Genomic DNA, 72089 nt, shown 5'->3' on the forward strand with positions numbered 1-72089 from the left:
AGATTTTATTTCGATACAGAGTTTCTCCATTCAAGGAAGAAGGTTGTTTCTGATACAGAACCACTCTTCAAGGGGCACAGTTTGTTCTAATACAGAGATTCCAAGGGGTGAGTTTATGCGGATATAGATTTTCACATTTCAAGTAAGAGTTTTTGTCATGCTACAGAGCGTCTCCCTTCTAGAAGTGAGTGTGTTCTCATACAGAGTTTCCCCATTCAAGGGTGTTAATCTGATAAAATAACCCCTTTAGGAGGAGAATTCATTCTGAAACAATGTATCCCCTTTCAAAGTGGAGAGCTGCTACTGATACAGAGTCTGCCTTTTCAATTGGAAGACTTTATTCTAATTCATGTTCCTCCCTCAAGTGGGAGGTTCTCTTCTTATAGAGTGTCCACTTGAAGGGGAGATATTTTGTTCTGATAGTGAATCCCACCCTTCAAGTGAGATTTCTTCTCCTTGTACATTGTCTTTCCTTCATAGGGAAGGTTTTACTCTGATTTTGAGTCTCACCCATAAAGAGGGATACAATATTTTAATACAGAATTTCCCCCCTGCAAGGTGGAGGTTGTATTTTGACACAGAGCCTCCTCCTTCAAGAGGAGGTTTTAACATTATTTGAATGTAGAGACTCCATGCCCTCTACTGACTGGACCTTCTAAAACCCTCCATGGAGGGGAAAAAACTCTATTAGAAATGGCAGCTGTTGGGAAATTAATTCTTGTTGTGGGGGAGTGTTAGGCAGAATCCTGTGCAGTGCCCTTAGGGACCACTACACACAATTAAGACTACAGGTGGTGATACAAGTTTTACCTCTGGTACAAGCCTGTACTACTATGTTATAGTGGCAGCAGTGGCGGAGCAGCCAGGCCTATCTCAAGAGTATATGAGCAGTAGCAGAGATTACACAAAGGGACCACAATTACTGTGACTCAAGCAAACACTGACTCAGGTTTCAGGTAGATAAATATAAGTACATTTATTTTTAAACCATTCGTTATGCACACAACACTTCTATTAAACTTCAATAAAAACCACACGTTAAATATATTACAACTAACCAATTAACTTTGTACAGTAAGTCTCAGGGTAAGTACCCTGTGTTTGAATGCACCGGTGTTAGGCACAAAACCCGCTACCACGAATACGATTGCAATCGCTTTTTGACAGTTCGGTCTACTAAACAAACGCATATCCGTGACATGAAATGCTACCGGGGTAGAAACACACTTAGCACCTGAGCTACCCAGAGGGAGTTGGAGGCAAAAATCACAGGCAATATTTTGGTTAGACAGGCAGAATCAAGAAATGCTCAGAGACAGGATTTCAAAAGTCAAAGGGCCGGAGCCAGGGTCGAAAGACACCGGGGCCACTTGCTGAAGATCACACGGTCTAACAGTTCATGATTCAACAGAGCCAAAAGTACTTCGATATTGTCAATGTCCGGAAGCAAAAGTTATAAGAAGGAGGGAAGACAAGGTCAAGCCTTGGAAATGAAGAAAAAGGGATTCACCCAGTTTCCTCAACAGAACACAGCACCTTGTTCCAACGGTGCAGCTGGTGCCCTGGCAGTTGTTCCTGTTGGTTTCCCGCAGACCCACGATTCCTGGAGCTTTGTCGAGAAGGAGGACGTCTGAAGGGGGTCTGCACCACACAGGGATGAGGCCGGCAGCAGCAACACGGAATAAAAGGTGCACTCCTTAAAAACAGGAGAGGCTCTTCAGGTGGCTATCCAGACCACTACAGCAGTGTGCAGCGATTTTGACCACAGAAGAGGATCCTCTGGCTGTAGAAGATGAGCTGGTTATCCCCACCAAGCTCAAGGGAAGAAGACTCCGGACTGGATCTTCCCTGAGTCGTTGAAGGGCAGATGGCTCAGGACTGCAGCAGGGCTTCACCAGGACGGGCAGTTGCAGCAGCCATCGTTCTCTCTGCTTCTCTTTGGTTCCTTGTAGTTCCACTGGTGACTCTCTGACTTATAGCCCAAGAGACCTGCCTTTTCTGGGAAAAAAGCCATTTACGCAGCCTGGCTGTCAATCACCCAGCATGGGGGTTGTCCAGCCCGGACAACTACCCTGGCCAATCATTACAAAGTGCGACTTGGGTTTCCTAGGATACCCTGTGCAGGGGGTGACTACACCCCTTCCTCACATTCAGCCCACCTAGACACCCAGGCGCCTTGAGGAGGGCTTCCTGGCAGAAGCCCGCCAAAAGACAGTGAACAAAGAAGGCAAACCTAGTTTGCCGCGCAAAGTAAAACACAAGAAGGACTTTAACAAAAAGAAATGGCGAATAAACCCAACCGGAGCCAAAAGAAAGACGATTTGGTCAAGCGGGTTTATGTTCGAGGCTAATATAATAGCCAAGGACAGTAGCACGTTTATCTAATATAACCGCGGTAGAAAAGTTAGGGTAGATACCACTGCTACCAGCCAAATCTAAATGTTAAAAGAGCGAAACAATGCTCTAGGAGGTACAGATAAAAAGGGATATGAGTTAACCCTTTCCAGTACTCCATGGAAGATGGAGTGTACTGATCTGTGGTAGATTGACTAGATGTAATGTAGTTAATGGTAACTTTACCCTTTTCTGGGGGACAATAGTCGCCTCAGAAATGGAGTTGAGGGAAGTCTCAAAGACAACCCGGTGCCACAGCACTGAAGGTGCTGTGTCACACACACAAAGAAGGGGGCTACTGAAGTGGTGTACTTTAGAGTCCACAATCACAAAAACAGATGGAAACACATAGAAAAACATAGGTAAGAGTGGGGGAAAATCTCTCACTCTTACCAGGTGGAAAAAATAAACTCCAGAAGTCCAGCAAAGCTGCTGGGGGATTCACTAGGTGAGGGAAATTAGCCATAAATGAGAATTCTCCATAACAGGGAGAAATAATTCTCAGGTGGAGATTCCATTTCAGAATATATTCTTCCGGGAAGACTTTATTTCAGAGTAGAATCTTAAGGGGGAAACGTTGTTATGTGTCAGGCTTATTTTATTATACCGGCTCTTACAGTTTAATTTTCAAAGGAGAGGTTTTTTTGTTTTTGTTCAGTGGTGCTTTCTCACCACCCATCACATTCGCTACACCCTCTAGGACTATGTCGCTCTCTTCTTTTTAAAAACTTAAATTTGATTGATTTTTGCACAGCATGAAAAAACAATTTTGTGGCTCAGGATTTTCTATCATATCGAATAATCTTCCGTTGACATATCATTAGTAATTATACTGATATTTGTGTTTACCTGATGTGGGCTGTTACTCTGAGGTCTGCTACACAGCACGGTTCATGATCCCACACATAACTGAAGGCAAACCATTGCTGCGATAATTTGTAATACGCAGGAAAAATAGAGGATGAGGGGTATTGTTTAAAAGAGCTCCTTATTTTATTTTATTTGTTTATTTGTAATGCACCAACAATCTGTGGGCATCAGGGCGCAACACAAACACAAGAGAACAACAGAATAACAGAACAATGGACAAGTAGGGTGCCCAAGAAAACGTATGGGGCCATGGAACAAGACAGAGGCACCATGGAATTATTTAAAAAGGTAGCTGTTCAAGGATTTTCTAAAGGGCATCAGATTAGCCATGGTTGTAATGGTAAGAGGAAGGGCGCTCCAAAATCAAGAAGCAATGGCCGCGAAGGACCTACCTAGGCCTGTGGATCTTGAAAACCTGAGTCCTGCAGCTGTGCTAGAGAAGAGGATCTTAGATTCCTGGAAGGTTGGTAAGGTGGAACCAGGGATTTAAGATATACCAGGGCTTTTCCATAGAGAGCATGATGAACTAACAAGCCCATTTTGAACTGAATGTGCCCCTGCACCAGGAGCCAGTGGAGGTCTCTCCTAAATTTTGAGATATGCGGCCTTCTGGGAATGTTCAGGGACACGCAGACCGCATCATTTTGAATGATTTGGCAAGCCTGAATGTTGGATTTCGAGTCTCCACATAGCAAGGTAAATAGCAAGATGTTACAATGGTCCAATCTCGACAAAAGTGTAGCTCGAGCTATGGTCACTGAGTTCTTTTCATTGAGATAGGGGTGAATTGTCTGCAGAAGCCTAAAATGGTAATTGCAGGTCTTACGAAGATATTGCACCGGAGCATCAGAGTTCAGTGAGGCTTCTAAATAAACCCGTGGAATTTTTACCTTTGAGTGGATAGAGATATTGTTACCTTGTATGAGGAAGTTTATACGTGGAGTCCAGTTTGGCCTGGGCCTGAGGCAAACCAAAAATTCGGAGCTTGGTTTTGTTACAGTTTAAACACAACCAATTTGTGGACATCCATCTCTCGATGGCATTATAGATGTTATTCAGAGTCAAGGAGTTCTGGGAGTGGTCTTCACACAGCTTGATGACCAACTTTGTGTCATCGGAGTAGTTGGTAATACGCCCAGGTCTTTCAACAATGAACAAAAGGAATGCATGTAAAGATTGAAAAGAAGTGGACAGACGGAGGATCCCTGGAGGACCCCATACTCAATATGGGAAGCAGAGGAAGAAGCTGCACCCCATTGGATGTTGCAGTCATGATTGGTCAAAAAGGACTGAACCTATTTTACAGCATCTGGGGAACAAGCACCAGCATTTTGCAGGCACGGGAGCAGACGCTTGTGGTCCACGCGGTCGAAATCTGCAGACAGGTCTAATAAGATTAGCATCCCGGCTTTCCCTTTCTCCAAGATCTTCAGTAGATGTGTTTGGAGATCCACGAGGGTGGTCTCTGTGCTACAGGAGGGACAAAACCCAGATTGTCGACTGTGGAGGCTGTAGTTTAGTTCTGAAAAGGCTTGTAATCGGGCAGTGGCAATCTTATCCAGGATCTTCAAAAGAAATTGGCAGTTGGCAATAGGCCTAAGATTACTAGGATCAGAAAGGTCCAGATTCTGTTTTTTAGGAATAGGAGAGACCGTGACTTTTTGAGTTCCGTGGGGACTTGACTGTCTCTAAATGAAGCATTAACAAATTGGGTCAAAAAAGGAGCGAATAGGTCTTTATGCCCCAAGATGATCTTCGGGGGCAGAAGATTGAAATGGCAGGATGTCGAATGCATGGACGAAAGCAAAGTAATCATATCTGCAAGTGAGATAGGAGAAAAGCAAATCTAGGACACAACTCTTCTTTTTTGTCATGACAATTGGAGCTCCTGCTACAAAGTTGTCTTAACGTTGGGCTAGTAAGATTCTGTCCCTGGAAGAGGAGATTATCTCCTTAAGGGCGGCAGCCGTTCGAGAACAGTCTAGATCAGTGGCTATAAAAGAGGATACCACAACCTTAGGTTTTTCCAGGGATTTCAATATGCCAAAGAGTTTTCCAGTAGAATTTGAAGCCTGTTGTATCTGAGAGTTGAAGAACTTTTTCTTCGTCTCTGTGATTAGGGCTTAATTAGACTTGTCCCATTGTTTTCACTCCAACTGAGAAAAGTTGGAGGGATATTTTAACCAAAGTTGTTCCAGGGCCCGTTTTTTCTTTTTCAAAGCCTCAAGCTCTGGAGTGAACCAGTTTTGATGCATAGGATTGTCTCTGACTAGTTTGGTTTTTACTGGAGGGATGTTGTCAAGCATTTTGGAGAAAGTGTTCGTAAAATCAGCCATCATATGATCCACATGGTCGGTCGTGGATGGGGTAGATAAGATGGACTCTAAGCAGGCTTGGAGGTCGGATCAGCACACCTTTTTAAAGTTCCACCCGGTGACACGTTTCGAGAGATAAGTGGGCCTAGGCAAAGGTAATGGCAGATCTACAGAGAAACTGACAATAGAATGATCTGACCAAATGCAAGGGGTAGTAACAACATTGTCCAATTTCAGATTAAAAATCACGATCCACTTCATGGTCAGTATCGTCCAGAGCTGCTTCTAAATCAACTGCCTCTTTGTCCCGGTGGTCGCCTCTCCAGTGATTAAGATCCCCCAAAAATGAGGGGGGGGGGCAATAAATGAGAACTATAATAACACAAAGCTGGGGCAGGGAGTCATTTTAAGGTGTAAAGTTTCACAGTCAGAGCGCGCAATGGCAGCTGGAAACAAGCAGAGATTAGATTTGGCTATAATGGCCACCCCACCCCATCGCCGCTCTAAATGATTAGCACTGAAGAACGTGTAACCCAGTGGGGATGCCAAACAAATAGATGTACCACTTGTGTCATGTAACCATGTCTCTGTTATCCAAAGTATATCAACCTGGTTAGTCAAAATAAGGTTGTGCAAGTCCTGTGCTTGTTTCACAAGGGAGCAAGTGTTGAGGAGAGCAATTTTGAGCCGGTTTGTCTTGGTTTACGAATGCGGGGGATATGAAAGGCTAATGGGCTGAACAATGGAAGGGAGGAGCAGAATAGCCGGCACAGGGAGATTAGAGAGCAGAGAGGTGCCAGCATAGGCGACTGTAGTTATCGGTGTATACAATTACTCCTGGCAGGGTTTAAGTCCTGACACTTCATTTGTCAGGATAGAAGGTCCTCCTAGGATTCCTTGCCCCTCAGAATGTACTGGCGGGCTACCAAATGTGGTGCATTTAAACCTATCTATGAGGGCCAGTCTTCGGATGTGGAGTGCCGCCAGCGAGAGAGGTTCATCCCTAGGGAATCCCATGTTGCACAATTACTGTGTGTTCTGGGGGAAATGGAAATTCTGAGACTTGCCAAGAGGAAGGTGCACGTCACCACCAAGTCTGGCGAAGACCGGCTAGTTGCTGAAGCGCCGGCGCTGAAACGTCTGACGTTTCAGTAAATGGAAGCCTGGGCCACCTGGGTAATGTACTTTTAAAGCGTGTCTCAATGCAAATACATTAACCAAATGTACAAATATCCTGTGTATTGGGATTGTAAAACTAATAAGTTGTTAAACTAGTGAGAGTGCTTTTCTCTCTGCCAAAAAGAAGTCAAATCTGATAGCCAAGACATGGCAAGCACCGCAAGAAGTATTCACTCGCTGGTAACAGCTGAAGTGTAAAGTATGAAAGCACACGGATTCAGCCTTTCACTTAAGTCACGTAGTCAATAAAACAAAACAATGCTTGCATTCACAAAAAGCGTAGTTAAACAGCACTAAACAGTAAACTGTCAGAATCCGCCTTGATAATTTGTCCTCGTAGTACAGGCGACAAATTCTGCTTAACAATATGCTCCTGTTTATGGATAAAAAAACAAATACAAAAGAGTTTATTCTTTGGAAGAATGGACCCAGACTGGACAGTAGGAACGATAAAACCGGACTGGACTGCAGGACCAAATGGAACTGGACTGGACTGTGATGTTTCTAAACCTAAAAGGAATGTCCAAGATTAATGGACAAAACAATGGCAAGACTGGAATGTAAACAAGACCAATCCTAGACACTAACCTGAGATTGTTTAGGAAGAAAACACGGACCATATGACGTCTAATAATATGGGCCCTCTTCCAGAAAGTGAGAGATGAACCTACAGAGTAGTAGAATAAAATCTGATCAGTCTAGGAAACAAACAAGTATACTGATCAAGGCAGAAAGGGAGAATTGAGAAGATCTTACCATGCATTCAATTCAGCCCTTCCTTAGTACGGAGTAGATCAAGTTCAATAACACAATCAGCCAAAATGTATTCAGGGAAAATGGGCTATTCCCAATGAAACGCGAACGGCTATGGCCAGGAAGTCCCACCTTGTCCAACCCAACAAAACGAGGACGCTCCACGCTACGCAACCAAGTACCAAGGCAGTCTCTAGTCCGTACCGGTAGAGGAGTTAGAGGAGAACCTTAAGGCTGATGGTGGTGATCACAGCAGCTAAATCCACATTGTAGTGCAGAGTTCTGGAAGGATAGGCATGTAACAGTCCTTTGTTAGAGTTGCAGGTTTTGTTTCCAATGCGAGCAGCAAACGCAACCCAGAAGGAGTAGGCAAAGAGTAAACATGTGGGAATCCGAGTCGGCAACTGTTCAGGCACTAAGATATCCAAGGAGGCGGCGTGGCAATTCCGTAAAGCGATCCGAGGTCAACACAGTTCAGGCACAAATGTGTATAAGGAGGCGGAACGGGAATTCTATAAGACAATCCGAGGTCAAAACAGTTTAGGCAATTCAGCGAGTCGTAGGTAACAAAGCAGACAAGGACACAAGAATATAGAGCAATCCAGGAAACGTAGCAAGAATATTCAGGAAACCATATATCAGGAGAGACAAAGGTAGCATAAACTTCACAAAATCAGAAGCACAGAGAATCAACAAGGAGGGGCTTCAGAAGTCATTCACATGACAGACAGTACGTGACTACGTAGCTACGTTAACAGGAGCATCCTAATTTCCAAGGCAACTGCCTACGTTTCTTAAAGGAGACATAATGTTTACTTGCAGATGTAGTTGGGAATCGTGCAAGGTGAAATTTACAACGTGATGTAAGGCGTCTGAGTTTATTACGCATGGACAAACATTTTGGCTGCATGCTAATATTCTGGGAACGGGAGATCTTATTTCCTGATGTTTGAAAGACAGAATCGGAAATCACTGTATTCCTGACATAAACAATCTATAAAATCTATCCAATTACTGTACAACTTTAAGACTTTGAAGGGTCCACTCAGCGCTTGGTTGTTTGTGGCTAATAAAGTGAAAACCATTTTTATCGCTATCCTCCTTGTTTGTGTACCACCTGCCTTCACAGCCTTGATTTCCTTCAGGGCTGATCTGCCTTTAATTCTTCAGACGTTAATACAGTCATATGGTATATGGTGTTCTTAACATGGTTAGGCAATAAAGGTGCTGATTCAATCTTGTCTGAGTGGTGTGTTGCGCAGTGAACAGCATCATTGGCCTAAGCCCTCCTGACCTAAAATGCTTTTTGCCTACGCAAAGCCTGATTGGGCTTGTTCACGTGAGCCCAGTGTTATTCACAACATGATTTGAAATAAAATGATGGCATTTGGAATTGTAAAAGTGTTGCTTTAAACTATGGAGGACATAAAGAAATATAGGTCTACTCTATCCCAGGTTTTACAATCTCAAAAGGAAACAGCCATTTCCAAGTCTGCTAGGATGCATACAAAGCTTGACCTATTCCTCATGTTATCTTGTAGGAGAGGTTGGACTTTACATTTATTACCGAAACTGGGCTCACAGATGACTGCAAACTATACCTTAAATTGCCCAGAAAAGTAGAAGGTGAGCCAGCCATTGATTATATACAACAATTTGAGTTAACAAGAAAACTACAGTTGGGATGGGAAGTGGGAGGAGAAGCGTTACTGCTTCATGTATTCGTCAACATGTAAATTAAGTTACTTATTTAAGCCCCTGCTCTGCTATCACCCCCACCCCCATGCTCTCCGTGCAAGCCGGCTCAGATTTTTTATTAAAAGAATCTCTATCTGTTTTGTCCACCCATGCCCTACACATAATAGCATCTAATGTCAGGTGACTTTAACATTTCGGAGGGCTGCCCAGATATCAGGAAATCATCCAGTTGGAATGAAAATGTTTCTACTCACAATGTCATCTCTTTAACAGACACACCTTCTCAAAACTAAATGACATGCCTTGGACAACATTTTTGGCAGAAATATTTCCAATAACTTGATAGACACTCTCCCATTCGTCAGATCACTTATTGAGGCATTTTCACATCTTCATCGCTGATAAGAGCAAATAAACTTAAACTGGATCCAAGTTCAAGAGGATACAACTAATCTCTCTCCTAGAGGAAGGGAAACCAAAGAGGCGCTGCTGGATAAACATTTACATTTTCTATGGAAATGACCCCATTACTCAGAGTCTTTACCCATACATGTAAGACTATCCCGCAATTGCAGTGAAAGAATATGCTGTGATAATCAGCCACTTATTGTGTATTTTTTAAATTAGTCTCTAGAGGAAGGCTAAATCCCCCTTCCGTTGGAATATCAATTCTTAACCATCCATTGAAAAAGCCAACCTTGTATCCTTTGCAGACCAGTGACTATCAACCTATTGCAGGCAGGCTAATGTAGGCTCTGGAAAATATTAGAAAAAAGGTTTTTGCCAGTCGGCTTCAGTGATTTGTTAAAAATTGGAACACACTTGATATATATGTTTTGTCCCTCTGCCGCCTTAGCTGCATATTAGCATGATATTGGAGCCCAGGCAAATGTAATGGCCTTGTCACTGCTCACCCTGCTAGAAGTTTTGGCTGCATTCGACATCATGGACCACAGAGCACTTATATTGGGAATTCGTACATATTACCAAAAAAAAACCGAATGGGAGGCTTGACTAAATTTCAATCAAGTCTCCCATTCGTTTACATTACAGAGAACAAGGACAGCAAGGGCTGTGGGGGTTTCCCCTGCAACCTTGTTCACTGTAAAAAAGAAAAAAGAAAAGCAGACCCTGCAGTGTCGGTTTACATACACTCAAGTGAAGAGAACCGGCATCGCAAAGGGATGCTGGAGACAGCAGCACACAAGGAAGTGTGCCGACCACAGGTAAGTAAGGTAGTGGGGGCAAGTGACAATCTGAATTATTCGGTGGAGAGAAAACCGAAAGTTATTTTCGGTAAAATAAATTTCGTTTTTTTCGTCATCAAGCATTTCAGCTTCAAATTAATCTCGGTAATCCCTAATATTGTGGTTAAACTCAATGATACTGGCGGCAGACTTAACCTTGAAATGGTTTCAAAATTTCTATCAACCATGCACAATGAGTAAAATTTGGGATCTCTTTATCAACCTTGGTTCCAGTGAACTATGGAGTGCTCTAGCAGTTTCCTGTGACAAATCCCTCGAGATCGTCCCTTCTCATGGGGTCAGGGAGGTAAGGCCGCTACCTGATATTGTCCCCCTGGGAATGAAGTCCCTACATGGAACGAATACAAACTCACTAGCTATGCAAGGCTTGAGAATCAATCAGTCATAAAAACTGACAAAGGACTCTCCTCAGTGTTAGTCTAACCCCAGAGGAACATAGAACTGGGGAGAAAAGTCACACAGAGAGGACGTGCTGCAGACTTGAGCAGTTGGAATGGGAAGGCGGGGACCAAGAAGGCAGAGAAGAGCCAAGACTTCCCTGAAGGGTGGGAAACCCAAAATATTCTGGCAGGAATGCAGCCATCTGAGTGGTCCAGGCAGAAATCCGACGTGCGTGGAGAAACAGTTGTGGCGAAGCTGGCAAAAGCCGAGAGCAGATGGTGAGAGCCAGTGGAAGCCAGATAAATTTGCCAGTGTTCCTGAAGACCAGACCCCTTGCAGACCAAGTAGAAAGGTCCGTATAGGGGGTATGGGAAGGCACTGGGAGACCCCAGAGTCTGTGGTTGGGAGTAAGTGCTGAACCATCTTCGTCATCCCAGCGGGACTAAATAGAGAGATCAAAGAAGGACACATTGGGGGAGCGAGCACCCTAGAGAGACCTTGAGAGAAGTCTGGCAGGATAGTGAACCAGGCTCAATTAAGAGAACTATAAAGCCGAGAAAGGTGTCTGGGACCTGAGTAATGAGAAACTGAGAGAATTGCACATACGAGATAACATCTGGCAGGTTAGTGAACCGGGCTTAAGTAAGCGATATTATGAAGCTGAGAAAGAGGTCTGGGACCTGAACATTGAGAAATTGAGAGAATTGTACATACAAGAAAGCACCTGGCAGGTTAGTGAACCAGGCTTAAATAGGAGATATTAAAAAGCAGAGAAGGGGTTCTGGGACCCATATAATGAGAAGAGAAGACCTGGGGAAGAAAAAGGGATCCTTTAGCACAAGATAAGAGAAGACCTGGGGAAGAGCAATAAATCCTTTGGCACAAGTTATGAGAAGACCAGAAGAAGAGAAAGAGATCATTTGACAGAAATCCAGACAATAGTGATGCTATCGAAGGAGAGTCTAAGAAAGGCGTGGGGAAGGGAGACACCTTTCCAATCTTGTTTTTGGAACTAGAAGTACAATACCTGTGAAAGTCTGGGGAAGAGAGACCTCCTCCCCATCTGTGTGGAACAATACAGAGGAATTTAGTAATGAACAGGGGAAGAAAGATATTCCTCCATCCTTCACAAACTGCCTAAAAATCATCCCAGAGAAGGGAACCACCCTCTTTAGTGTCAGGGTGCAGACTACTTTATAGTTTTCTTTTGAAGTGTACGGGACAGAAATAGGTTTTGGACACAGGACAGTGGACTTTATTGTTTTCGACGCACATTCTTTCACTATCCTTAGTTTTGTTTAAGGCAGGGAAACCCCTCTTATTTGTAGGGACAGATAGAGTTCTTTCTTTATTTCTGTTAAATATAAGTTTGTGGCAACAAGCATGCCACCTTTGTGTCTGGCGTCTACTTCTGCACCCTTACACACTCCTCTCTGTTTTGCTTTTCAATGTTTATCTGACACCCCTAATGGACATTATAAAGTTTTACTTATTAAGTTATAACTTCAATGCAAATGATACAAAATAAATATACAGCGCAGGAGTTGTTAAAAAGGTTTGCCATGCTGTTTGAGTGCTTTGCTAACATGGGGAAAAGGATGGGAATGTGTAGACTGAAGTGGAATACTTCAAACACTGAGGTTATGTTGTTAGGTATTCGTGACCTGTTACAAAAAGCTGAAGCCAGCAGGTGTGGCTTGACAGCAATCACGATGGCTGTCTAACCGCCAGCTTCCACTCTGTTTTTGTTGCTTTAGGCATAGGTTCTCAGCATCTGGAGCCACTTGCTTTGCGGTTCATCTTGTGTGATGGAGTAGCTCTTCCCGATGTTGAGGAGACTTCTGTGGAGCTTTTCTGAACTTGCTGTAGGTGTCCTCCATGTCACTTCAGTTGCAGCGTTACAGAGCAGTGCATTTCATGGCCCCTAAGGTAATCAGAGGGACAGCAGTTGGTGACAATGGCACTGCTCTGAGGAATGTGTTATCTACATGCAGTGACACTCTGTGCCATTACGAGAATTTACTATGGCCTGTGTTTTTGTTCTTGCTCATAAATCTGGTATAGGGTTCTCTGGACATGTTGCATGCTCTGTGTACTGGTGTTTACTGATGTGTACTGATGAAATAACTGATGAAATAACCCACTGCACATGTTTTCAAGATATTAACATATTATCAACTTTAATGAACCTAATTAACATTTGCTGGCTAAATTTAGAATTCTTTATTTCTTTCTTTGGTGGGTCTCCACCAAATCCCCCACCCCCACCACCTGTTTTAATCTCTTACCCCACACCACAAACATAGTCTTTTTGACCTGTTTTGGTTTTGTTTGAAAAGGTTTTCGTTGATATTTATTCAATAATATCACTAGATACCATCAAAGTGTAAGACTGTGGGTAACACTACTGGACCCATGTCAGTGGAATGACGATTATGGAAATAACTCATGACTCTTTGCCAGAAAATTGTGTAAACATAATTAATACACACCTCTAGTTGACTTAATAATCCTATTTATCCTCTTTTTGACCTTCACCAACAATAATAGTGGGCCATCATCTAAATGACCCATATCCTTACTGGAACCCTTCGAGAATCTATATGGTAAATTGATCAATAAAATAATTATAACTTGGACTGAGAACAACAATATTATGTCACATGCCAAATATGGATTAAGGGAAGGGTTAGGAACGGGGCAACAACAACTTGTGATGAATATTTACGCGGTGAGAAACAAAGGCTGATTTTCTTGCCATTTATGGATGTTTTTCATTGCATCTGATTGTGTTTTGAAATATCCAAACTATGAAAAATACTGAGGGGATCCAGGCACACTAAATAGGTTTCTAATAATTATGAGTGAGTAGCATACCAGGATCATGGCCTCTGTTTAATAAGGCAGAGAGACATTCACACCCAGCTTCTGTGGCGACTGGTGAATTTATTTAAATAGAGGGGTGTAAATATTTCCTACAAATATGCCAGAGTAACCAAGCATAGCGAGGGTGCCCGAACGAACCAGGAGGGATCTTTGGGGGTTTGCCCCCCAAAAAAATGTTTTGAATAATGGGTTGAAATTGTGCATTATAGAGAACACTTTTTTTGAACAATTGGGTAAAATACCCTACAGCTCACAATCTTGCAGTGTAACTCATGAAATGATTCAATAGATGCAAGTTAAGAACAGGGCACAAGACTATTTCCCAACAGATTTTCATGACGCATTTTACCACAATGTATGCTAGTATAAAAACATTCTCACGCTGGTTGTGCCCATGCATTTTCATGTTGGCTACACAAATATATGCCAGTGTACCCATATAAGAACATACCCATGTTTTCTTTGTGCATAGTGTCAGTAATGATGTCGGAAGAAAACAGGTCCAGTTGGTTCTCCCAATATATGCCAGTATCCTTGAATACGAACATACTCCTGTTGACTTTGCAATTAAAAATTCAATGCCACAATGCTAATATGTGTCAAAACTAGGTGCACCAAAGTAGACACTCAATAACAGAGATGTGAGGCAGACAAATTTACGAAGGTTTTTCAAAATGTGTAATTTTATTAAATTAAAAGGTTGGATAAACGTTTCACTATCACTGTCATGACGAGGATTTCCCTGACTAAAATAAACTCTACCAATGGATATCTGTCCCTCACACTTGTACATAGAGTAACTCAGTAAGGTAATACATGGCAATTCTAAGGCAACACAATTATTACAGTTACATTCACAATATGACAACAGTCTCTTATTAGTTATTTTAGTTCCCACATAGTTCTTTGGTATTTGCGAGAAACCTGAGGGCGTCCTCACGTCTTTCCCCCCGGTATTCTCTTCTCAGGTGGCCAGGGAAAGGTCATTGCTTTTGGATCCCAATCGTGGGGGTGGATACGCCTAGAAGTATCACCTGGGTGGAGGAGAGTTGTTGAGTGGGGAGAGGACGGTCTTCATAGGTGAGACATGGTAGTCCCCATTTCCATTTCATCATGAACCCTTCATCCCTCAAGCTTATATGGGCTTTTGTCAGCCTTTTTCTATGACTCCCTCAAAATATGCCCTAAATTGTACCAGTATGGTACTGGGACGAAGATGAGGATGACTAGAACAACGGATCCTCATGTTGAAAGAATGAAGATCTATCAATCCCAGCTAAGTACTGGGAAAATGAGGAGGACAACAGGAGCAAGGCAGGACGACTGCTTTGCTGTTGAGTGGTCTATTCCTTTTTGTAATAGAAATGAAGGCACAAGCTTTAAAAGATGGAAGCTGAAACCAAATGGAGTCAGCTGTTGGAGCACAGTCAGCTGTGGAGGCAGAGTCAGCTGTGTGTAAGCTGACCTCTCTGGTGTGGCGGCATTGGCAGGAGGAGCTCTCAGGAACCGTGAAGCAGTTCATAGAGTATGAAGCGGGAAGTAAAGGGACACAAAGCTGGAGGCCGGTGACAAGCCATGAGAAGGAGGCCAATGGGCCTAGGAGAAGAGGCTGTGAGTATCCTGCTTTGCCGAGGAATCTCTGTTGGGTGTGCTTGATCCACAAGAAGACCACAAGAAGAAGATGTGAGTGACCGCAACGAGAAACAGGAACCGTGGTGGCGGAAGACCTTGCGATAAGACCTACCGTTGAGTGCAAACAGGAAAGAGGGAACACAGGGTTGGCCCGCGGTGACATAATTAAAGCAAACCAAGCATTTTTGAATACTGAACGTAATGAAAGCAAGTTAAAGCAAAGCAAAGAATATTTTGAATATTGAACAAAATGAAAGCAAGTTAAAGCAAATGAAAGGCACTTTTGATTATTGAATGAAATGAGAGCACAGCACTTTTGAATACTGAACTAAATGAAAACAAGTTGGGAACACTCTGGCATATTGAGAGGAGTGAAAGAAGGATTGTGAATCACACCAAGAAGAACATTTTGAACTGTAGTGAAATAATGAACTGCATAAACTGAAACAAGTGCTAGCAAAGCCAAGAGAGCACAGAGAGTTGTGTGCAGGATATGATAAATCCAACATTGCCCACAGCCAAGAAAGTGCAAAGAACTGTGTATCACAAGGATACAAGCATTGGAAAGAGACAAGGAAACATAAGAAGGTGTAACAAGCGCAACGTGGTTAAACAAACCACTCTACAGTTTCAGGAGAGTGTGACACATATGACTGATGCAAACCTCACTGCTGAGGAGAAGCAGTGGACTGGTGTTAAAGAAAAAGCTGTCAAGGAAGGGTACTGGTTGCGTGACCTGTAATGGGAGGACCATGTGGTCCGACAACTGCACCTAGACCGGTGGCCCCGAATGGAGAAGCCTCTGAAAGCATCTGTAAAGAAGCTTGTGGTATTTCAAGACCTTGTTGTGATATAAAAGTCAAGTGTTTGTTTGAAAGCTGGACAATTTGAACTCTAGGGGAAGGGGACCACCTGTGTCCGATGAACTATTGTGAACTTGGGGAAGGGAACCCCTCTATTTGATGAACTACTTTGAACTTGGGGAAGAAGTGCTAATTTCAAGCAAAAGAGCCAGAAGAAACTCTGAACTTTACTTTGAACACTATTCCTTTTTGATGCTGACATGCCTAAACATTGTATGCAGTTAGTTGTGAGGGAAAGTATGGGTTTTGGACACAGACAGATGGTTTACTTTGAACTTCATGACATAGACTATCCTTAGTTTACTTTAGGTAGGGAAATCCCACCTTACCATAGGTGAAGTTAGGCATTACTCCACCCTGCATTTAAGTCAAAATAAAGCTTTGTTGAGAACACTTGAACCTGTTGTCTGTGTCTGACTCATGATGCTGTCACAGACTCCAACTTCACAACAGAAAGTTCCAACACTCAAGTGGTTCAACATAAAAAGGTTCTTTCTCTTCCTCTTGCAATAGTAAGATTCAAGATTATCTTCACATAAACAAGGAATATTTCCTTAGGTCATCAAGAGCAACATAAATTGTCTTTGTCAGGATGCTTTGCCAAAACTTATTATTTCTGAAGACATATAACAATTTCTGCAGCAGTTGTATACAGTTCTTTCTTCAGCAATGAAAGTCTCATCAGAGCAACTTGTTAACATCACTTCAAATCAATTCATCAACTTCTACCTGGTTTACTTCAATATCATGCCTACTACTTCAATCACACCTGGTTTACTCCCATTCCAGGCCTACTGCTTCAAAGTTTCGCTGATCGGGTACACTCCCTTGCCCGAACAGTACTTCACAAACAAGTGCCTCTGTTGTTAAGATCAGCTTACAGCAGCTTTGCAGTGTTCATTGCTTTGTAACATCAGACTTTAATAAGCCAGTGGCATCATTTCACCAAAATTCCAGGGGTAGCGGAAGTGACATCACATGACCCTTGACCTATGGTGACATCACAGGGCGTGATGTCATTTGACTCCACCCCCAAGTGGCATCACAGGAAGTGATGGCACGCAACCTTTCACCGCTTGACAAAAAAGTGGCATCATGTAGCTTTGGTCCTCAGAAAAATATGGTTACGATATCACTGTAATGTGATATACATTTCATACAGGAATGGATCACCATATGTAGCATTAATATCAATGTGTATAGACCCTTATTACCAAATTACTGTGAATGTAAGCAGACATCCAGGGCCAAATGATGCCTTGCAATGGAAAGAAAATACATCTGTTGCACTGTAAAGGGTGCCAGGAAAGGCCAGTTTTTCCCCTGGATCAGCATGTGAGGCAAAACAAATTGTCCCCCTTTTGCATTCATAACAGTGAAATGCAAAAACATGCATAACCTTCCCAGTCTATTGGTGTTAGGATGTTAAACTGAATGCCTAATATTTTGTAGATCAGGTTGAGATACAAAAGAAATCCGCAGAGAATGCCAGCAGGACAGCATCCCACCCCTCTTTATTTCGGGGTTACTCTGACCTGGAAGACTAATCCGTGACCTGAACCCTACATGAGCCAGGAAAAGGCAGGATAACAAAGGCTTTCCTTCTTTGCCTCCCAAGTTCAGAGTGAAGCCCTCAGGCTGGAGCAGGCTTATAGCGTGTGACCGGTGTGATGTCCATGTGATTCTTATCATGTGGGAAAATAAATAAAGGTGCGAGGAAAGCCCGCGAAGGGCAGTTCCCGCTCTGACCACAGAGCATACGTGTCAGAGTCCATCATTGCGCGTTTGCCTGCAATGCGTTCCGCTGACACTGCAGGCCTGGCCCCGAATCCCCGGGCCAGGTATCACAACTGGTATGGACTGCAGCAGCAGTAATAGGGCGCCTGCCCCCGACAATATCCCTCGAGAGGTGGCAGCGTGCCCTCCCCGGCCCTGTCAGGGTGCCTGCTTCCTCTCTTCTCTACTTGCCTGGCACTACAGTAACTGCTCAGATACTTAGTGCGGCAGGGCTGTGCTTGCCCTAGAGCAAAGACCATGGTTGCCTGTACCCGAGACACACAGCTTTTATCCGGCAAGCCTGCCCCTGCACCAGGCACATAGCCAGGCTCTCTCATGAAGGCAATCTTCACACATTTTCTTACCTTATAGCGTTTCCTGACAAACAACAGCACATTGGTTCCCGTGCTGTGATGTGCTTTGTTTTCTACTTCTTGTAGAAGACAGCCTCATTACGAGGTGGGTGGTAAGGGATACCGTACACCGGTAAGGAGACCGATGCCGGTAATCCCTTACCGTCCAATTCCGAGGTCCCTTACGGGTCCCATTAGGGGACCATGGCGCTAATTATGGACCTGCCATTAGCAGGCCCGTAATTAGCGACTTCCCCATTCCCATTGAGCCCTATGGGGGTTCAATGGGAATGGGGAATGGCATTTGGAATGGGGACTTACCGGGTCCACCAAGGGCGGAATGTCCTGGTAAGTCCCCACTCACCAGGTCAGACCCGGACAAGATTTTGGAGGCAGCCATGGCGCTAATTGCGCCATGGCTACCTCCAAAGTCGTAATGAGGCTCATCGTGCGTGTTGAAAGCAATGTAACTTGTTAGCAGTTCAGACATTTGCGGTATCTCATCAGAATGTTCGTGAACACTTGTAAACCTAAAATGACACGCCAAATGTGCAAAGTGCATGCTGCATTTTTCTGTACAGCTGTCGTCAGAGGAGTAAATGTCCCAGAATGCAGAAAGACGCACTGGACGTCGTGTCACTGTTTGCGCAATACATTCCTCCCCTCAGCTGTGTTCCATAATCTTCAAGACAGAGGACACAACATAATTGTCTGTTACATTACGTGCTCTTCTTTGTTCAGTATAGATGCTCCCTCAGAACATGCAGGACATACGTGCACTTGGGTATATTTCTTCCCTCAGAAGAGGCACCACAAAGGACTACATACCAGAGGAGGCACCCTGTCTGAGTACGCGCTCAGAGCAGGGCAGTATGTTGCAGGGTGAACGCTTCCTAACTCAACACAGAAGACTCCAACCGGAAGTCACACATCTTCCTCTACATGACTAGAAGTCCTGTCTATCACCAAGGATCAACAGCGCACTAGTTGCACATGGGGTTCACAGGGCTGGGTCACTAGTGCCCGAATTCATGCTTTTCTCTTTTTTTATTGTATTAACTCTGAGCCTTTAGCAAAGAGTCCATTATTAATAAAAACTCAGACACAAACAGCAACATTCTTTGTTCGAAGCAAGCAAAGCAGGGCTACAATTCTGAAAAAGTCGCAGAGTCGTTCAATAGGAGAAAAAACATGTAAATCTCAATCGCACTTAAGATGGCCCAGTGGGTTAATGCGCCTCTTCAGCACTAGAAACTCCGATATTGTTGGCACCAAGAGTTATGTAAATTTAAAAGCACATCTGAGATTCTAGCTAACATGGTGAAGGGGAAATGCCAAAGCATTGCCGTAACAGACATCAAAACAAATAAAATGAGTCTCGTTCCGTTTCCTTCTGTAATTTTCTCATGTGTCCTTTGTAAATATAATGATTCCGATATAAATTAGTACAGAAGCAACATACATAGCGTAGGAGACTGTGGAATGAAATCGGGCGCCATTGTTGTGCAATCAGTGGGTCAGGGGTCCTGGTTGATGCAGATGTTTATTTATTGTCATTGGCATGGTATGCTGTAAAGTGTGACGTACTGCCCGAGTCACATCAGAGTTCTGTGGAAAATGGATACTAGTTTACATCTAATTTAAACCCGGCAATACACTTTTCAGGTGTGCTAACTGCGCGTAATATTATCCAGTACATACAGTCGAGCTCTCTGCCAATACTCACCCCCCCCCCCCCCCCCGTGTAATCCTGACGGTAAAACCGCCGCATTCGGATTCAGTCACAATCCCAGTAGCATCAACAAGCAGAAGCGATGCGGGCAGTGAACGGGTGCAAGCGCACACACGGGGAGGGTTGGGGCGACCATGCAAGGGCCCCAAACTACAATGTGGCTCTGGTGTACTGTTCCATGAAACGGCGTGATGGACCTCACCTGCAACTTGCAAATCCAATCATGATTTGTCAGCTATGTATCACTGTAGCCACTCTTTTCATGTTTTACTCAAAGGCCTCCACCACAAACTCTGAAGTACCCCCTCTGACCCCCCACCACCTCCACCCCAATGAGAGCGTGTTTGTTTTCTGATTGTGAGCACACCCCTATGGGCGAACTGTTTGGACATGTTACTCAAATGAAGTGCGGTGATGCTTCATGCCAATTCATGTTACTGCATTTTGAAACACAAACATCTATGGGATATCACATCACTTCTAAGCTGAGTTGTGTGTTATGGTGACAGGTACTTTACTTTAGACACCATTTAAATATGAGCACCTGCAGCTGCAGTGACATCAAACTTAATTCGAAGCTGCTGAGGTGAGGTCCGCGTGGGTTGCCCAGATGGCCTCTTTCCCAATCACGACGAGCCTCTGGCCGACCCTGCCCTACCTCAGGCTGCTCTCCATCACGCTGATTAAAAGCTCGCCGACCCCTCCTAAACGTCCAATTTCATTGGCTGTCAACCAGCCAATAAATTCTGAAAACGCCAATGTGACTGATAGTCACAGTGCAGAGGAGAGTGTCAAACTGTGCTGTTTGCGCAGAGAATCAAACTGGCGGGGCCACATGAGCGGCGCACCACCAGCTTCCTAAATGAAACATGAAACATTTTATGGTACTTATGGGGAGCCTGGAATGCTCCATGCAGGAACACAAAGAAAACTTGTGTGGCACGGAATGTGCCCTGTCGTTCCATACCACAATCACATTCAGGCCCAGGCCAGAATGCACTTTTGAATTATTTAATTATAATTGCTATTGTTTGTTTGTTTGTTTATTTATTTATAATGCGCACCAGACCCAGGGGCATCAGGGCGCAGGAAATAAGGATACGTTCAGCTTAGTTGCATGGGTACATGAAATGCATAGGCCACAATAGGCACATGAGATGCGTAGGCATAAATACAATGTAAATTACATGAATAGCTAGATGCAGAAGTGATCACAGTACAACACAGACATGGTGTCCAAGAGGACTAACACATAATAGATCAATATGCAGAAGGAAATACGGTGATGGAGAATATAGATAGTCGAATGAGTGTTTCTCAGGATGCTTATTTATCGTTTACTTTTAGCCAGTCGGTCAAGTTTTGTCTCAATTTGGAAAAGGATTGGTGTTCTCTGATACCGGGAGGTAGGGAGTTCCACAATTGCGCAGCTTTAACTGGGAAGCTGTGTCCCCCAATAGTGGAGAGTTTGAAGCGTGGTACTTGGAGGCAATTAGAGTTGGATGTTCCGGTGGGTCTGAGAGAGGTTTTTCTGCAGATTCTATCGGTAAGGTATGGCAGTGCTCAATTATTGAGGCACTTGTATGTGGGGAGGCAATTTTAAGTTGGATTTTATCAAAGGTAGATAGCCATTTGTATTTTCTTCTAGTAGAGGAAATATGTTCATTTCTGTTGATCTTGAGTGCTGCTCTCAGGGCATTGTTCTAGAGAACCTGTATTTTATGGATGATCTATTTGTTCGCACCAATGTAGAGCGCATTACAGTAATCCAATTTGGAAAGTATGAGGGCTCTAGCGAGAATAAAGCAGCTGTCAGTGGAGAGGAATTGTTTACTAGCTCTGATTAGTTTGCACGTGTATGCGGTAGCCAAAGCTAGGAAGTTGACTTGTTTAGTGAAGTTCAGGGTAGCGTCTAGATAGAAGCCTAGGGTCTTCACTTACTTTGCTACTTTTATGTTATTACCATCAATGGTGAAGTTGGCATAATCTGGGCTAAGTTTGGATAAGTGGGACGAGGTGCCTAGGATAATGAGCTCAGTTTTGTCATCGTTCAGACATAGTCCATGGGTGGCCATCCATGCCTGAACGATGCCATAAATTCTATTCACCAAAGCCAAATTGACGACATAATCTCCGGTAAGATGTAGGAGGATTTGGGTATCGTCTGCATAGTTTGTGTAGGTGATACCCAAATGGTCCATTTCGTTGAAGAGGGGTTTGATGAATACATTGTAAAGTGTTGGTGACACACAGGAACCTTGATGTACACCGCAGGTTATGGGGATGGGGTCTGCTGAGGCCGATGGTGAAAAGACGCTCATGGTCCTGTTGCTCAAAAATGACTCAGTCCATGTTATAGCTTCCTTAGAAAAATGAGCTGCAGAGTCTAGGTGGCTGCATAGGACTTTGTGGTCAACCAAGTCAAATGCATCAGAGAGGTTTAGTAGGAGGAGTAAGGCTGATTGGCCCTTGTCTCTAAGCTCGTCTATTTGGGCCTTGAGATCAATTAGAGCCGTCTCCGTACCATGTTGGGGACGGAATCTGGATTGGCGAGAACCTAGTAGGAGGTTAGACTCCAGGAAGTTCTGTATTTGAATGTAGGCCAATTTATCTAGAATTTTTAAGAGAAATGGCACAGTCGTGATGGGTCTGAAGTTCGTGGGTATGGCAGGGTCAAGGGTTTGCTTTTTGAGTAATGGTAGTACCCAGGATTCTTTCAAATTGTTCGGGACAGTGCTGGTTGTGAATGAAGAGTTGATAAGTTTAGTTATTTTTTTATTTTTTATTATTAATGTGTTATAGTCTATAATTAGACTTCACACATGACAAATAAAATATACTAAATAAAACAATTTCAAAAGCAATTTACACAAAATAACAAAGCAATTTACAGAAAACATAAGAGCATACTATTTACAATAAGTAAAAGGCACAAAGAAAACCAGATCATAGTTAAACATTTTTTACAGATACAAGAATTTTACAACACCTATCTACATGGTAGGCAACAATACACCCAAATTAGATCACACTTAAAACATATACAAGTTTCACTTACTCATATTCAAGAAAAGCAAAGCAGGGGCATGATCTTATTTTCCAATAACAAATGGTAGATAGCTGTTATTCATTACTTTCCAGTGAGAATAAAGGTATAGAACCTACTACCCAATGATTAGTTTTACCCATTCAAGGCAATCAATTCAAATGGATATTTCCAATAGGCTCTCGATAGATTACTATGTACATTGTACATAGCCAAAACAAGTTTGATGTTTGTTGAGTTAATAGTGTTACGCCAAAAAGCTGTAGTAGCTATGTACTCACAGTTATGAACATATTTACTATAATGAGTCAAATAAGTTGTTAGTAATTTAGGACAGTTCATTAGAACATGTTTGCCTGTTTCAATTATTGAGTGGTTCTTGCGCAGCCGGCAATAGCATTCCGAATGGGGGATCTGTTTTATTGGGCCTACATTGGCTAACACTGGGAGGTGGTTCAACCTAAGCAGTAAGATAAAGCGTCTTACTCTGACAGCCGGGCATAAGTTGAAGTAAAATTGCAGTTTTTTATATGTATATAACATATAGGTGATAAAGTGGTATTTCTTACGTTTTTCCAAGTAAGCGTAATTCTCAAGCCAATCCAGCATGTCAGCTTTTTTTTTTGTAAGGCCCTCTTTGATCTAAAAGTAAATTCTCCATCTCGAGTATACCAACCAATTTCTTTCAGATAAGACTCGGTTTTAGCTTTTATGGGTATTTGCCCAGTTTGTCTATAATCTCTTTACTCAAGGTTTTCAGTAATTGGTTACCAGTTTTACTCAACATTATAAGATATAGTTCAGCCCTTTCCTTGAGAACCTGAGATTTTAGGGAAGTAAAGCCCAATTCAAGCCTAATGATGGCCATTGGTATGCAGTTCGGGAGACCAAGAATTTTCTTCCAATATTTGCCTTCCGCAACCTGTAACCAATCAAGATTCATAGTTTGCAAGGCTTCAACACCATAGGTCATCATTGGTGAAAAAACCTGTTGATACAATAGTCACGCAGCCCAGACAGTAATTGAGATGGGGAAACGATATGCCATAGTAGAAATCTGGGCTGCCCTAGTCATCCTCATCTGCTTGCATTGGGAGTAATCGCTTTTGGTTTCAAATTCGATTCCCAGGTATTTGTAATTAGGGGTGTATAAAATGTCCAACTCCTAAACTTTAAGGCTGGTGCGTGCTACTTTTTTTGCCGTAAACAGCATCACTTTTGCCGTAAACAGCATCACTTGAGTTTTCTCTAAATTTATTATTAGACCATTAATTCTAGCGAATAGCCTTAAAGCTTCCGCTGATCTACGCAGACCGCTCAGAGTGTGATCTAATATCACTAGGTCATCTGCGTAGGCAAGGACTGCACAATGTTTGTCACCAATTTTAGGTGGGCATTTATAAGCCTTTTCAATTGCAACCGGTAAATCATTAGTAAATACATTTTATAAAGTCGGAGCCGTAACACACCCCTGTTTGACTCCTCTATTTTGTTCAATATGCGCTGTCATATTCCCTTGATGGTCCAATTTCAGGGAGACAGTATTGTTTTGGTGGAGGAGCCTAAGCTAATATAGCAGGCCTTGAGGGTAGCCATGGGATTCTAATTTGGTCCATAAAATGTCTCTACGGACCAAATCAAAGGCTGCCCTGAAGTCAACAAACAGCACATACAAGGGGGTGTTATCCTTATTTCTGGCCAACGTACAGAGGGTATCTAAGATCACCAAATTATGCGTAGTAGAATAACCTCTCCTGAAGTCACTTTGGAAACAATTAAGGATATTCTCTTTATCCACCCATTCATGCAGTTTGTCAAGGATTAGGCCCGAAAAAGTTTCCCGGTACAGTCCAACATTGATAATAGTCTTTAATTACCAATGTCGCTCTTATCACCCTTCTTGTGAACGGTATAAGTGTGGCTGTTTGCCAGGAACAGGATATTCTGCCTTCCTGCATGATTTTATCAAAAAGAATCTTTAATAGCTTAGCCCAGAATAAGGGATTACTTTTCAATGTGATGTTAGCCAAACCATTAGGACCAGGAGCCCTTGAAGATTTTAAATTCTTATTTTTCCAAATAATGTGGAGATTGTTACTATAAATGGGGGCCTTGATGGAAACTTGTTTATGGACTCTAGTATCTGGATGCTATTAGGCACGTTTTGCTCTTTCAAAAAACTTTCCTATATATGTGCACCAATAGGATTAAGGATTGAATTCATCCTATTTCCTCTAACTTCTCCCAGAAGTGCCAGATGTTTCGAGAATTCTTGGTGCATAGTAACAATAGTGTATCTTGCCATTGCTTTAATTTCTTGAGATACTTTCTTTGTCTTAGCCACGACTGGCATCTAGCCTTAAGTGTGTTCCGAGCAGAAAGGAAGGATTTAGTTGACATTGATGTTTTCCTTACCTTCCTAATATTTGCTCTAAGGAGCCTTTTAGCATCTCTGACTTCATAGTCAAATGGATTTTTCCTGCATAGACCAACAACCGCACCACCCTTACCGACTCTAGCGTGCTCTTGAGCAAGTGTGGAGATCCAGTGTTCGATATGGTCAGTAGACATAGTCTGAAAACAACTGGTGTCCCTATACTGATCCTGTGATAGGGTGGCTCCCACTTTGGCTATATTTTTTTCTGACCAGGAGATCCTAGTTGCTGCATGATTAGCCCTTAGGTCCGCCATAGATTTAACCATATGATTTAACTTGTCAATATTCAGAGTCAGCCCAAGTGATGCATGATCGCTCCAGTTGTTCTTATCTATTTTCATATCCTTCACCCTACAAGCAACATCAGGTGACACAAACATGTAGTCCAATATACTCTTTGCATCGTCTCTTTCCCAAGTAGGTTGACCGGGGAAATCATTGATTGTTCTCTGATTTATCAACTCCATGTCCCACAGTTCAAAAAAACTCAACCAATGCTGTCCTTTAGGGTCAATTTTCTTAAGGGACATTACACTCTTAGGTCTTAAATTAGGATTATTCAAGGTACCCACGTCTCCAGACATATAGCAATTAAAGTCTCCAACAACCAGTATAAGTTTGTTTTCCTGTTTGTATGTCCAATTAACCGAAATATCGTGAAGAGACTCTTGAATAGTGGTAGTCTGAGTGTCCCCTGGTGGGTTATTCACATTTATCAGTAACATTTTCTCGTCCTTCTGCTCAATGCGTATAACCAATTCAACCACAATCGTAAAATCATCTGTGTTAGTTTCAATGCAACATGATTTAACATTATGCCAAATCCCCACCAAGAGTCCCCCATAAGGTCTACCCGTTTCCCCTTTTTTAGCAAGGGATTGGAACACTGTGTATCCATTCAACACAATAGGGTCAGTCAGTCATACCTCCTGTAGACAAAAACATGTATAGTTACTAATAAAAGGTAATGATCCCTCCCGGAAAATCAAATTGCTGAAACCCCTAGTATTCCATGAAAGGAATGAGATACCTCAGTCTTTTTTAATACCACCAGTAAAGATTCCGCCAACCATTTTAAGATGTTTTGAATATCTACCATTTGAACCTCATTACTTGCAGGGAGCTGAGTTATACCAGACTTGATCTTAGGCTCCAGTTGCACTTTCCTTCGGCAGTTCAGGTCTCCCTTTCCAGGGTCCACATCAATTTCCATGTCAACCTCCAATAGGTTGTCCTTGTATGTACGTAACAAATTAGCAGTGACCAGGAATTTACAATGAATTGCCGAAACATTCGTATTTAAGGTATTTAATGGTTCAATAAATTCGAAGTCATCTGATGTTAAGACTCTTAATTGGAGAATAGAATGGAGCCTGATCAAAAATTCTGTTCGTGTTAACCAGTCATGATCGTTCTTTTGGTAAAGATTCTTAATTACACAAATGCGGTTGTTGCTCATGACTGGCTTCTGCCCCTCATTCATCTGCCCTGTCTTTAATGTGGTCTCAAGGTAGGGGATCAATCTTGAATTGTTCGGGGTGGATGAGATGTTTTCCACTGATTCGTCACTTAGCATAATTGAAGATTCAGGTGGAATTTCTTCTGTCTCAGGTAGATCTTTATCTTTCTCCGGAATAAGCCAACACGTAAGGCATCCTTCTCTTTTAAAATTTCTCTTAATTGCCCATGCTGCTTTTTTCCTTGTTTTTTTTTCGTGTTTTTAAGCACAGGAACACCCTCCGCCGGTAAAACGGATGCTACAGCTAGTTTTTTCTTTTTTACCGCCCTTTTGGTCAAACGTCGCTGTTTACGTGAGAAGAAAATCTCAGTATTGTTGGTCATGTTTGGGTCTACTTCCAACAGTGGAGAGGGGTCTTTGATCATCCTAATGGTTTCACAAAAGTTATTCTCAGCGTCCTCGCTTCCTACTTTCTCTTCTATGCTTGGTGCTGCCAAGTTGATTGTATTTTGCAAAATATGGCCACAAAGTTTGAGTAGAATTTTCAGTGCAAACTGCACTGAAGCCATAGTGGATTGCATCTCAGCCAAGGTATTCGTATCTGAAAAGGAGCCCATATTGGATTCTGCTTCTATGGTTTCTGAGTGTCTTGCCAAGTCAGGAGGCATAGATAGGCTCTCCGGAATAATCACCGGTGGTGGAGGTGTTTTCAATGTCGCGTTGCATTTCTTGTCTACAGTGGAACTGTTTAAGCCAGGAATCAGTGATTTTTGGACCGAGAGGCAAAGCTCCAATAGCGAGTTATTGTCAATCATTAACACTGAAGAATTGTCTTGTATCACACTTACATTGTTATTGGACCCTCTGTCTTTTTCCAGAATATCCGGAATATGCTCAGGAGAAGCATTGCATGGAAAAAAAATTGTAATAGCGCCTTAGCTCATAGGTATTTGCTGTTTATGTTTATTGTTGGCATCACCCTTTCTCATCTTCTCAATAGCTACATTGGACTGCCTATTGCGCAAGTTATATTTATTTTATGCAGGTTTTCTTCGGGGTGACATTCAGCTTCTATGAAGATTGCTGGTATTCCGTTAATTATCTTCCAAGCAACGTGCTTGTTTTCAGAGAGAAACTATCCAACCACACCTGCACTGTGGGTTACAGTGGATCACACCCTGAGATTCACTACTGACCACCTCGGACAGTTTTCTCTATTGATGGTTATTACTCCATCGGCTTACCTGTCAACCTCTCAGCAAGTCTTCATCCACTCTTAAGCTTGGAGAGACTTATGCACGAGAGATAGGCAGTCTCTTTTAATATCAGGAGTTAGTATAAATTCCTGTGGCCCTGTACAATGTATTAATACCGCCCTGCCACCCCAGACTGCGTTGGCAGTGAAAGGAGGGAGAAAAGGCGAGAGAAGGCTGGGAATGCGGGATCAAAGAGTCGCAGCTCCGCAGTCTCCCGCTTAGGTCTACTCCGTCCCAGCAAATCTCCAGGCACCAAAAACTCCAGGCAGAGCTATCAGACCCTTTACTCTGCTGGCCAGAGTATATACCTGCTATTGGAGCCCGCTTTCCCTTACACTCCGTTAGATCACAAAACAATCCCCACTATAACATAGCAGTGAGGGGGTTGAGTGGGACAAAAATGATGAAGCACCCAGACCAAAGCAAATTTGTTACTTCAGCCCAGGCGCGAGTAAATGGGTTATCTTCAATTTAGAGGGCCATCAACTGCCCTCAGCCACTCAGCGAGGGGGGACAGAGAGGGAGGGGGCAGTGGAGCCGCCGTCCACAACCCACCTCACCCACGCAAGGAAACTCCTCTCTGCCAAGCGCCACCCAACGGGGAGGGAGGACCGCTAGCCACAGCCCACCTCGTTCCTGCGAGCCGAACTCCCGGGGGCACAACACAACACAACCATGCAGACAGCGTCCCCCTCCTCCCGGCTCACTGCCTCCCATAGCCCACGGGTCAGAGTCACGGGTCAAAGGGTCTGGTAAGGTGCTCCAACAAGCCGGGCCCTAGGCACCAAGACCCGCAGCAGCTCCAGGCATGAGTCGGCAATAGAGGCTGGAGTAAAGGACCGCACCAGTCGCTCCACAAAACACGCCAGACGCACGCACACCAGACGCACCAGATTGCAGTATCAGACTGAATCAAGCTGCACTGAGCACTGAGCACAGCCGCTTCCGATTTGCGATTTGTGTTACTTTTACATAGAACTAAGTTTAGTTATAAAGGGCGCGATTTCTCTCGCAGCGTCCTTAATAAGTTGTGCCGGGCATTGGTCACCCTTGCTATTAGACGGTTTAAGTCCCAGTATGACCTTCTCCACCTCAATGACAGAGACTTTAGAGAAGCTGAAACGAGTTTCTTGTTTGTGGTGCGGTGATGGAGCTATACTATGAGTAGTTTGAGGTGGTAGAGAGGCTTTCTTATGGGCAATTTTGGTTTGCAGGTTGGGGTCTTTGTTAGTTAAGGCGTGCTGGATACTAGCACACCACCTTTTACCTTTAGTGCAATTCTATTGTGGTACGATGGGTGTTTCCAATTCTTTTAGAATACTGAACAATTCTTTGATGCTAGATTTTGATTGTGATATTCTGTTATCATACGTCTCCTGTTTGGCTAGGAGGATGTCTTTCTGATATTGGGTTGAGATATTAGTAAGTTTTAGTTTGTTTTCTGCAGACAGAGAGAGTCTCCAAGCAGTTTCAAACTTTCTTTTAAGTAGTCTTTTTAAGTGAGGGGTGAACCAAATGTTAAGGTGTTTTAACGATTTACTCTTCCTTAATTTGAGAGGTGCAATATTGTCAAGGGCTGAGTTCATGATTTCGTTATACTGTTAAACTAGGGAGTTGGGGTCCACGTTGTCTGGTACGGAGTTAAGCTTGGGTAGAATGAGGGGCAGCAGTTTGTCAGCTGTCATATGTTTTTTATTCCTCGTGAGGGTAGGTGGTGCAAGCGGGTGGTCTGGGCTATGGCTAGGTTAGTTACCAATGTGAATACTAAGAGATGATGGTCTGTCCAGATCTGGGGAACAATGGACGTGATGTTGACATTACAGTTATATTCTGCTATCCAGTCAAGCGTTCGACCTTTGTCATGCGTGGGTAGGTTTACTTTCTGAGTGAAGCCAAGTTCTTTCAAAGTCGTAGCAATAGCAGTGGAGTGGGTATCCTTGATATCATTGTAACCTAAGTTAAAATCACCTAGCACTAAAGTTTGTGAGGTATTTTTTTAAGTTGTTAGACAAGGCTGTGGATATGTCTTCCGGGAAGGTTCCAATAGGACCTGGCGGTCTATAGATAAGACAGATATTCAGCGTTTGGGAATTGACAGTGGGTACTTTGACCGTGAGGTATTTGCAAGATTTCATAGTGGGTGTTGTGACAATTCTCATAGTTAGGTTAGTCTTAGTTATAATTGCTATTCCTCCACCTCGAGAGATATGTCTGTCTGCTCTCAGGATGGTATAGTTATCAGGGACTGCCAGGGATAGGGCAGGGCCTGTAGCGTCATGTAACCAAGATTCTGAGATGGCCAGGAAGTCAAGGTTATCTGTTAGGATAATGTCTGATATTTCAGTTGCATGAGCAACTAGAGACCTGGCATTTATGAGAGCTTCTTTAAGGTTCAGTAGGTGGCTTTCTGGAGTGGGGGTTGCACTAGTATTGTCTTTAGTCATCTCCCTAAGAAGGTTAGGTGTAGCTCTTTTATGCTTGGTGAGACTTGTAGTAGGCTCTGTAGGTACTTTCTGTAGTAAGCATTTTTTAGGTGATTTATTTGCTCAATTTATTTTGCCGGTAGTTCATACAGTTTGGATAGGCGAGCACGCAATCTTAGATTTCTATCAGCAGTGCTGCATGGCGCCTGTGCGTTAGAGTATTCTTATTGCAGGTTAGTTTTGCCTACAATTTTGTAATCTAGTGTGTCTATCATTGTAGGGCAGGAATAAATAATAGGTGGGGTCGTTGTAAAGGAGAGCATAATGGTGCAAGTTTTGGTGCACAGGCTTTTAGTCTGTAGTGCTAAGAAGAAGGAAAAGGCTATGTATAGCGTTGGCCATGCTATCTTAGATAAGGCACCTGTTGGGAGTCTTCATGGACAGTGAAGGTACATAGTGACAATAAGTTGTAGGCAGTCCTAGTTAAGCCTGGATGTCTAATAATGGGCTAATTCCGGGGTAGTATATCACAGAATGCGTGCCGAGTGGACTGCTTAATACCTGCGGTGCCAGCTCACAGTGGTGTACGCTACCTCACACTGTCGTCAGCATGGGGGGCACTGTCACTATGCTATTATGCATGGGTGCAAACAACAACAGTGCTGCCAGATCACTGTCACACGTTGCACAGAGCCACCTGCTCTTCTCTTGTGCACAGGAGCGAAGGCAATCACATTGCCAGCAAGCCATGGTCCTATTGGCTCTGTCTCTAAATGAGAACCTGCAAGGCGGGTTCATAGCTTTCATGGCGGCACCCCACCCTCACTACTCTAGTGCTGGGTGAAAGGACTCATGCTTTAAGAGTTCTTTAACTTTTTGTGGTGGATAAACATCCAATAACAGTTACATAACTCTTGAAAGCACAAATCCCAGTGGTGCCTGCAGCTCAGGAAGTAGCTATGGAGCAGAAGACAGCCGTGAAGCTTCCGTTCTGTTGTTTGTTTTTTTTTCATTTTTATTTTATAATGTTTTAATTGCCAGGGGGTTTGCAAGAGAGCTAGAGGGGTCGCAGCTGAGATAGACGGGGTCACAGTTGCGACCCCTAGCGACCTCCAAGTGACGCCCATGCTTTAAGAAATGCTTCAGGGAAAGCAAGATTCACATCAGTGCTCGTTAGTACTGTTGTGCACTTTCCAAAACCTCTGCAAGTTATGCTCCTCTCCTTCTGAATAACCTTTTCCAGAAGGGAAGCCTCCTTGCCACTCTTGGTTTCCCGCTGAATTAACAACCGAACACTGATAAGGATATGGTTTTATTCTGCTTCTTCCTTGGCTTTGGCAATGTGGGTTTATACCAGCTTTTGCTATATGCTTCTTCAAATATGGGCAATAAGCTTTACAACCTATGCTTTCATTAGTCCCTTTCTGCCTTTGGCAATATCTGTTGGTTTTAAATTACCCTGTTTTTGCTTTATTTTGGCTTGGTAAATGATTGCCTGCAGTATGTTTTAAAAGTATTGCCCCACCTTGTTGCTGGGTTCTCAATGAACCCTCATGCTTTAAGACAGTCATTTGGCTTAGACAAATACAGTTTTCTTTGATTTCTGATAGTTTGGTATTAAAATTGCTTTTGACTTTACTGTCACTCCCAAACAAGTGTTTTCTAGTGTGCAAATGCCTGTATTCGGCATGTGAGCAGTCTCAGACCACTGTGGGGTCACTATCAGCTAGTGAACTCACCAGGTAAGGTGTGCATGTTCGATTCCGACGCTGCTCACAGGTACTCTGCCTCAGTGGCTCCTCGCTACCCAACAATCTACTGCTTTTGGTTGACCACCACCCAAGCCACTTGTAGAAGGAGCTTCATTCGTCCCGGAGGTTCTCTGGTGCTTGCTGGTCACCAGAGACAGTCTTGTGAGAAAGAAAGCTTTCCATGCTTTCGCTTCCTGCTGCGCAGCCTCTGCAAAACAGGTCTTCGCAGGGTTAGCTTCCCTCTTTCAAACTTTCTGCTGCAAAACCTCTGCAATTAAGGCTTCTGGAGTAAAAGACCCTCTACTGCTCTGGCTACTGTTCTCTGTTCAACAGTGGTCCTGGTGTCTTCACCTTCCTCCAGGTTCTACTTCTGCTGCTCACACTGCTCTCCCTGCTCACTAATGGTTTGAACCTGAGGGGACCTATTAAGCCCCCAGTATCCCTCATGTGTGGGTCATTACCACTAACAAGCTGACCAATTCTGCAATTTTCTTCCTCTTTAGTCCTCTTCTTTGTCCCAGTATTTCGGGAATTATGGCACTTGAAGTCCCTAATGAAAACGTTTTTCTAACTTGGTTTTTGGTCTTAAACACATTTCTGTTCCTCATAATATTCTTTAAAGGAATATCATAAGGACTAATCACAAGACTGAATTGTATAGACGATTAAGGTTTTTTAGAGATTGAATTGTTATTGTTCAAAGACGTCCTTTCACTGTACTTTTGGGAGCTAGGGGAACTTCTAGCTTGATAAGTGTCCGAGATTTTAGAAGGGTTTTTATTTTTCTCAATGCCCGAGGGTTTCTGATTGTTGTTACCCACATTAAGATGTTCACCTTGTGGAACGAGAAGATTGTTATGACAACAAGCCATTACATACTTTGGTATTGAGGAGGTGTCTTCCGTCGATGGAGACAAATACTGGGTCCCACCCCACAGAGTCTCCTCATTCCCTTAGGCCCTTTCTTCTCCTGGTGATCCTCCCACAGAACACCACCCCAAGGTCAAGATCCAAAAGCATCTGCCTTTCCCTGGCTACTTGGGAGGAGACTTTAGGCAGGGGTTTAGTGAGGAATCCGTAGGATTCATCACAATACCCAGTAAACAAAATGGCATGCCACAGTAAGAGTCTATAGCATTACCAGCTGCACCAAAATATGCCTGTCTAGCCATATAATAACACTTATACAGTTTGCTTTATCATAGATGCACAGTACAAAATTCCATGCCACAGAAATACATTATAGCTGGACTGGCTTCACCAAAATATGACAGTCTAGCCATGTAAGCCATGTAATACAATTTATCTTGCTTACTTTATCATAGATGCCCAGGAAAAAATGGCATGCCAGAGTAAGGAATTATAGATAGACTGCATGGCGGGTCAGAAGAAGGACATTTTTGGAATATTATTTATTAAAAGAATAGTGAAAACTCCTAACTTTCCCTAAAATACAGGTTTTCCCTACTTAAAAGGAACTAACTAGGGTGCTCGTCAGTCATCAGTGAGTCCAAAAGGAAGATCTGTACTCTGTCCAAAACTATTCTACCCTGTCCCTGACACTATCAAAACCAACTAAGGCACAGGAGAATTACCTTCTTCTTCTGCACTTGATATTTACTGGGACAAGTAGGAGGTTTCCGTTAACGATTCTCACTTCTCTCCAACTCTTTGGTCTTACTGGGACGACAATGAATGTTCCAGTAATAATTCTCACTTGTCTCCACCTCTTTGGTCTTACTGGGGAGAGTATAAGTGTTCCAGTAATGATTCTAATTGTTCTCTACTACTCGTTCTTTACTGGGACGAGTCTCAGTGTTTGAACATTGATTCTTAACTTTCTCTGTTATTCTGTCTTTATTGAGTCAAGTATGAGTGCTCTTGCATAGATTCCTACTCTTCTTCGGTAACATTAACATTAGGTCCCCACTAGGATGAGTATGAATATTCCCTTCATTATTCTCGGTATCCCTCCCAGGTCTCCTGCCATCCCCATTACCATTAGCTCTCACGGTTAGCTTCATCAGGCCTGCGTTCAGGATGGGATCCTTTCCTTGGTTTGCCAGGTTGGCTTCTCTATTCTCTGTTTCCTCCTCCTCTTCATTATACCTGATCACGCCACAGATTTGGTTGCTCATCTGAAGCTTCAGTCCCATAATCTCTCTCGCTTTGGGTTTTCTCTGTGCAGGGCTTACATGCCAGCTACCCTCTAGACTGAAAACGATGCGTCCCTGTGTCCTTCAGCTCTCCTCACACAGCTGACTTGAAACTCCTAGGTTTCTCTCCCTCTCGGGACTCATCCTCCTTGATTTATGATGCATTGCTGGGGTTTCCCTGGCAGAGCACCCAAGTCCTTCTTCTCTGTTAGATGAGTACTCAGTATTTCTCGCATTATCTTCTTCTCAGTATTAGATATGAAAATAGCAGATATCCACTTGCCCTTCATGGTCTCTTTAAGATTGTAATTGGATTAAATAGAGAGTACCTAATTTGGAACAGAAGTCCTTGTCCCCAAGGGGGGAGTTTTGGCGGTGAGGTCCTGCTTGCCTCTACACTTAGGAAGAGCATTGCATAGCAGGCTCACCTCCCTAGCCTCACAGGCAAAGGCTCCCTCCTGGATAGAAGTAACTGAATCACGAAATTTGTCACAACTGGCTGCACCAAATATCTTAAATATTCCAATGTAGCCACTTAATAGCAATTATCATGCTTGCTTTATCATAGATTCCCAGTAGGAAATGTCATGACGCGGTCAGACGTTATTGCTAGGATGGCTGCACCAAAATGAGCCATTCTAACCAAGTAACAATTATCATGCTTGCTTTATCACAGATGCCTAGTAGAAAATGTCATGCCACAGTAAGAAATTATATCTAGAGTGGCTACACCAAAATATGGCAGTCTAGCCACTTAATAACAGTTATCATGCTTGCTTTATCATAGATGTCCAGTAAACAAAATGATATGACACTGAGAATTTATAGCTAGACTGGCTGCACCAAAATAAGCCAGTCTAGCCAAGTAATAACACTTATCATGCTTGCTTTATCATGGATGGCAAGTACAAAATGCCATGCCAAAGTAAGAAAGTATAGCTAGACTGGCTGCACCAAAATATGCCAGTCTTACCACTCAATATATGCCCAGTAAATAGTTACATGCCATAGTACACCCTCCCTCCCCTGTCACAATCAGCACCCCTGCCAGCACACACATCCAGGCAGCATTCACTTGCTCCTTTGAGCACATAATTCACTTGCTCATTCACACACAGCATTCGCAGACTCATTCACATGCGCACCCATATGCCATGCTCGCGCTCATGCATTTGAGCTCCCAAAACCCATAAATCATACACTCATTCATTCACACACACATACATACGCACATAGCATACACATTAAAGTGCATCTTACCGTTAGCCCCGATCTGTGCTCTGGCCCTCACCAGTGGCACCTCCAAGAAAGCCCTCCAGCTGCCACGCAATAGCATTCGGAGGTGCAGTTCCTCAGCCTGCGTCCCCAATGAGCCATGCAAGGCTGGAGAAGCAAACCATGCTCAGCCTTGGATGGTCTATTGAACATGTACTCTAGGGAACAGAAACTGTCAAAGAGAAACCACATTTACATTTGACAGTTAATGCCAGCCCAGGAGCGCTGCCTTAACTGCAGCAAATAGCTGAGGGAGCGCACAGTGTTTACTTTGGGCTGATGCAGTTTGTCCATAATGAGCGGCGGTACTGGTGGGACAGCAACACGTCCCCCATTATTGCTAGCCACCCCAGCCCAGCTTCCTGACCAAAACAGGGGTTAGACACAGGTGTGTGCTTGCTTCCATTCTTTTCAATCTTTATAATAATGCATTAGAAAGTCATTTGGTACAGATTGGGGCTGATATAGCTAGGATAGGCGATAGCCCCCCCTGCCTCCATTATGTTTGCCAATGAAATAATTCTGCTGGCTAGAAACCCAAATGCCCTCTAGAGGCTTCTGGATGCTAATTCATCATTTATAGGAGAGACACTTGCATATCAACCCTGACGAGTTCTATTCGATAAGTATTCGATAAGTATGGGCCTGTCCTCACATTAGAAAGTCATGCATTAGAAAGTCATTTGGTACAGATTGGGGCTGATATAGCTAGGATAGGCGATAGCCCCCCCCTGCCTCCATTATGTTTGCCAATGAAATAATTCTGCTGGCTAGAAACCCAAATGCCCTCTAGAGGCTTCTGGATGCTAATTCATCATTTATAGGAGAGACACTTGCATATCAACCCTGACGAGTTCTATTCGATAAGTATGGGCCTGTCCTCAGCACACCTTCTTTATAAATGGCCATACACTTTAAAATACTAATTAATGTATTAATTTTGGAATTTGTTGCTACTAATATGTCCTGGAAACCACATATAGATAAGCCAATTCATTCTAATGAAGCAATCAAAAGTGATCATTTTTAGATGCGCTGAGCATTATCGGGGTGCCCAATGCAGGCACAGTTAAAAACCTATACAGCAAAAACCTTGGCTTTAGGGTTATGTGGTACAGGCGCCTCAGGCTACATAAATGTTAACATACTACAGAGTGTGGAAAACTCACATAGATGAAGGTTTTTGGTGCTCCCATTGGTGTCCCCTTGCCTTTGACTTACACAGACAAGTGTGGCATACATATTTAGGTGACATCATTAGGTGCTCCCCTGTGCCTTAACCCTTTAAGGGATAGCAGTCTGGATGAATATTTAGGAAACACTGACCCAGCAACTAATTGCAGATGTTAAGTCTGCCTTCACATTGTTCAAATGTTCACCTATCTAAGCGTCCTTATAGAAAATGGGTGTGATGACCTGGCATGCCACTCTTACATAATCCTAAAAAGCACTACGAATGAAGTAAAATGAGGCCTGCTCCAACTGTATGACCGCAAAAGAGAGGAGATGGACATGCGAAAAACATAAGCAAGGGCTTATTCCATCTTCCCCCCGGAAGGAGCCACAACATAGTATTCATTATGAACCAGTAGCATGAGTAAAAGTAACTTTTTGTCAGTGTCTTACCTTATTGCCTTTGGCAATGGTAATATGCATGGACATTAGGATTATAATGCTATTCCTCTTTCTTTGCAAATGATTTGTGGTCCCTCACAGGAAGTGCATTGCCCCAGTGTTAAAAGAAAGCAGACCAGCCCATCTATTTCTTTTGCTCTTTCCAGATAAGATTGTCAGGATGGCACTTCAAACCTATATCCCTTTTCATTGACGCACAGAGGTTATAAATTGAAGATATGCGAGTGAGGTCACATCTGGGCTTTGAATGTAATGTACTGTACATATGCTTTTATTCTATATCTTTATTGTGTGATAGTTCATGCTGTAGTTTTATGAGTTTTTTTTATATAATTACATTAACATGAATAATTTCATTAAATAGCAGTTATTATCATTAAATGCCAGTTATTTACATCATATACCAGATATACAACTAAATTATCGGGTACTCACATGAAATGCCTGCTTCTGCCATGAAATGTACGTACTGAAATTATATATATAGCAGAAATCCATTATTTTTCAGCAGCTGCATCAAAGGGTACATTCTTGCTTTGGATGCCAGCCATCATCATCAGATGGTAGGGATTCTCATCTTCTATTAGTTGTTGCATGCCAGGTACTTCAGCCATTGCAACAGCTAGTGCTATGAATTCCCGGGCACCCACATCATAAAGCTCGTTTTGTCATGAATTGTTCAGATACTGATAAAACCATATGCAGAACATGTTCCACATTTGGCTGCTAAATAGCCAAGTATACACAGCCTTTGTTAGGTATTTCAACTACTAGTCAAGGTACCTAAACTATATGGCAGGTTTTAGCATCCAATACTCGATATTCACTCTAGACTGTATGGCAGGTGTTTTATGGTAATCATTAGATAGCTGTAAGACAGTAGAATGTTAAGTGAAGGAGTATGGAACTAGAGTGTCGAATGATTGGGGAGTGGAATGAAAAGACAGTTAAGTACTGTTGTGCAGTCAACCAACAGCGTGCTATTTGCAATATGCAGGGTCATTTTGCAGTAGTATGCAGGAACAGGAGAAGAGTGACAGTGGTACAGGAAGAAAGTAGTTCAGATAAAGAAAGGGCAATGGTGGTGAGACATCAGGAAGATCTGAAATGTCTTAGCTTTGAAGAAATAAAAAGTATGGTAGACAGCTGTTATCAATGCACGATCATAACTGAAAAGAATTGGAAGGGACTCACTTGTGGGTTAAATAAACCAGACAAAAGGAATCCTGGTGGGTTTGAAGGATCATAAATCGAGATGTGAGGTTGGTTCTATTTGTTGGATGAATTCAAAGAAATGCTGGCAGTAGTAAACATCTATGTGGTTAAGAAAGGAGTCAAAGTACTTGGTTGGAAGTACCAAGCTGTGCTGAAAACAAAATTGGATCCATGTAGTGAATAACCAGAACTGAATTTATAGGTGAAAGGGAAGAGAGAACAAGACAAATCTCCAGAAGTCATTAGCGCTGGAATGGGACGCTTAAAGGGCTATGTCCACAAAAGCATTCTTAAACTGGCGGCACAATGTGCAGTTCATAAGGTAAGACTTGTGCCATTGGCACTCTGTAATCAAATAGAAAGGGAATTGGATAAGTTAGAAAAGGAAGGAATGATCGTAAAAATGTAATCAGCTAAATTGATCAGTCCAATCATAGTTGTAAAGAAGAATGGAAAGCTCAGGATCTGTGTGGACCTGAAAGATTTAAGCAAGAATATACAAGTGGATAAGTATCCCCTACCAATAATTCTGGAGTTGTTAAGTTGTTTAAGGGGGGCAAATTGTAACGCTCACCTGGTATCCACGGGGACGTCACTCAGCCTGTTCTGATCTCTTACAACCTCGAACCCTTCCCTGGAGTCTACTCGACTGGAGACTGGGCCTGAAACACAGGATTGGTAGAGTTTAACTCCATATTGTCTCTGTGTGCTTGAACCCCTTCTTCCCCAGGGTCCAACCCTTCCCTTTGATCCACAGATCACCTTGTTTTCTTGGAAAGTGTGTTCTCCATCCTGCTTTCAGTGCAGGGGCACGTTGATTGATGCAGGCTCATTGCTGCCTAGTTACTTCACTGGCAAGAGTCAGACAGGTAAGTATAATGAGTCTTTTGAACAGTTCTCCAACTTCGGTCCTTTCCTTTCTTAGATGATGGCCGGCGTCCGGGGAAGGCGACGTGCTGCTGAGATGAGTAGCGCTGAAGGTGATTGAGAGCGCGATGCGACCCTTTCGTATTTGTATTGAACTGATTTCTTTTTCTGTGTCTTTTAGGTGCCGCGACGTTTTAGGCATGGATGCCGGTTATGAAGAAGAAATGTAGTGAGTAAGTGCGGTATGCGGCGCCTCTAGATGTTTCCACGCTAACCTGGAGTGTCTTTTCCCTCTTGCAGATGGATGAGAAGTTCCGGAGACAGAGTTCCCCCAGAGCGGCTGGGATTCAGGTAAGCGTTTGAAGCTTGTACAGTCTTTTAAAAATAAGCGAAGATTTGCTGAATGCTTACTAATGCCTTTTTTCTGTTCTTTTCCCTTTTCCTTAGGAAGCGGCGTGCCGGGATGGGAATGACACCGCCGAAGATGCCCGCAGAATAGAAGGAGCGATGAATGATGGGCAGAAGCGCCGCAAGGTAAGGCTGTTCCTAACGGTGTTCTTGTTCTTGCAGGATCTGAGCGCAGAAGAAAGATGCAGGCCTACTGGAGACCGATCCGAACACGGTGAGTGTCACACTGCAGGTGCAGAAAACACAAAGCATGTTTCTCAGCTTGGGCGTGGATTAAATAGTCTCTGGCTATCCCAGGTGTCTCAGGGCTGAACCACACCCAAAAGACTAGACTGCACATGCAGTTCTGGGAACCGAAATATGTGGGGGCATCCATCTTGTCCCCATCAATGCACTACAAGTCCAATCCCCAATGTTATCCTATGGGAGTGAGTGAGTCTGGCACCACAAGCGCCAAGTCTGACTTCAAGTGGGTCTTTGGAGGGATGGAAAGGCCCTTGAGGGCCATGTAGGTGATCGTGGCCTGGCTCCAGCCTGACATCTTGGAGGGCTGGGGACATGAGGGGCAGGAATCATGACAGCACTCCCCCCCCCAAGGCCCCTCTCAAGGTGGCTATTCTTTCTGTCCCTGGTTTGTTTCGATGGTTTTGATGAAATCGTCTAAGCAAGCGAGGTGCATGGATGTACTCGCAAGGCTCCCATGTCCTGTCTTGTGGACCATACCCATTCCAGTCTACTAAGCAGTAAAATTTGGATCCGATGTACTTTGAATCCAGGATGTCCTTGACTTCAAATTCTGGCTCCCTGGTGACTACTACTGGCTGCGGTGGCGTTGCTACCCGGGTCCCAGGTTGAACAGGTTTAAGGAGAGACATGTGGAACACAGGATGAATCTGCATGTTTGACGGCAAAGCTAGTCTGACCGCCACAGGATTTATCACAGAGGTGACGGTGAATGGACCCAGGTATCTTGGACGGAAAGTTTCGGTTCCTTTAATGGACACATGTTTAGACGCCAGCCAGACTTTGTCTCCCACTTGGTAGTTGGGGGCCTTTGCTCGGTGTTGCTCAGCAAACTTCTTTTGGCGATTCTTAGCTTGAAGTAGGTGTTCAGCTGCCCTTTTAAAGGTTTGCAAAATGGTTGTGTGCAAGGTTTTGACTGCTGGAATTTCCAGGGTTATAGGAGCGTCCAACTCAGAAGTACGTGGGTGCCTGCCATACATGGTATAAAAGGGTGTCTGCCCAGTGCAGGTGTGTAGGGAACTATTATAAGCATATTCAGCTATCCATAATAGGTCGAACAAGCTTCATTCAGCTTGGTGTAACATGCACCGCAGATACTGCTTGAGCGTCTGATTTGTCCTCTCAGTTTGACCATCCGTTTGGGGATGGTGACTGGTGGATAGCCGGATGTCGATCTGGGCCATAGGGCAGCATTTTCTCCAGAAGTTAGATACAAATTGAGTACCTCGGTCTGAGACCAAAACTGAAGGAAACCCATGGAGCTGTACGATGCCTTCAGGAAATACCTTTGGCAGAGTGGAAGCATTTGGGAGCCCCTTAAGAGGAATGAAATGAGCCATTTTTGAAAATAGGTACACGACCACAATAATAGTGTTAAACCCTTGACTGGTGTAACGCTCACCTGATTCCCGTAGAGGCGCCGGTCTTGACTGGGCGTATACCGTATCTTCAAAGGTGATGTGTAACACACGGCTGGCTCTTTGGGCTGGACCTCTGTGCATTGTATGTTTGACTCGAAGGGTAAGATGTCTTAGGTAAGTGAACGCCGTGCTCTCCATCTGCCTCGGGGCAGGGTGCTGTAACCAGTTTCTTCACTGGATAAGGGGAGCAGGCCTCTTGACTTCAGAGGACTGCTGTCCGTCGTTTACTGCACGAACGGTAAGTTTCGAGTAATTCTAATGTCTTTAAAGTCTTTAGTAATGATGTCTCTTGTTTTGCAGGGTTCCGGCGATGGTGGATGACGGGCTGAAGTGAGTTGAAGATGGAGCCCGTGTGATGAATAGAAGCGCCTGGAAGCACGTAAGTAAGCGCTTGTTGCCTGCTTCACGATGCGCTCTAACTGTCTTTTTATTTTGCAGGTACAAGTTCGGAGCGGCTGCAGGGTGCCGGAATACCCACTGGGTTAGATGTGGAAAGGAGTAATGGCACGTGAGTATTAAAGTTCCCCAATGTCTTTAAACGCACCTTGTTTTGTCTTTCAGATGCGGGATGCAGCGCCGAAGGCCTCCGGAGCGTGCGAAGAGTTGGTAAGTTTTTGTCTTTCAGATGCCGGAATGCAGTGTGAAGACCTCCGGAGCGCACGAAGAGTAGGTAAGCCTTTGTCTTTCAGAATGCAGCGCGAGGCGTTGGTGACAGCCGATGGCCCGGGTAAGTGAAGAGCTGTCACTGAAGACCGTAATGCTAACCTGTTCTTTCTTGTCTTTATAGGTGTTGCTGAAGACTGGATTCAGGATGGTAAGCCTTTTTCCTTAGGCCCAGGATCAGATGCAGAAGACACGATGAGCGTTCTGCTGCAGAGGATGCAGAATAACGCAAAGCAAGATTCATCCATCGGGTGTGGTTTAAATAGCTTCCTGTAGTGCTTGGGTGTCTCCTTCCACAGCCACGCCTAGGTAAGAAAAGAGTTCCTGCTTTCCAGAAGAGTTCCAGTGTTCTGAACCTAGGGAGTGGCTCCTGCCCCACCCAACAGGAAAAGTAGTTCCAAACAGAAGAGGATCAGAGGCTCAACTGGCAGGCAAGTAAGCAGCATGGTCTGCTGCAGGTAAGTCCACCCAAGCATTATGAGCCCGGCGCTTCCAGCGCTGGGACTGGGCATATTTATGAGCCTGGTGCCACTGGCGCCAGGACTGGGTCCAAAAGGTCCCAATTGGGACTGGTTGGCACTCAGAACCTGGGTTATGAATCTGCTTCCAAGGGAGTTGGGAAAACCCTGACCTTTTGGAAGCAGAGATCATGACAGTACCCCCCCTCAAGGCCCCTCCCAAACCGGGCTTCTCTGGGGGTTTTGGCTTGTCAGGAAATGTTCGGTGAAATATTTTGATTAGGCGAGGAGCGTGGACATATTCAGCAGGTTCCCAGGATCTCTCTTGGGGGCCGTAGCCTTTCCAGTCAATTAGGTAAAATAGTTTAGATTTGGAGATCTTGGAGTCCAGAATGCTTTTGACTTCAAACTCGAGTTCCCCATCAACTAGGATAGGTTTTGGGGATTTAGTTAGTCGGGTTTGAGGTTGCACGGGTTTTAATAGAGAGACGTGGAAGACCGGATGTATCTTCATGTGCGGGGGCAAGTCCAACTTGACCGCTACTGGGTTTACTATGGTAGTGATGGAATAGGGACCAAGGTATCTTGGGTTGAATGTGCGTGGCCCTTTTAGAGGTAGATATTTGGTGGATAACTAGACTTGATCCCCTACTCGATATTGAGGGGCTTCCTTCCGATGTTGATCTGCTCCTTTCTTGTATTGTTCTTTAGCCCTTTGAAGGTGAGAAACAGCTTCCTTAAAGGCTTGGGTGATTGTAGAATGCAGGTAGTCTACTGCTGGTGTTTCAAGATCTTGGAGGGGATCCAACTCCGAGGTTCGAGGGTGACTGCCGTACAAAAGAAAAAACGGGGTTTTCCCAGTTCCCGAATGGACAGAGTTATTGTAGGCATATTCGGCTATCCAAAGGATGTCTTTCCAAGTTTTTTCAGTTTGTTGCAGCATGCAGCGTAAATACTGTTCCAGAGTTTGATTGGTCCTCTCGGTTTGTCCGTCGGTCTGAGGGTGGTGACTGGTCGATAGTCTCACATCAATTTGAGCCGACCGACAGCAACTTCGCCAAAAATGAGAAATAAATTGACTACCTCGATCCGAAATTAGAACCGAAGGAAAACCGTGCAGTCGGACGATGTTTTCGAGAAATTCTCGGGCCAGAGTTGCTGCTGTTGGCAAGCCTTTGAGCGGAATGAAATGCGCCATCTTGGAGAATAAGTCCACGATTACTAGAATCGTATTGTATCCGGAGCATGGAGGTAGATCGGTGATGAAGTCCATAGAAAGCGTATGCCAAGGGCGAGGTGGGATGTCAATAGGGCGTAAGAGGCCTGCTGGTCTTTCCTTTTGACTCTTGTTTTGGGTGCATACTCCACAGGACATTATAAAGTCTCTGATATCTTTTTTCCAAGACGGCCACCAGAAGTAGCGCTTGATCTTTTCTGAGGTCTTGGCTATACCGGGATGTCCTTCCATTAAAGAATCGTGATAACAAGAGATTACTTCTTTCTGTAAATCTGTGCTGGGTAGGTATAATCGTTCTTGGAAATACAATAAATTGTCCTTTACTGCAAAGTCCTTTCCTTGCAGATGCCAATTCTGTATGTCTGCTGGAGTTACAAGTTGCCTGGCTTTATCCTTAACTTCCTCTATGGATTGTGTGGCGATTACACCCAGAATTCTTTGTTCGGAAATGATTGGTACAGGTTTAGGGTTGATCAAGTGTTCTTCCACTCCCATCCGAGAAAGGGCATCAGCTTTACCGTTTTTTGTACCAGGTCGATAGGTAATTATGAAGTCAAACTCGGCAAAGAATAATGCCCAACGGAGTTGTCTAGAGGATTGGGCTTTTGCGGTTTTCAAATATTGCAGGTTTCGGTGATCCGTAATCACAGTAACGGTGTGTCGGGCCCCCAGCAGATAATGCCGCCAAGCCTTAAAGGCAGACTTGATAGCCAGAAGTTCCTTGTCAGTAATCGTGTAATTGATTTCAGGAGGCGAGAATTTGCGGGACCAAAATGCCACGGGATGCAACTGATTGGTTACCGGGTCCTTTTGTGATAGAACTGCCCCCATGGCAAGGCTTGAAGCATCAGTTTCCACGATGTAGGGGAATTCGGGGCGAGGGTGTTTTAAGATTGGTGCAGAGATAAATTTAGTCTTCAAATCCTGGAAAGCTTGTTCCGCCTCGGTAGACCATTCAAAACGTTTGTTTTTCTTTAACAAGGCAGTGATGGGCTGGACTATTCGAGAGAATTCGGGGATAAACCTGCGGTAAAAGTTAGCGAAGCCTAACATGCTTTGCACACCTTTTACGGAGGATGGTGATGGCCATTTGAGAACTGCATCGACCTTCTTTGAATCCATACGCACTCCGCCAGGTGATAATATGAATCCCAAGAATTCAACTTCAGTCACGTTGAAAACACATTTTTCCAACTTAGCGAAAAGTTTGTGTTGACGCAATCTTTCGAGGACCATTTTCACGTGTTTCCGATGTTCAGATTCCGATGAAGAATAAACGAGGATGTCGTCAATGTAAACAACAACACACACATCTATGAGCTCTCTGAGGACATCGTTCATAAAATATTGAAAGGCGGCCAGGGCATTGCAAAGTCCGAAGGGCATGACCTGATATTCAAATAGCCCATACTTGGTGCAGAAGGCCGTCTTCCATTCATCGCCCTCTTTCACTCGTACCAAGTGGTAAGCTCCTCTAAGATCCAGCTTTGTATATATGCATGCTTTTCTGACTTGGTCCAGGAGTTCAGGGATCAAAGGTAACGGATATCTATTCTTAACGGTGATCTGGTTCAGGGAGCGATAATCTATACAAGTTCTAAGGTCTCCTTCCTTTTTTGGAACGAAGAACAAAGCTGAAGAAGCAGGGGACTTGGAAGGACGAATAAACCCATTTGCCAGGTATTGATCCAGGTATTGTCGAAGGTGAAGGTTCTCAGGCTCGGTGAGGGCATAAATTCTACTACAAGGAGGAGTAGATCCAGGTATCAGGTCTATCTGGCAGTCATAAGACCTATGAGGAGGTAGAGAGTTAGCCTGATCCTTCCGGAAATCATCTTGGTATTCTAGGTATTCAGGAGGTAACTGGGGAGTCTCTGAAGAAATTGCTGCCAGTGCAACAGCAGGTGGAGGGTGACAAGTAGAGACACATTCTGGAAACTGGACCGTTCTTGCTTGCCAATCGATCAGAGGATTGTGTTTCTCTAACCAAGGTATTCCTAGAATAATCTGAAACTGAGGGGCCTTGATCACATCGAACACGATCTTCTCATGGTGTCCATCTTGACTTATTAGCGTCACTTCTTGAGTGGTATGCGTTACTGGCCCGGAGGCTATCTCCGTACCATCCACCATAGTAATGACGTCCTTTACAGCCTTGGGACAAAGAGTTAGATTCATCCTCAAAACCATTTCATGATCCACATAATTGCCGATGGCACCGCTGTCGACGTAAGCTTCAATTGCATGTAATCGATCCGGATTATCAGGGCTAATGAGGACCAAAGGTATCATGAAATGCGAGGTCACGGAACTGGTTTTCACGCTCGGCAAGAGGACCTCTATTCTTGTCGGGCGAGGTCGTTTCCCTGCTCAGAGTTTGTAACTTTGGTAACTGCAGCTCCTACTGCCTTCTTAGCAGGTTTCACCGGACAGTCTCGAAGAAAGTGCCCTGAGTTTCCGCAATAGAGGCATAATTGCAACTGTTTTCTCCTTTCCCGCTCCTTTTGTGTTAGAGGACCTTTCAGACCCCCTATTTGCATGGGTTCCCCGGAGTCTACTCCTTTGGAAGGAGTTGGCGGTTTGGAAAATACTCGAGCATCAAACTTGGAACGATCGGCCTTCCTGTTCTGCAGTCTGTGATCTATTTGAACGACTAAGTCTATATAGTCCGAACAATCTTGTGGGGGATTCACTACTTGGGCTAACACATCTTTGAGCTCTCCACGTAGACCTCTATAAAACAGCGTAATCCTTTTGTCCTCAGGCCATTGAGTTTCCACTATCAGTCTGTTGAAAGACGCAATATAAGCCAAAAGGTCTTGATTACCTTGTCGCAACGAAAGAAGCTCATTGTCCAAGGCCTGCCCCTGTGAATGTCTTGCGAACAGTTTTTTCATACTGAGCTGAAAAGCTTGAAAATCATGGAGGACCGGATCATCTTGATTTACTAGAGGGATCGACCAGTCTGCCGGATTGCCACTAAAGTACGAAAGCACGAAAGCTACTTTAGCTTGATCAGTTGGAAAGGCTGCTGGCCGGCATAAGAAATGCAACCGGCACTGATTGATAAATACTGCAAACCTCTTTGGGTCACCAGAAAATCGTTCGGGCGGAGCCAGAGGTACATTCCCAGGTAGGTTGATCTGCACTGGATTCATAGAGGATGTAGAAGGAAGATTTCCCCCAGATGCGGGTAACGGGGTCTGTCCGGCTTGTGACTGTAGCAATTGTCTAGCGAGATCATCTGTTCGCTCCTTGGAAATAATCAATTCCCTTCTTAGAGCGTTCGTTTCCTGACGGGCTGCATGCACTTCTGCCCTTAGTTCCCCAAGTAACTGGGATAGTTGGTCGGTATCCGAGGTTTCCATAGCGCCTGGACGGGAGTTTTGTGGTAGGCTTTGCGTTCTGTAACGCTCACCTGATTCCCGTAGAGGCGCCGGTCTTGACTGGGCGTATACCGTATCTTCAAAGGTGATGTGTAACACACGGCTGGCTCTTTGGGCTGGACCTCTGGGCACTGTATGTTTGACTCGAAGAGTAAGATGTCTTAGGTAAGTGAACGCCGTGCTCTCCAACTGCCTCGGGGCAGGGTGCTGTAACCAGCTTCTTCACTGGATAAGGGGAGCAGGCCTCTTGACTTCAGAGGACTGCTGTCCGTCGTTTACTGCACGAACTGTAAGTTTCGAGTAATTCTAATGTCTTTAAAGTCTTTAGTAATGATGTCTCTTGTTTTGCAGGGTTCCGGCGATGGTGGATGACGGGCTGAAGTGAGTTGAAGATGGAGCCCGTGTGATGAATAGAAGCGCCTGGAAGCACGTAAGTAAGCGCTTGTTGCCTGCTTCACGATGCGCTCTAACTGTCTTTTTATTTTGCAGGTACAAGTTCGGAGCGGCTGCAGGGTGCCGGAATACCCACTGGGTTAGATGTGGAAAGGAGTAATGGCACGTGAGTATTAAAGTTCCCCAATGTCTTTAAATGCACCTTGTTTTGTCTTTCAGTTGCGGGATGCAGCGCCGAAGGCCTCCGGAGCGTGCGAAGAGTTGGTAAGTTTTTGTCTTTCAGATGCCGGAATGCAGTGTGAAGACCTCCGGAGCGCACGAAGAGTAGGTAAGCCTTTGTCTTTCAGAATGCAGCGCGAGGCGTTGGTGACAGCCGATGGCCCGGGTAAGTGAAGAGCTGTCACTGAAGACCGTAATGCTAACCTGTTCTTTCTTGTCTTTATAGGTGTTGCTGAAGACTGGATTCAGGATGGTAAGCCTTTTTCCTTAGGCCCAGGATCAGATGCAGAAGACACGATGAGCGTTCTGCTGCAGAGGATGCAGAATAACGCAAAGCAAGATTCATCCATCGGGTGTGGTTTAAATAGCTTCCTGTAGTGCTTAGGTGTCTCCTTCCACAGCCACGCCTAGGTAAGAAAAGAGTTCCTGCTTTCCAGAAGAGTTCCAGTGTTCTGAACCTAGGGAGTGGCTCCTGCCCCACCCAACAGGAAAAGTAGTTCCAAACAGAAGAGGATCAGAGGCTCAACTGGCAGGCAAGTAAGCAGCATGGTCTGCTGCAGGTAAGTCCACCCAAGCATTATGAGCCTGGCGCTTCCAGCGCTGGGACTGGGCATATTTATGAGCCTGGTGCCACTGGCGCCAGGACTGGGTCCAAAAGGTCCCAATTGGGACTGGTTGGCACTCGGAACCTGGGTTATGAATCTGCTTCCAAGGGAGTTGGGAAAACCCTGACCTTTTGGAAGCAGAGATCATGACAACTGGGTGGTAAGTCAGTAATAAAATTGAGGGACAACATGTGCCAGGGTGCTGGTGGGATTTCCAGTGGGTGTAATAGCCCAGCCGGTTTCTGCTTGGATGACTTGTTTTGAGCACACACTCCACAAGATAGGATGAATTGGATAATGTCCTTACGCCACGTGGGCCACCAATAATTTCGTTTTACCTCGCTAGGGTTTTAGCGATTCTGGGGTGGCTCTCGATCAAGGAATCATGATAACCGGACATGACTTGCTCTCGTAGTTCTTGGTTTGGTAAGAATAAGCGATTCCTGAAGTAGGGCAACTGATCTTTTACCATGTAATGTTCTCCTTGTGCACTCCACGCTTGTAATTACTTCGGACTCATCAGGTTTTGGATTTCTTCATGTAATTCTTTCTGAGTTATGGTTGCTGTGATTCCTAGGAGCTTGTCACTCGGGATGATTGGTATTGGGTCAGGGGTCTGATACCCTTGCTCTGCACCCCCATACGGGAAAGGGCATCGGCCTTCCCGTTTTGCACCCCTGGTCAAAATGTAATCACATAGTCATATTCAGCAAAAAAAAGAGCCCAACGTGGTTGTCGTGAGGATTGGGCCTTTGCCGTTTTTAGGTACTGGAGGTTCCGGGGGTCAGTTATTACGGTGATTGTGTGTCTGGCACCCAAGAGGTAGTGCCACCATGCCTTAAAGGCTGACTTAATGGTCAGGAGTTCTTTGGCCCTCATTACAACTCAGGCGTTAAGGGTTTAACGGCGCCGTTGGCGCCGTTAACCCTTAACGCCTGATTACAAGTGTCCCTTTGCGGGTTGGTGTTTACCGCCTGCTTTTAGCAGGCGTTAAAAATCCAACCCGCAAACTGACTTTGGAGCTAATTACGGCACCGTAATTTACGGTGCCGTAATTAGCACCTTCCCCATTCCCATTATGCCCTATGGGGGCAAAAATGGGAATGGGGAAGGGCAAATGGTGAATGGGGAATTACCGCCCCACTCACCTTGGAATGGTGGTCGGTAATTCCGCCATCCACCATGGCGGAATCGTAACCTTAGCGGCATGGACCATGGTGCTAATTGCACCATGGTCCTCCACCAAGGTTGTAATGAGGGCCTTTGTCTGTGATAGCGTAATTGAGTTCAGGGGGTGTGAATTTACACGACCAGAAGGCAACAGGGTGTAACTGGCCCGTTTCAGGGTCCTTTTGTGAGAGGACGGCTCCCATAGCCATGCTTGAGGCGTCCGTTTCCACCAGGTATGGGAGATCAGGGCGAGGGTGGCGTAAGATTGGGGCAGATGTGAATCTTGCTTTGAGTTCCTGGAAAGCTTCCTCGGCTTCTGTTGTCCATTGGAACTTTTTGTTGCTTTTCCTTAGGCATGACGTGATGGGATGCACGATTTGCGAAAATCCTGGGATGAACCGGCAGTAGAAGTTTGCAAAACCCAGCATACTTTGAACCCCCTTGAATGAATTTGGGGATGGCCAGTTCAGGATAGCATCTACCTTGTGTACATCCATTCGGATTCCATTCGGGCTGAGAATAAAGCCCAGGAATTCCACCTCAGAGATGTGGAATGAGCACTTTTCGAGCTTGGCGTAGAGCTGGTGTTGACAGAGTTTCTCCAATACAGATCGGACATGTTTAACGTGGTCCTGCTTTGATGCGGAATATACTTGAATATCGTCGATGTACACTAGAGCACAGACATCAATCAATTCCCGTAGGACATCGTTCATGAAGTATTAAAATGCTGCAGGCGCGTTGCAAAGGCCTAAGGGCATTACTTGATATTCGTACAAGCCGTATTTGGTGCGAAAAGCAGTTTTCCATTCGTCCCCCTGTTTTTCACGAACAAGGTGATATGCCCCCCTCAGGTCTAGTTTTGTGTAGATTTGGGCATCTTTGACTTGATCAAGCAATTCAGGGATCAGTGGCAGGGGGTAGCGTTTTTTTACGGTAATCTGGTTCAGTGCGCGATAGTCAATGCACGTTCTCAAGTCCCCCTCCTTTTCCGGAACGAAGAATAGAGGACTGGCTGCTGGAGACTTCGAGGGACGGATGAACCCGTTGGCCAGGATTTGGTCAAGATAGGCCTTCAGGTGCTGGTTTTCTGGTTCTGTGAGTGTGTAAATTCACCCACAAGGGATTTGTGCGCCCGGTATCAGGTCGATTTGGCAATCGTATGGTCTATGTGGTGGCAGGGTATTAGCCTGTTCTTTCTGAAAGACATCTTGAAAGTCCTGGTATTCACTTGGTAGGGTGCCGATTGCCACAGTCGCAAGCGTGGAGGTTCTGGTGTCTATTGCTTGTTTCTCTTGGCGATAACATGTGTGGGCGCAAGTCTCGGGAAAGGCCAATTCGTTTGCTCGCCAATCGATTCGAGGATTGTGAGCTACCAACCATGGCATTCCCAAAATCAACCGGAACTGTGGTGCCTTAATGAGGTCGAAAACAATAGATTCTTGGTGTCCATCCTGGCACAGAAGGGTTAAAGCTGCAGTGCATTGGGATACTGGACCAAAAGCTATTTCCGTGCTGTCGACAGTGGTAACAGTGTCGGTGGTTGATTTAGGCGTAACGGAAGCCCCATCTTTGCCGCAAGATCCTGGTCGATGTAATTCCCAACGGCGCCACTGTCAATGTACGCTCTTACTGCATGCATCCGAGATGGTTGTTGGTGATTGATCAAGATCACAGATAGTGCAAAATGGGAGGTCTGTAGTTCACTTTCTTTGCTCGACAAATGGACCCCTACACTTGCCGGGCTGGGGAGTTTTCCGATTCCTTGATGGTATCTTCCTTGTCCATGGCCCCTACCGTCCTCCTTGGTGGCTTCACAGGGAACTCTTTAAGGAAATGACCTGACCTTCCACAGTACAGACATAACTGCTGCTGTCTCCTTTTATCCCTTTCCGCTTTAGTCAAGGGGGATCTGACCCCCCCCGATTTGCATTGGTTCTCCTGAACCTTCCGTTGTGCAGGCAATATTGTCCTTTGAACGCACATACATAGGGTGAAGGTACGGTCTGGTTCGATCTGCTCTTCGGTCCTGCAACCTATGATCCAGTTGAAGAACAAAGTCAATGAATTCTGAGAAGTCTTGCGGGGGGTTGACTACTTGCGCGAGGACATCCTTGAGCTCCCCCGGCAGCCCCTGATGAAATAACATGGTTCTCTTCTCCAATGGCCATTCTGCTTCAACTACGAGTCTATTGAATGTGGCTATGTATGTTAATAGGTCATGATTCCCTTGGCGTAGGAACAGAAGTTTGCTGTCTAATGCCTACCCATGAGTACGAGGGGCGAACAGCTTTTCCATCTCCTGCTGAAAGCCCCTGAAGTCATGCAGCAAAGGATTGTCTTGGGCCACAAAGGGTACAGACCAGTCCACGGCGCTACCACTCAGGTAGGATAGCACAAAAGCGACCCGTGATTTGTCATTCGGAAAGGCCCCTGGTCTCCAAAGGAAGTGCAGGCGGCACTGGTTCATGAACGTTGCAAACCTCTTGGGATCCCCCATAAATCGTTTGGGCGGGGCTAAGGGAACTGCCCCAGGAAGGGTTATCTGAACGGGATTGGCTGATGGTGCTGGCATCGAGGGCACGCTTCCTGGCAATGGTGCATGCCCTGCTTGTGACTGGAGAAGTTGCCAGCTTAAATCATTAGTGTGTTCTTTTGCTACTATCAGCTCTCTCCTCAGGGTGTTGGTCTCCTGCCTGGCTGCATGTACTTCGGAACGTAGCTGCCCCAACATGTGGGCTAACTGGTCGGTTTCTGACGTTTCCATGACGCCCAGGTGGATTTTGATGTGAGGCTTTGTGTTCTGTAACGCTCACCTGGTATCCACAGGGACGTCACTCAGCCTGTTCTGATCTCTTACGACCTCGAACCCTTCCCTGGAGTCTACTCGCCTGGAGACTGTGCCTGAAACACTGGATTGGTAGAGTTTAACTCCCTATTGTCTCTGTGTGCTTGAACCCCTTCTTCCCCGGGGTCCAACCCTTCCCTTTGATCCACAGCTCACCTTGTTTTCTTGGAAAGTGTGCTCTCCGTCCTGCTTTCAGCGCAGGGGCGGGTTGATTGATGCAGGCTTGTTGCTGCCGAGTTACTTCACTGGCAAGAGTCCGACAGGTAAGTATAATGAGTCTTTTAAACTGTCCTCTAACTTCGTTCCTTTCCTTCCTTAGATGATGGCCGGCGTCCAGGGATGGCGACGTGATGCTGAGATGAGTAGCGCTGAAGGTGAGTGAGAGCGTGATGCGCGATGCGACCCTTTCGTATTTGTATTGAACTGAGTTCTTTTTCTGTGTCTTTTAGGTGCCGCAGTGTTTTCAGCGTGGATGCCGGTTATGAAGAAGAAATGCAGTGAGTAAGCACGGTATGCGGTGCCTCTAGATGTTTCCACGCTAACCTGGAGTGTCTTTTCCCTCTTGCAGATGGATGAGAAGTTCCGGAGACAGAGTTCCCCCAGAGCGGCTGGGATTCAGGTAAGCGTTTGAAGCTCGTACAGTGTTTAAAAATAAGCAAAGATTTGCTGAATGTTTACTAATGCCATTTTTCTGTTCTTTTCCCTTTTCCTTAGGAAGCAGCGTGCCGGGATGGGAATGACACCGCCGAAGATGCCCGCAGAACAGATGGAGCGATGAATGATGGGCAGAAGCACCGCTAGGCAAGGCTGTTCCTAACGGTGTTCTTGTTCTTGCAGGAGCTGAGCGCAGAAGAAAGATGCAGGCCTACTGGAGACCGATCCGAACACGGTGAGTGTCACGCTGCAGGTGCAGAAAACACAAAGCATGTTTCTCAGCCTGGGTGTGGCTTAAATAGTCTCTGGGTATCTCAGGTGTCTCAGGGCTGAACCACACCCGAAAGACTAGACTGCACATGCAGTTCTGGGAACCGAAATATGTGGGGGCATCCATCTTGTCCCCATCAATGCACTACAAGTCCAATCCCCAATGTTATCCTATGAGAGTGAGTGAGTCTGGTGCCACAAGCACCAAGTCTGACTCCAAGTGGGTCTTTGGAGGGATGGAGAGGCCCTTGTGGGCCATGTAGGTGATTGTGGCCTGGCTCCAGCCTGACATCTTGGAGGGCTGGGGACATGAGGGGCATGAATCATGACACAAATATATTCACAACTTTGCATTTATTGACGACATATCACCAGATTGCTTTGACAGAGGATTGTAGAGACTTCACTGCACTTGTCAAGCCACTTGGACTTTACTCCAGGATTCCTTATTCCAGGATTCCATGGAATAGATAAAGGAAGGCATATGCACTGCTCAAAATGTAGGTGGGTCAGTGATTGGAGAACCAGTGAAATTAACAGTGGATGCTAGTGGACGAGGTTTGGGGGAAGTGGTTTTACAAAAGACAGAAGGCATAGAAAGAGTAGTATGTCACGCTTCCAGAGCCATATCAGAATGTGAATATAAATATTCAGCTATTGAAAGCGAATTGTTAGTGCGTGTAGGGAGTAAATTACTTTCGGATAAATTTGGAAGGGTTCCCAATATATACAGGTCATAAGCCATACGTCGAACTGTTGACAGCAAAAGGGATGAGCAGAGCGACTGCACGCCTGGCGAGGTTATGATATAAATTACGAGAATATGATTTATGATTGGAATGTGTACCAGGGATAACTAATAAAGTGGTTGATATTTAAGGTTACCAGAGAAAGAAATGGAAGGAAATGTTATGTTAGGGGGTGATGAAATGGTGGTTTTGCTAGGAGAAACCATGTCAATAGAAAAGTGGGATGAGGACTTGTGGTCTGACCGAACTTTAAAACAAGTAATGGAATATGTGGTGGAAGGTTGGCCCAGTGAACATTATTTTTGGTCAAGAGATTTCACCGTTTTGGGAGATCAAGGAAGAGTTGTCGATCAAGGGTGGAATGTTGCTGCAGGTACAGAAGCTAGTCCCTCCTGGTTCATTAAGAAAGGACATGATGGCTTTGGCGCATAAAGGCATTTAGGCGTGATGTGGACCAAGCAGAATTTTAGAGAGAAGTACTGATGGCCAGAGGTGGATTTGTGCATAAGGGTGGTAGTCAGAAAATGTTGACCCTGTCAGAATTCAGACAAGAGTTGCAGAGTAAAGAGTCAGTGTGTAACTCCCATTGTGCCCCCACATGGAGCATGGGGACAAGTGGGAATAGAAATAGGCAAGTGGAAGAATGATGAATTTAGAGGGATGAATGATGCGGGGAGGAAGGATGACAAGTCAATTGTGTGGGTTATCCAAAGTGATGGAGTGAACAAAGTTAGAGATTAAATTGAAATGGATATTGAGCATGAGAACGCTAGCCACATGAACAATTGTGGGAGCAGGGTGAAGTTGTGTCTCCATCAGAAGAATGAGGAGGTTGCCAGTCTGGACCAAGGATTATGCGATGCATTAGACTAGTAATCATGACAGCACCATATCTTTAAATAAAATATGTTAGGGATTTCAGTCAGTTACAAAATAGAAAAGATGTAAAACATTTATTTGCGTAGTTTAACACATAGATTTTAAGGGAGGGGATGTGTTGTATGCTAATCATTAGATTGATGTAGAATAGTAGAATATTAAGGAAAGGTGCATGGAACTAGAGTTTGGTTTGGTGAGGGAGTGAAGTGAAAAGACGGTTCGGAGTGAAGGCGTGAGGGTGGATAAGCCGCAGGCTGGACGCTGCATCAGAAATAAATAAAAAAGGTAAATCAACTTACTGAGTCCTTTTCAGTGTGGGTAGGTCAGACAAAACGCCAGATTTTTCCATCACATAGTCCCATTTCCCTAAGTCATGAGCCAAGTTAAATTCCCCACAAGTCAGCATATGATGATGGCTGGACAGGGGAGAGAAGCAATGGCTCAGAATTAGCAGATGGAGGCGATTATGGCATTGTTCTCCTCTGACTTCTGTGAGCGGGTATAATACAAAACGGGCAGGCACTTGTGAATGAGCCCAAGCACAAACCGGAACCAATTTGCAGAATCCAACATTACCATTCGCTGCGGTATTGCTGGGAGATGCCCGTGCACAATCAGTGGCACAAGCTCATCTGTGGAGGGAAAGATCACCAATGTGCTGGCAAAAGTAGGTGTACACATCAGAGAAACATGTAAAACAGCTGGTATGTCTATCCAAAAAGGAACATTATGGTTGAGTGACAAGGGTGTGAGACTGAAAATCAAGCAATCAACACGTACCTGTCTGAATTATACCTATCTAAGACAAGGGTAACGTTAAGAGGAAGTATTCTTCCATCAGACCAGTCATGAAAGGACAGAAGGCAGGAGTGAGTATTTTGCTGAAGCACACTAGTGCATGGAATGTCTGATGAGGAGGTGGTGGAGCTGTATCATGTTCCACCCCATGTGATACTGGATAATGAAGGGTGTTGGAGAGTGAGACACACTTACCCACAACCAGTTCACGTGCACTGCCAAATGTCAAGCTTCTGTCATTGTATAGATTTATCAGACCAGTGCCGTTACAGGGATCACTGCAAAGGTAACAAAGACCTGGATCCTACAAGGGATGCAGTCTGTTATCAAAATAGTACATCTGCAGGCCGCTTTGTATGCAGACTAGGCAATGAGTGTCACGTCGCCTTTTTTCTCTGTTCACTTGTGGGCAATAGAAATCACTCTAGTTAACTTGCAGCCACCATGCCATATTGAACACCGTTAAAAGGGGCCAACATAATGTGTATGAAAACTTTCCTGGGGCCAGACATGACAGCTAGATTTGCCAGTGCTTATTCATTGCTGCAGGATATAGAGGCTGGAGACTATGGAGGCGCATTGCTGCTTGGTGAGATACACCCTTATCACTATCCATGTACATATATACTATCAATACAGTGAAAGCTTGACAGAGCTGAGACTTGACCCCACACTGCCAGAAACACACTGAAATGTATACCAGCAGCATGAAGGTCCACATCATGTCCACAGAACGTATAGAAAGTATATTGGTGCACTGAGCATGACAAAGACACATGAACAAGGGATTACATGGAGACATTTGCCAACAACCATTATATTGTGATGGTTTATGGTCATTGCCTCGAATTCCTTGCATCGACATGCATTTGCATCGACATTTTTCCATGTAAAAAATGTCCATCGAATGCATTTTTTTTAAATCCGTTTACCGTTTTTTAGCCTTTAAAATGCACCTGAACAAAAATGAACCCTTTACCCACCAGAAATATGCATTCGATGGGCATTTTTTAGATAGAAAATTTTCGATGGAATGGCATTCGATGCAATGACCAGATACTTATTGTGATGTAACAATCGCAGCAAGATTAAATGTTAAAATCCACTACAGGCAAAGGTACTGTGAAGAGTATGTATGTTGAATGCCATGTGGCCCCTCACAAACATAGCCCTTCTCCACCATTTCACCATTTGAATACTATGCCAAAAAAACATGTTTGATCAAACCTCTGCTGTACGTGTGCCTCATTCTAGCTTCACTGAGCAGAGTAGGAACAATGAAGCCCGCGTTGACCAGAGGTATGATCAAATGTTTTTTGGTAGACCCCAGTAATGATTTTAGATGCCTTAATCACAAAGGTGGAGTGCTCCAATGCTACAAACCAGTGCTACAAACGGTTGTGTTAAAGATCATAGTGTGTTCTGAATAGCATCTCCATGCCACAGGCCTTACGTATATATTATATGCTTCATCTACATAAAATCATAGGCAGTTCCTGAAGTACTAGTTGGGCAAGTGTATCATGGTTTGACGGTCAGAAACCATTTGGTGGAAACGTTCTTAGTTTAATCCCATCCATCATCTGTGCAGAATGCCTAATCTGTCTGGCAATTGGGCAACAATTAGTTCAAATATCATGTCTTTAATGCCCAGACATGGGTCCAGTGCCTGCGAGGCCTAGAGACCCAAGCTACTCCTCACCGATGAGGCCCAACAAGTCCCAAACATGTTTGGTGATGCTTGTGGTCTCGTGCAGAAAGGATGTCACCAAGCAGTTCGGGCTGGACTGGCCCTTTTGGGGTAGGACCAGAGGAGGGTTGCCCAGAGCAATGCCAGAGGTTAAGATTACTTCTAAAACTTCCAGCCATCACCGATTTTGTATTTCAACAGATCATCCTAACATGTCTAAGACTTCCTGTGAGGATGAACACTAATGAGTATGGGTAAGAACTTTTATGGTATATGAAAGCCAGAGGTATCATGGTGCTAATTAAGCAATACGTCCCAGGGTGGGGGGGTGGTGTAATTACCGCTTCAGGTAATGGCCCATAGCCCATAGTTACAGGCCCGAGCAAATTGAGGGGCTTATTGCTATTAGTACCCTGGCTAGGTGGCTAGTAACACGAGATTAAACTGCCAGTGAAAGCTTCCGTTCCATGTCGCCTGACGGCCGGCTCCCCCCGCTGCCATCTTTCCCCGCCCTCCATCAATTTTTTTTTTACCCTCCCACCCCCACTTACCTCATTTCTGATGCGGCGAGTGCATCCGATGCAGCCCGTCATTCTCCCCGGTTCCCGCTGGCCACCATGGAAAGGGAAAAGGGGCTCCATACGGAGCCCCGATTCCATTTCCATGGTGGCCATCTTGGAAAAGTATTTTCCTTTGTTCAAGGGGACACATGCGGCGTCCCATTGAACGCAGGAAAATACTTTTTTGTTTAGCACCCTATGTTACCGCTTTGGCATCCAGGGGTGCTAATAGCCTTAATCCCAAGTTCCAAGGGCTGAAATGGGGGTAATGGCCCAGAGCCCTCGTTATCCACCCATGCTTCGCTCAGGCCGATAACCTGGGCTGATAGGCCGTTACCCCTGTTCCAGCCCTTGGATGGGGGATTAATGCCATATTAGTGCAACTGAATGGTAAGCCCTACTGTTTAATATCTACCCTTCTCTAGAAAGTTCTCTGTGATTGCCAGCTATTTAGGCTCCCTCAGGGACTTTCTAAGTGTTCATTCTCTAACCAGTTGTTAGTATTCTAATGGGATTTTGGGATTTGTGCCTCAAACTTGTCCCCTTGGATTTGGATTGGTTCACTCATGCCCTGATTCGCCTCTTCCTTTCTACTCTCATGACTATCTTCTCTTGATCCTGCCACCCGTTGCTGTGCCTCTGATGTTTCACTTCCCTAGCTCCCATCCCACACTTTCATGTTATTTCTCCATTCACTTCACTTCACTATTCCTCTATTCCACTACTATTCCTGTCTCTGTACTACTACTTCCCTCCGTCACACTACTGCGCTTCTCCTCCCACCACTTCTCTCATTCACCCAGTACTACTCGCCTCATCCAACTACTTCTCCCCATCTCCACTACAGCTGTCCTCCCACTATTACTCTCCTGCCACTATTACTCTCCTCCCACTACTACTCCCCTCCTCAGACTCCACTGCACAAACACCATCATTTCACCCAGTACCAAACACTTCACATCCACTCCTTACAGTAACTTCTACTAATTTGTCACCCAAACACGTCTACTCACACTGCGGAACCACTTTCACTCCTAAGTCAATACCTGACCTTCTCCTCGAATCTCCTGCTGGCCTCTTGGTCCACCTCTCCTGAATAACCCACACCTTGCTACTTCACGTACCCTCATTTAAACATCTCCTCTTCCTGCCATTGGCTGATATTCCATGACCAATCCAGTCTTTCCTTTCCCTCCGGGTTGTGTCTGTGTAGGGAGGGTCCCTGAAAGGGGACTATGTCATGTCCCCTTTTCTCGTATGGCCATGCCGCCTTTGAGTGATGGCGACTCGGGATGTTCCATGTTCCTGTCATGGTTTCTGAACCTGTCTTCAACAGGTCCTGTGGTACGTTTGTTGAGGGAGGGTGTATCCCTGTCCCCTTTCTACCAGTGGTTGCCCGGAGGGCCTGTGCATTGGCATGTGCAATTTACGGATCAATTTCCTGGCTCTGTCCTGCACTCTGGGTAACCGCGTATTGACACAGCTACTCTCTCTTTGCCACACTTTCTCACTGTTTCTGATGTGCTCGACTGCTGGAGCTTCAATCCTTGTTAGTGCTTCTCTCTTTCTTCATACTGGTGAATTGCTGTTACCTGGCCTCAGTTTGGTTATGGCCTCTCTTCATGACCTTTCCTTTTGGATGTCGCACTGGGTCTCTAAAAAGGGAAAGAGATATTGGCAAGTACTTGGAGCAGGAGGCAATGTTGGAGTAAACAGTGGTATGCAAAAACACATTTTGGCACAAGGGGAAGGCATGTAGGACTTGGTGTGTTGCCACCAGAACGTGTCCTTCTGATTAGGGTGGGATCCTGACTCTTACCTGCTATTCTACCCGACTGTTACCAGGGATCGTTGCCCCCTTTGACAATATCAGCTTACTGACCTCGTCATAGGGGGCAAACAAGAAAGTTGCAGTTACCGTAGATAAACTGCACATCCACCTATTATTGATTTATATAAATTCATACGTAAAAGATGTTGCCTAATCGCCTCCAAGACAACAAACCTATTTAAGGATTGTATATTTTAGACAAAAGACAGCATGTCAGAACTCATTTTTTACGGGTTTATTTAATCATATTTTAATTGTAAAAAACTTTTACAGAAGAGCATATCAAAAAATGTTAATAACACATCTATACAAAAAAGCCAGTTGTCAAGAACACGCATTTTATCACATCAACCAAAAAAAAGCTCACATCTCACACATCATTCCTTGCATACGCATTCATCCCCATACATGCAAACAACCACTAATACATGTGCAAAAAACGCAATCCTGGTAGTTTTGTTCTGTGATTCAGAACATCCCATCCATATGGGTTTAATATTTTAATAATTCAAAACATGCCTATTTGACAATATTTTGTTCATAAAAATATATAAGACATTGGGTGGATATTCCAAAATAATTATTCATGGACACATATTGATCCCCATATTTTGTCTGTATAAACCCAAGTTTAAGCCGGCTCTGGGAAGAGTAAGCTCTATGGTGTTGTCGACTCGAGTTTCGGGCCCCCAGAACGGTGTATACAGCTTCCATCTGGTGCACCTCATCAGGACGTATACATTACAACCAAACACAGTTTCTAAAAACAAAGTTCCGATTGATGTGAATTGACATATTTCATTCAATTTCCAAGAACTAGTTTCTTCTGCTTGACAAAGTGTTACAAATGGTGATGCAAGTATGTTTTTTTCTCAGAAGGCCGGTTCCAAATTGTAAAAAACCTCGGGTGAGGTATCCTCGTGTGTTGTTCACTGACTCCGGCCAAGGCTAAATTTTCTTCTTAGTTACAATGTTGTTGTATCTTAATCCGCAGAGATATGGTTTTCTCCCCGCCAGATATGTTGCAGGCCAGTTGGGTCAAATGTGTAAAGCCAATGGCCTGTGATCCCTGTGTTCTTTCCAGAAAAAAAAGACACTGGATGTGGACAGTGTCACACGCACAAGGTGTCAACGACCACTCGTGTGTTTTCTTCAGTGTCGGCCAGCCATCTAGAAGGAACGAATTCCGATTCTGCAGCACTGCTGTACGTAATAGTCATAGGGGGCAGCAGAACGCGAACTAGGAGTGAGAGGGGACTTCACGGGAGCAGGAGAGACATTGACATCCTTCCCAAGATGAATTCGATACCAAACTCACCAGCACAGGAGGAAAGACACAAGAAAAATGAAATTCACACATCGGTGCTGAAAACGGGGGAGGCACTTAGAGGGATTATAAAGCTTTTCCCATATGTAACCTAGCCCCTGGGGAAAAGACAGGCATAGATCAGCCCACAGAGTCATGTAAGAACTGGAGCCAATGGAAGGGGGGAAGTTAAAGGTGGGAGACACACATTATATATGAGGGATGATTGAAAGAGAGAAGAGTGAGGGCTGCTGGAGTGATATCAGGTGGCATGAAGGATGGACCTAGAGACCCGGCAGAGGACGGGTGGAGGAGCAGAGTGCTGAAGTGTTCGTAGTAGAGTGCTGAAGTGTTCGTAGCAGAGTTGGAGTAGAGTGCAGGTGAGGTATTTCGTGTAAGCGAGAGTGGTGCCAATATGTATGGAGTGTACTGTGTTGAGGGCAGTGTAAAAGGTGAATTAGAAATACAGAGAAAGAGATATGTGTTGGGGGAATTAGAGATAGTGAAAGTGAGAGAGGGAGTGTATGGTGGGCGAGGGTGGAGACAATTGGGAATAGAATATGAGGGTGTGAATGTAGTGGAAAGAGATAGACAGAGACAGTGTGCTAAGGCTTAGCTAGAGAAGATGGATGTAATTAGACGTGAGAAGAGTGGTGGACTGAAAGGCAGGAGGAAGGGAGAAGGAGGGAGAAATTGAGGGAGCGAGTGAAGGGGAGAGTGTAAGGAGGAGGGTGTCTAAATCTAGCACAATCCTAACAACCTCATTTGATATCTAGGGGAAAGGTTAGGGTACCATTGGAAGGTCTCTGAGGGAGAAAGATAGGTTCCCGCCTTTAGGCTTCCATCCGTAGCCAGAATGCTTTTTGATAGTATTGGTTACTGATCTCTAGTGACCATCATCTTGGGGATCAGGGAAGCCTTGGCTAGGGTGGTGGAGGGAGGGAGCCCACGGGAGACGAGACAGAGAAGGACATACGTAAATTGGACCCTTAAAGTGTAATAAAAACCCTTGAACTGTCCATGAGACTTTGTGTGTGTTATTGAGGCCATCTGTGACATTTTATAGGTTGGTTTTGGGTACAATTATTTGCTGAAGAGTGGTGGATAGTGAAAGGAGTCTATGTATTTATTTCAAATTAATGTTTCTTAAGGTGTTGTATAAACCATTGAAGCCACATCATAGTGCACAGGTAACGGCATATTGGGGGAATTCCAAACCAAGTACCACATTTGTTCTCAAAGTCAGTCTTAAGGACAGTTGTGCTGACCAGAGGATATGACTTGTGATTTCAATGAAAATCCCTAAGTGTGTAAAAGAAATGAAATGATTTAAAAATATTTAAGATAAATAGCCCTCCCACCCACTACCTTGCGCTTACCAAATAATCTGCAAGTGGGGGCTTATCGGGCCATTCTTACACATCTCACAGTCTGAAGATGGAGGTAGAAGGATGGCCCCAAAATTAGGTTTTCGTCCAAGCTTCATAACCAAGTGAACATTTAGAAATCTGAGGATTTCCTGAAAATCTGCATTCTGTTTAAGTTGATGCTGAAAGGCATTCCTGTGCCGGAGATGTGCAGGATGGGTTTACACCTTTGTCCACTCCAGAGGTATTGATGAGAGGTAATGGGTTGCATAACTGAGAGTGTTTAATCTGTATTAGGCATACATTTTCAACAAATGTTTGCCATTTTGTGTCTTTTGACGATGGACTCACTTGTTGGAATAGAGCTAAACGTCATTTGTAAAGTACAACGTGGAGCTTGCTAATAAGTCAACTAAAGCCTCTTTACATGGGATCCAAGGGTTTCCTCTCACCTCCAATCATCTCCCATTACCTCTTAATCGACAGATCTACCTCTCTTTCAATGTGTCTGCTGGTTGTATTCAGACTTAAAATATCGTATTTCAATTCTCTTTCCCAGTAGGATGCCACCAATTGACTTTATCCCTTACCGGTATGTTTATTCCTAAACTAGGGCCAAAGACTTTGGTCCCCTTATTCCCTTTGCCGTCTCTGATGTATTCAAAAAAATGAAATCCCTCTTACACTTTTGTAGTCACTCACTATGCCAGTCATCCCACTTTGCTATGGAAGTGGAATCCCTGTTTAGATTTCACTCCCAATCTAGCCCTGATTTTGAATGGGTATCTCTCTCTGAGTCCATCACAGATAGTGTCCAGTACTTCAATCGCTCTTTCGTTCTTTTCCTAAACATGCAAGACTCACCACCCCAGCAGCCACCTGCCTTTGAATAGATTACATGTTCTAACATGCATCATATTGTTCCCTCATAATGAAAGTAGCACTTTGGATAGACTGTTTGCCAGAATGCATAATTTGGTACTCTCTTAATAAGGGTTAGAGTTTGAATAGACATTGTTTGCCAGCATGCAGAATGTTGTACTCTCTTAATAAGTGTAAGAGTTTGAATAGACATTGGTCCTCATTACGACCCTGGCGGTAAGGCAACAACGGCGCCGGTAGTGCTACTGGTGCCATTGTTGCCTCACCGCCTCATTACGAGTTCTGCTCACGGGGCCGCCCAGTACGCCTGGTCAGACCAGACGTGCAGAGCGGCAGCCGTGAGCAGAAGAGGATGCTAACAACCGTCCCGTCAATAAGGGTTAGAGTGTGAATAGACATTGTTTGCCAGCATGCAGAAGGTTGTACTCTCTAAGTAAATGTTAGAGTTAGAATAGACATTGTTTGCCACCATGCAGAATGTGTACTCACTTAATAAGGGTTCGAATTTGAATAGACATTGTTTGCCAGCATGCAGAATGTTGTACCCTCTTAATAAGTCCTAGAGTTTCAATAGACATTGTTTGCCAGCATGCAGAACGTTGTACTCTCTTATTGAATGCTCCATCTTGAATCGGCTTCATTTTCAACATGTATCAATGTGTACTTGCTCAATGAATGTTAGACTGTAAATAGGCTTTGTTGCCCTGCATACAAAATGGTTTACTCTATCAGTAAACTTTACACTTGACATGGGACTTAGTCTTTGGTTGCCATCACCCTTTAATTGTTTAAGGCTCTTTACTTGAGATATTGAGCTGGATGTCCCAACGTGCGTCATTTCTCTTTCTTTCAGTATTTATTAAAATTGGCCTAAGCATGTAGACTTTATTTCAGAACATGCATTACATTTTGGAGTCTCTTTACATGGTATTTTGAAAGACATCCCAACTCACATCAATCAAATCCCTTTATCTCAATGTTCATCACTCACATCACTCATAAGATCCTTGGCAAGGTTACTGGGTTTTGTTTCTTGCGGCTTCAGCTGCTGTCTACTCTGTGCGGGCTTCGTTAAGTTGCTCCCGTCATCCTTCTCAGGTCTGGTCCTTGTGTCTCCTTTCAGGTTTCTTAATCTTCAACATGCATTTCGTCACTCGTCCTTCCTGTCATGGAATACTCGACATAGACACCTAAGACACCAATCTTTTTCCTCTGTCACAGGCAGACTCTCTGAATCAGAGACTCTACTGGGTAACATATCCTCTATCAGCTTTTTCACTCTCTCGTCCTCATCCATGCATTTTATTGGGCCTATGGCTTGATCAGTCAGGATTTCTCCCAACATGCAGTTGTGTATGCATCAACATCTTTCTCCCGGTATCAAAGGTAGCTCATTCAGCTTGCAGACTGAGTCTTATGTCCCTGCTGCTCGGTGAACCTGAACTGACTCCTCTCCTCCATCTACCTTCACCTCCAGACACTCACCCATTCTTTTTCTAAGACACACAACTACACAGGCCTAGTCACGTGTTGATCAACATAGACAAGACACTGTAGACTTCACCGTTTGTATTCCATGAATAGGTGAATCATCAATGTCTGTTTCGGTTCATTTGCTTAATAGAACTTGGGTTTAAAGCCTGCACATACTTTAGACAATTAAAGAAAGTTTACTCTACCTACGGCAGACTGTTGGGTGGTTTTTTGAGTTGTGTTGGTATTGGTTGTTTTGCTATAAGTCTGTCCTTTTGTATGTAAAGTTGAAATGTTTATCTAAATACAATACACGGACGGCAGTAAGGGTTAACGGTCACCGTTAATGGCAACGGTGACCGTTAACCCTTACCGCCGTACTACGAGGTCCCTTTGCGGGTTGGAGGAATTAACGCCTGCTTCTTGCAGGCGTTAAAAACCAACCCCCTAAGGGACCTCGGAGCTAATTACGGCACCGCAAAATTGCGGTGCCGTAATTAGCGCCTTCCCCATTCCCATAGAGCCCTATGGGGCAGAAATGGGAATGGGGAAGGGCAATGGCGGAAGGGGGATTTACCGCCCCTCCAACCTTGGAATGGGGCGGTAAATCCCCTTTCCGCCAAGGCGGTGCCGGTAATTTACCGGCATGGTCCAGGGTGCTAATAGCACCCTGGATTACCGCCTTCCGTGTAATGAGGCCCCATGTTTCCTTTGTGTGGGGTGTTATAGCTGTTCTGTGTTGGAGGTGTGCCTTAGCATATATATTTCCTAGAGATGACACTAAGTCTAACAGGACACAAGCGACACCCATGAGGACAGTATCCAGCATTCCTAGCAAACTACCTCCGAACAACCTTAACCCACTCAATAAATGCTACTATAGTTCATACCTGTATAAAGTTGGGTGAACATTAGCACTGGCCACACTAACTAAGCTGTGGATATTGGCAGGGGTATGGACCGAAGAGAGTTGTGAATGAAGGCAGACGCCGCGCCTGGACATAATTGCAAGAGTTTGCAATTAGCATTAGCATCGCCACATTCCAAAGAGGGTAGGAGTGGTAACATGAATGAGCAACCGAATAAGAGGATGAATGCCGAGCAGCCCCAACCCATGGAGGCAATAAACCCAGGTTTACCGATGCCACCCTCCTGCTAGACTAGATTGGGAATGCTCTCTGGGCTAGACTGCAAGGGACGCACAAACGCCTGCCTGCCCCGCATACAAACAGGGGCCACGTAGGCGGCCAGTACCTAACTTGGTCAAGGTTATGCATATGAACGGATGCAATATGGCAAAGGGGCCGTGAGTGTTGTACAGCCCTGATCCGGACGCAGAGAGATGCCCACACACCCCACCTAATTAGAAATAGGGAAATTTAGCGCCTCACTTCAAGACTGCAATGCTAATTAACCAACCCACTAAAATCTTCACCCTCTGCATACACCTCTCACATTCTAACCAAACACAATCACAAACCTACAACACAACAATCCGCACAGACTTCATTACACTGCAACAACAAAACAAAGCACACATGGACCCGCACAACAGCACACAGCGTCTTCCGACAGTATAACACCCCAAGCCCAGCCAATGGAATTCCGGGCTGAGGCCGCCAACAGCACATCACTGCTCACTTGCACTTCTTCAGCTCATCCCACTAACTCCCCCACCCCTCCTTTTTTACAGAGCCGCCAGACCACCGGGGACCACTCCAGTGGTGATAGTGCGCGGTAAAAATATCCTTTAACATTAACATACTGTGTGGTATTACAATGTATCGTTACCTTCCTTATTTTGAACCCAAGGGCATATTGTGGATTTCAGAATTATGATACAGGCGTCTATTCTTATAAAAAGCTCAAACAAGCTGTATGGCTGCACAGAGCATGATACAGGCTCTTCAGCACTTAAAATACACTATCCTTTTTGTGGTGTTGTTGCAGTTTCCCTTCAGAGAAATGTATCAATTCTTTGGCAGTGGGTCAGTTTAATGCAGGAGTACAATCGTCTAATTGGTTTGGGGGATAGGAGTTGTAAAGTAAGCTTTTATAACATTTCCGTTTTTTTATTTTTAATGGCTTTCGACTACATTTTTCATTGTTTTTAATACTGCATAATGTAAATATGTTGTTAAATATTGCAGCTTTGTGATATGTAAATTATGCAAACATGCTGCTGCTTAATACTGAATAACATGCCTACTAACGTGTATGTATATGGAATCCATTATGTTAATGCACATGTTCATCTTTAGTTGTATTGATTGTCTTATTTGTGTCCAAGTTTTCCAATTCTTGTCTAGTAAAGTTCAATAGCTGTGCTTATCACAGTGAATATGTTATGTTGTATGTAGCAATGCTGTGGTAAAATAAGGTTAAGAAGTATACCTCCCCCTCCCAAACATATAAAGAAATCGTTAATAAATATAAAACAAGCTTACTAATCCCTCTCCATCTATCTCTCACACACAAATAGACACACTCATTTCACTACACAGGCAAACATGGTATGTTTTCTGGTTTACATTCTTTCAGACCGTGGTACAGAAAATGTGTATTGATAGTGAACTGACTCACTCATACAACAAAGAATGTCACATTGCAAATATTTGCAACCAGTGTGTGGGAGATCTGGAGGAATCCCAAAGACTCTGAGTTTATAATGGCATATAACGTATTTTGAGGAATATGCAAATGAGCCATCTGCATAGCACAGGAATATAGGGCAAAATGTAGAGTCAGGGAAGATGTTGAGATAATAGGACGAGTCCTTTAGTTCCCGGGGGAATTAGGAGTTTGACCTAATGTGAGATATGCAGGGTAAAAGGTGAATGAATGCACATTTACCATTCATGTTATATCAGTATGCACTGCATTCCTTGTACGGGGTCATTCGTAGCGAGGAAAGGCGTGATTACATGAAGCTGTACGGAAGCCAGCCACACAATCATAGCAGAGCTATAATGCTTTCAGAGCCAGGACTGTAGTGTTGAGCACGGAGGCGGTCATTGGTGTTATTGTGGAGCATAAAAACCAAGCATAAAAATTGGATGCATGCTTTTTGCACTCTGCCATATTTTCACTGATTCGTATGGTGGAGCGGGGGCATGGAGCGGAATTACCACTTGAGTCACTCAATCCACGCCGCTGCCCGCATCACAGAAGCCTCCAGATTTAATGCTGCGAATATAATGCTGGGAGTAATGGATTGGGTTCCTGCGGCATCCACCTGATTTTTACACCTGCAAAAGAAGGCAGATTCCATAGGAACCCATTGTAAATACCGCTGCCATGCATAAACGGCTGGCATCATTTACTGAATTTGCACTACTCATTCTTTTTGCATTTAGTAGTGCAAATGAAGACAGACAGGTGCATGGAGCAGAGCTTTCTGCACTTAGGTGGAAATGTAAGCGGTTCTCCGTGTGCAATTTACGAGGTCTTCGAAAATGACCTTTGGAACTTTCTCAAGTGAGCCAATGATTACTGAAGATGCTCTGCATATCTCTGCGTATTAGAGGAATAGTATCCCAGTATGCACCACATTGGAGCTCATTTTCTTCAAAGCATTTTGTACTACAAAAACGTAAAAAGTATCCATATTCCGTTTATGCTTGTTTTTTGCAAAGCACTTCATTGTTGTGGGTTTGCATTGCGAAGCAAAGGCATGGATCTGGTTTACCGATTCCGCCACCCCATCCGTTCCACAATACAAAGCCAAAAACAAAGTCCAGCAGTAGATTTTTATACTCGCGTTATTATATTGGATTCAATAGGAATCCATTGTAAATGCTGCTTGTCATGCATTACTGGTGGCAGCATTTACATTTGTTTGCATGTTGAAGTGCAAAAAGAAGGTCTTAAGGCAGCTTTACCTTTTTGTACACCCTTGTTTTGTACTGCATGGTGCAAATGACCAAAACCTATGAGAGGAGACATTTTGCACGTAATTGTAGTCATAGCAGGTATCGACCATGCAAACTACTCATTGTTTTTAAATGAGCTGCTTAAAATGTATTTCCGATTTTTGTGCTACATTCTTTGCAAACTTGCTATCCCAGATTAATTTGGCTGTCACTTGGTAACCGGCAAGCTTCACTGTCACAAACAAGGTAGGAGGTAAATAAATGACCGTAGGATAGTGAGCGGAGTATATATATATGTTTTTATATATATATATATATATATATTCAGTGAAAAAACTTTGTTAAAGGGACGTTATGGTTCAAAGTAAAACTGAAAAACCCCTGAAATTCAGCAGTTATGGTAAGATAAGCAACCATAACTCGCGCCACCGTGCACTGCTAACACTAACACCCAGGACATCAAAGATGACATCACAAATGTCATTGATGACATCACTGATAACATCACATGTGCATTTACTTTTCATGAAAACCCTGTAGGAGGGATTCTTATAATGTTGACCAAAAAGTGTCAAGGATCATTTGAATAAATATCATGAGCTAATTAGTGCATTAAGCAATGCATTAATATTAATAGCATTCTATTATGAAGTTCTATCCAGTATACTAAGCAACTCATGCAGAAACCTAGGCAGTGTGTGCAGTATACCCGAGGAAGGTGCAATATTCATAATCTTGCCATGTAGAATAATGAAATGATAACTGCTTTCTTGTCAGTGAACCCTAAAGAAAGGAGTGTGAGTACAATGTATACAAATATGAGCATATACAGGGAAGGTATAGTAATAAAAATAAAACTATGAGAAGGTGCTGATAACTCTAATGATTATCTTCATGCACAGAAAGGATTGCTCTCTTTCAAGCCTGTGTCTTCCGCTATATATATGTTTCATATGATATGACTTGACCCTAAGTCTACAAATATAGTATCTTTTCAATTTTTACTTCCTCACTGTTACTGAAGAAAACTATGTGTCTTAGATATGTCAGTAAAGGAAAAAAAGGGAGAGCCAGCCATGTGATGTCATCAGTGATGTCATCAATGAAATTTGTGATGTCATCTCTGATGTTCTGGGTGTTAGTGTTAGCAGTGCACGGTGGCGCGAGTTATGGTTGCTTACCTTACCATAACTGCCAAATTTCAGGGTTTTTTTTCGGTTTTACTTTGAACCATAACGTCCCTTTAACAAAGTTTTTTTACTGAATTTGATAGGTTTTTAATAGCGCAACTTAACCATAACGTCCCTTTTAACAAAGTTTTTTCACTGAATTTCGTAGGTTTTTAGTAGCGCAACTTAACCATAACGTCCCTTTAACAACGTTTTTTTACTGAATTTCATATGTTTTTAGTAGCACAACTTAACCATAATATCCCTGACTTTATATACATTTAACATAGAACATACTGAACCCCTAGCTAGTGATTTCGATGTCTGCGGACTACCGCCATGTCCGCGGACATATTGAAAATATGAGCGTGGTGAATGTAAATTTAAATAGTGTACCCCATTTCCCCTTTGAGGTTGGCTCTGAAAAGAGCCGTTTTTGGGGGGGGGGGGGTTGCAGATGCTTGACAGACACCTGTTATTTTGTATTTTTTTTAATTTTTCTTACTTTACTCCTAAAATCTTCACATAACCTTCTCCAAAGCAACCCTTACATTCCAAAACAGAATGGCATTTCCCATAAAAGATAAGGAAATGCCATCTTCTTTAAAATAAACAGCATTACTGGAATCAATATTCTCATTATTACAGAAGAACATACCAGCTCTAAGCATGAAGGCACACATGCCTCAGTTGATTACACACCTAGCATTGTTTTGCTGAGGAAAAAAAACGGAACTATTGTCCCATATTGCCCTAAGTACTAATCCAGAAAAGATTACTTTGGCATTTGGAAGGATGTTCATTACTGCTTGAACCAAGTGTTCCAAATCTGCCAACAAAGTAGGGGCACTGACATAGCCCAAATGGAAAGAACTATAGTGCAAAACTACCACATGGGGACTGTTGATCCTGCCCATATCTTCACAAACCTGTACAATTCCCTGTACATTGCAATCAGGCACAGTGCTCCACACCACATCCACTCCTTTAACATCAAAATTCTTTGCAACATGCCTGCCTTGAGCATACTGTTGTAAACCATGCACAAACATATCTCCAAGCACCAACACCCTGACTTTCTCCACTTCTGCCATCTTCACTACACACAGTCTCTTTGAACACAAATCCACAACCTCAACATCTGATTGGCTGATCCCTCCAGTCTTCTTTCCATGCTGGATTTGCTGGAAAACGCCGGATATAGCACGCCCTGTACGCAGACCGCATAACTTTTAGACAGCCCTTCTACCATTTCCACTTCATTCTCTGTGCCATTCCCTCATTGGATACAGCTAAGCAGGCACACAATACGGAGAACGTCCACAGAACACCCCCATTTTGTTTATTTTCGAACATTTCAGGACACCGCAAGTGTTCTTAGAACATATTCAACTTGCCAGCGAACAATACAGACAACATCCTCAGAACACCCCCATTTTCTTTATGTACAAACATTTCAGGACACCGAAAGTGTTCTTAGAACACTTTCAGCTTGACAACGAACAATACAGACAACGTCTTCAGGACACCCCCTGGAAACATTCCAGGACCCCACAAGTCTTCTTAGAACACTTTCAACTTGACACCAAATCCATTCTGTTTATTTACGAACATTTCAGAACAGCCGTGTTGTCTGCAGAAAAATCGAACACAACAAAAGTGTCTAGCACATTAAAAAAACAGAACATTGAACCTATCTCATACTCCCCCACCCTCCCCAAACACTCTTACACACCAACACACTCCACTAAATACAATTTTTAATCCAAGTTTCACCGCGCTGTCCGCGGTCGTCCGCGAATGCAAGATGGCGGGTGCCACAGAAAATCTGACGCGCTTCACGCACCACGCCGTCCAATCAGCGAACACGTCGCATGTCCACGGACATCACGCAAGCCGCTCGGCCAATCAGGGCACT

The sequence above is a fragment of the Ambystoma mexicanum genome, chromosome 4q, assembly GCF_040938575.1.
Source record: "Ambystoma mexicanum isolate Mex_15411 chromosome 4q, UKY_AmexF1_1, whole genome shotgun sequence".
Classification (NCBI taxonomy): Eukaryota; Metazoa; Chordata; class Amphibia; order Caudata; family Ambystomatidae; genus Ambystoma; species Ambystoma mexicanum.